A 72,089-nucleotide genomic window follows, 5' to 3' on the forward strand; every position below is an offset into this window, starting at 1 on the left:
AAGAGACCGTCTTAGAAAATGACATTTTAGAAGAAAGCAAGCTAATAGAAAGAGACAGCAACATGAATACAAACAAGAGGGAGACAGAAACAGATAGGTGCCCACATAGCTCTGTGTCTGTTTGTGGTGTGTGTGTGTTATGCATGTGGTGTATGTGTGCTGTGTGTGTGGTGTGTGGTGTACATATAGTGTGTGTGTATATATGTGTGGTCTATATGTGGTGTGTGGTGTATAGGTTGTGTGTGTATGTATGTGGTGTGTGGTGTATGTATTTGTGGTGTGATGTGTGCAGTGTATGCGTGTGTTGTATATTTGTGTGGTGAATGTGTGGTATATGTACTGTGTGTGTGTTGTGTGTTTTGTGTGTGTATGGTATGTGTGGTGTGTGGAGTGTATGTGAGGTATGTGCATGTAGGTAAGTGGTATATGTGTCTGTGGTGTGTGTGTGGTGTATTTGTGTAGTGTATGTATTTGTGTTATATGTGTTCGTGTGTGTATAGTGTGGTGTGTGTGTGGTGTACATGTGTGTGTGTGGTATGTAGTGTGTGTATTGGTGGTGTGTGTGTGTGGTGTATGTGTGTGGTATAGACGTGTGGTACATGTGTGGTGTATGTGTGATATGTATGTTTTGTGTGTGTGCTGTGTGTGCTGTATGTGTGGTATGGTGTGGCGTGTGTGTGTCTGTGTGTGGTGGAGAGATGAATGTTGGAGAATGCCTTTATGGAGAAGTCATATCTTTAATGAAGTCCCAAAGAATTCATTTCAAAGAAGTCACAAGGAATTCATTTCAAAGAAGTTCAAGAAATTTGTGCTGGGAAGAGGATGGAGAAAGATAATGTTAAGTAGATTAACTAACACATACCAAGACCCATAAGAGAGAAAATGGTTTCTAACTGCAAATAATACAGTTTATACAGAGTACATTGTATGTATCACATAAAATTGTAGAGAGATAAAAGTGTAAAATGAAGAGATTTTTCCTTTGACTCAGAAATCCTACTTCTTGGAATCTCTCTCAATAATACACTGGCAATGACTAATGTACACAGCATTATTTGTAATAGCACAAAACTGAAAATAACTGAAGTGTCATTCAAAAAAGATTGTTTGAATAAAAAATGGCAAATACTTAAGAACTATGCAATTAGTGCTGTCCAAAATCAATTTTTAAACAAATATAATAATGTACAGAGAAATATTTATAGTAAGCTTTCTTTTACACAAGAAAGGGGGGTATGAATACACACACACACAGTAATGTCATGTAAACCTAATGCTAATAGCATGTTCAGTTATGGGGGTGGGTAAGGAATGGAACAGAGGGGAGCACGTTTGGAAATGACATTTATGGGTTTGTACCTTGTTATATTGCTTTAAATTTGCAATCATGTAAAAGCTTTATATAATAAAAAACCAAACACATAGAAAAGAAAGGAATCTTTTATTTCTGAATCAGGTCATGACTGGATTTAGTATTTACCCTCACAAAGTAAACTTTTATAAAAATGGACAAAAAGGTGTGAAGCAACTGTTTGCAGCACTGAACAATAGACAGGGTGTGGCTGTAATCCTCCCAGGGAAGGGAAAAGCATGAGGTGAGGTTCACATTCACTCCAGCTTTTTGCCTGGGGCAGTTCCCATAACACACAACTGAGAAGTAGAGCCTAGGTAGAGATCAATAGGTGTCACTGAACAGAGAAAAAATACAGATTGAAGCTCAGGGATTTTGAAGTTGCTAGAATTTTTGGGACGGGATAAAGAAGAGCGAACTATGCAGAGGCAAAGCTCCAAAAATCTGTACAAAGGATCCCTTGAATCTTTGGCTGAATACGAAGTCTATGTATAAAAATGAAATTTCAAAGAATTGGTCAGACAATAGCTACAGGAGAACGGTGAGCTAAACAGGACACAAGAGGACATACTTCCTGTGAGTTGGAGTGAAGAAATGATACTTAACTTATGAAACATTTATTTGCAACCACAGAAAGGTTGTGCCTCAGGAGTTGGGTTATGCAAGCCTAAGGCTGTCCTCTCCAATATAGTTAGCTTCTAGATACAATTGGCTATTTTAATTTAAATGAATGAAAATGAAATAAAATTTAAAACACAGTTATTTGGTCACAGTAGCTATATTTTAACTAATCCATAGTCATGTGGATAGTAGCTATGATATTAAAAAAAGTGCAGATAAAAAACATTTCCATTATCATAGAAATTTCTTTTAGATAGCACTGATTCAGGTAAGGGCTCTTCTAGACCTGCTTTGGAAAGGGTAAAACTAAGCCTTGATGTGAATCAGCTGACCTATTAGTAATGAACCACCTTCCAGAAGAAAACAAAACATCCTTTAAAGGAAGAAAAGGAAATCCAGACTCTCAAAAATGTAGCATCTATAATGTACAGCATCTAATAAAAAATATTAGGTATGAGAGAAACAAGAAAATGACATTCATAATCAGAAGACAGTCAATTGAATAGACCCAATAGGTCAATCGAATAATAGAGATTTTTGGAATTGGTATGAAAGGACTTCAAAATAGCTATTGCAAACATATTAAAGTATTTAAAGGAAAATATGGATGTGATGAGTAATTCTACAGAGAATCCCATCAGAGAGATGAAAATTACAAAAAAAAATCAAATGGAAATTCTAGAAATAAAAATTCACTGGATAGGATTAATGGGAGATCTGACACTGCAGAATAAAAAAAATACATTAACTCAAAGACATGACATTGAAACTGTCTTTGCAAATATAACAAAGAGAGAAATCTGGCATGGCTGACACCATTTTGCTTCTAGCCTCACAGGCTGGCTGTCCTCACTTATTCCTGGGCATAAGTGAAGCTAACCATGGGAAGAATCAGTTTATAGTTTAATTTTGAAGTAAGGGTAATAGTCCCTCCCTAAAACTGATCTCTTCCTTGTTCAGGCCCTGAAACTGCCTTTGTAAGAGGAATAAAAGGCCACAAGATTAGGATTATGGGAGGGGCCTGAACTCTGCTAAATGTAGACATAGTTTCTATAAACCCTTACTGTCAGGAGTCATGTGGCCAGAGGTCACAAGATTTGTGACTTCCCAATTGCTCCTGTAGATAACATCACTATTGTAGAACCTAAGATTGGTCTTTTGAGATGTTTTTCAGACTGATCCCACACAGACTCATGACTCCTGACTCAACTAGTCCTGTGGCCCCCACTTAGAGGTGGACTTAGTGCACAAGGACTGTTTTCCACACCTCTATGATTGCATTCTTTACCAATCAGCAGCACACATGCACTGTCCTCTGACTGCCAAACTATTCTTGAAAAACTCTAATCTCTGAGTTTTCAGTGAGACAGATTTGAGTGAGTTCTCCAGTTCTTCCATGTGGTTGGCCTTGTGTTAATTAAACTCTTTCTTTCTTTGTTTCTTTTTTGACGAAGCCTTGCACTGTTGCCAGGCTGGAAGGCAGTGGTGCAATCTCGGCTTACTGCAACCTCTGCCTCCTGGGTTCAAGCAATTCTCTTGCCTCAGCCTCCCGAGTAGCTGGGATTACAGACACACACCACCATACCCAGCTAATTTTTGTATTTTTAGTAGAGACGGGGTTTCACCATGTTAGCCAGGGTGGTCTCAATCTCTTGACCTTGTGATCTGCCTACCTCAGCCTCCCAAAGTGCTGGGATTACAGGCATGTAAACTCTTTCTTTACTGCAATACCACAGTCTCAGTGAACTGGTTTTGTCTGTGCAGCAGGCAGGAAGAACTTGTTGGGTGATTATAACATTAGAAATTCATTAGAAATTCATTTGTGCTGAATCTCTATCTCTCTCACACACACACCCAGAGAGAGAGAGAGAGAGAGAGAGAGCAACTCAATAACTAGTGACAAAATAACAAACAGTATAAAAAACATGTTTTTGGAGTCCCCAGAAGAGAAAAGAGGGAAAAAATTGTAGCAGAAAAAATTATTTGAAAAAATATCTGATAAATTTCTAATTTTGATGAAAACTCTAAACTCACACACCTAAAGAGCCCAATTAACCTCAATCAGGATGAATACAAATAATTATACACCTAGGTACCTTATAGTCAAATTTATAAAAACCAAAGATAAGGAGAAAATCTTAAAATTATCTAGAGGAAAAAAGGCATATATACTAAAGCAACATTAAGAATGATTGCCATCTATTAAGAAATAATGTAATAGAGAAATTAAATTACCCCTTTAAAAAGAATCCCCCATCCCCAAACTGTCTATCTGAAGTTCTATATCAAGAAAAATTATCCTTCAGTTTAATATGATTGTAATCTACATGTATGACTATCTTTCTAAAGGGGAATTTAGTGCCTTCTGTGTCAGTCTTTTATATTACATTTTGCCTTTTAATGTTGTCATATTGGTTCATATCTTAATATAATGTAAATAGTTCTAATCTATTCTCTAGTATCTGCCCTTAAGATGTGTGAATATAACAAAATATGCACCCTTTTGTCTTTTTTTGTTCAAGGAAAGAAACAATGCCTTCAATAGTTCCTCACATGACTTAATTTTAGAGCCTTCAGAATTCTGGTTACTCTGTTTTAAATGTATTTTTGTTTAGTTTATATCTTTCTTAAAATGAATGTAATTCCAGAAATAGATGTCATTCTCCAAGTATCATCTAAACAGAGGAAAGTATGAGAAGAACCTTCCTTATAAATTATGAAAGATTATGCATTGTTACTGTAGAATTATTTTGTGTAATTTGGAAAAAAAAAGCTTATCTATCTATCTAGAAAGGAAAATAAAATCTTAGGGCCCCAGACTCCCTATGTCAAAGGGAAAAGTCAAGCTTGGGAACTGAGTCATGCAACGCTGCCTCCCATTTTTTTCCTAAATAGATAGCTACAAAGATAAAAGGCTACATACGTCTCTCACAGTTTGCTCACAAGTAAATTCCTTGTGGGCCCCAAGATATATAAATAAGAGACAGAGGTCTTACTCTGTCACCCAGGCTAGAGTACAGTGGTACAATCATAGCTCACTGCAGTCTCCAACTCCTGGGCTCCAGCAACACCCCTACCTCCTCAGCCTCCTGAGTAGCTAGGACTACAGGCACTTGCCAATATGCCTGGCGCTCTCTCTCTCTCTCTCTCTATATATATATATACACACATATACATATGTGTATATATATACACATATATACACATGTGTATATATACATATATATACATGCGTATATATACATATACATACACATATGTGTATATATATACATATACATATGCGTATATATGTGTATATATATGTGTGTATATATATACGCACATATGTGTGTGTGTGTGTATATATATATATATATATTTATTTATTTATTTATATTTATGGAGATGGAGTCTCACTGTGTTCCGCAGGCTGCTCTCAAACTCTTGGCCTCAAGTGATCTTCTGACCTCAGCCTCCCAAAGCACTGGGATTGCAAGCATGAGCCACTGTGCCCAGCCTGACCCCAAGATCTTTACCTTGTAACAGTTGTGTTGAATTTCATCCTGACAAAGTAAATTAATAGCTTATGTTCACAGGTATGGAACAAAGGACAAAACTAGAAGTCATCCATCTGCTCACCTGAGACAAATGCATATTTGACTGTTTCCTCTCCTCTATGTTTACTTTGTCTTATGTAAAAATGCAGATTCACTGAGCACAAGATGAATGCATAATTGGCTATTTCTTTATCTCTCTGTTCACATGTAAAAGGTGAATTCAGAGAAAGCTGATCAAAGACTCAAAAGAATGCAACTGCTTGCCACCTTTATCTACCCTTGCCCTCATTTTTTCTTTCTCTTTTCCCTACTGCCTGCTCTTTCCTCTTTAAATACAGAAGTCCCTGAACCCTTTTTGGAAAAAGCATGAATCACAGATATTGCCTGTGATTTTGTGTTCCTTTTTCCTGAGCATGTCCTCAACTTAGCAAAATAAACCTCTAAAATTATTGATACTCACCTCTGTCAATTTCTTTAATTTAATATGTATAAAACAATGTTATACCACTGTTTATTTATATGAACTCTTAGTCAACTAAAACCTCTTAGTCTTTTTAAATGTAGTTTGCTAAGACACCTTTGCTCTATTTTGTTCTTTCTTTTATTAATTTTAGGTGTCCTAAATCTTAAAATCTAAAGCCAACTCTTAAACAATTTAATCTGGTAAAATTTAGCTTCATTTTTTTAATCTGCATTTTTTTTTTCTGAGAACTTGTGTTTGCCAGTGAATTTAAACTTTCACATCAGAAGACCCAGGTTAAAAATGACGTTTGTTTTTATAGTGTATGCATTCTACTTTTCTACAGAATTGATTTTTTTTTCTTTTTGAAAAATATTATATCAGTGAAGAATTTCAGTTTTAGGATATACAGACCAGATGCTGGACCAGAGTATGACACTGAGAATCATTTTAGAGGACTCAACCAACTGAATTCATGTAGGAAAAAAAATTACTTTAAACATAACCAGCACTATCAAAGCTGATAAATTTAAAGGCTTCAGAAATGATATCTGCTAGAAATCTAGGGCTTCACTTGAACACATACCAGTGCACTTGAATGAAAACAAAGTAAAGACCAAAACATTTTTGTATTAGTCCATTCTCATGCTGCTGATAAAGACATAGACTGGGAAGAAAAAGAGGCTTAATGGACTTCCAGTTCCACATGGCTGGGGAGGCCTCACAATCATGGCAGAAGGCAAGGAGGAGCAAGTCATGTCTTACATGGATGGCAAGAGGCAAAGAGAGAGAGAGCTTATGCAGGGAAACTCCCATTTTTAAAACCATCAGATCTCAGGTGACTTATTCACTGTCATGAGAACAGCATGGGAAAGACTCACTCCCATGATTCAGTTACCTCCCACCAGGTTTCTCCCACAACATGTGGGAACTGTGGGAGTTACAATTCAAGAGATTTAGGTGGGGACACAGCCAAGCCATATCATTCTGTCCCTGGGGCCAAGCCATATCATTCTGTCCCTGGCCCCTCCCAAACCTTATGTTCTTTTTACATTTCAAACCAATCATGCCTTCCCAACAGTCCCCCAAAGTCTTAACTCATTTCAGCATTAACTCAGAAGTCCACAGTTCAAAGTCTAATCTGAGACAAGGCAAGTCCCTTCCACCTATGATCCTGTAAAATCAAAAGCAAGTGAGTTACTTTCCAGATACAGTGGGGGTACAGGCATTGGGTAAATACAGCTATTTCAGTGGGAGAAATTGGCCAAAACAAAGGCTACAGGCCCCATGCAAGTCCAGAATCCATCAGGGCAGTCAAATCTTAAAGCTCCAAAATGATCTTGATGCTGAAGCAAGAGGTGGGTTCCCATGGTCATTGGCAGCTCCAACCCTGTGGCTTTGCAGAGTACAGCCTCCCTCCTGGCTGCTTTCATGGGCTGGTGTTAAGTGTCTGAGGCTTTTCCAAGTGCATAGTGCAAGCTGTAGGTTGATCTAACATTCTGGGGTCTGGAGGATGGTGGCCTTCTTCTCACAGTTCCACTAGGTGGTACCCCCAGTAGGGACTCTGTGTGGGGGTTGCTACCTCACATTTCCCTTCTGTACTGCCCTAGAGAGGTTCTTCATGAGAGCCCCATCCTTGCAGCAGACTTCTGCCTGGACATCCAGGTGTTTCCATACATCCTCTGAAATCTAGGTGGAGGTTCCCAAACCTCAATTCTTGACTTCTATGCACCTGCAGGCTCAAAACGATATGGAAGCTGCCAAGGCTTTGGGCTTGCACCCTCTGAAGCCACAGCACAAGCTGTACCTTGGCCCCTTTTAGTCATGGCCAGAGTGGCTGGGACACAGGACACCAAGTTCCTAGACTGCACACAGCCCAGGGACCCTTGGGCCAATCTAGGAAACCATGTTTTCCTCCTAGGCTTACAGGCCTGTTATAGGAGGGACTGCCATGAAGACCTCTGACATGCTCTGGAGACATTTTCCCCATTTTCTTGGAGATTAACATTCAGCTCCTTGTTACTTATGCACATTTCTGTAGCCAGCTTTAATTTCTCCTTAGAAAATGGGATTTTCTTTTCTATTGCATTGTCAGGCTGCAAATTTTCCAACTTTTATGCTCTGCTTCCCTTTTAAATCTAAATGCTTTTAGCAGCACCCAAGTCACCTCTTGAATGCTTTGTTGCTTAGAAATTTTTTCCACCAGATACCCTTAATCATTTCTCTCAAGTTAAAAGTTCTGCAAATCTCTAGGGCAGGGGCAAAATGCCACCAGTCTCTTTGCTAGAACATAACAAGAAGCACCTTTGCCCCATTTCCCAATGAGTTCCTCATCTCCATCTGAGACCACCTCAGCCTGGACCTTATTGTTCATATCACTATCAGCATTTTTGTCAAAGCCATTTAAGAAGTCTCTAAGAAGTTCCAAACTTTCCCACATTTTCCTGTCTTCTTCTGAGCTCTGCAAACTGTCCCAACCTCTGCCTGTTACTCAGCTGCAAAGTAGCTTTCATATTTTTGGGTATCTTTTCAGCAGTGCCCCACTCTACTGGTACCAATTTACTGTATTAGTCCATTTTCATGCTGCTGATAAAGACATAACTGAGACTGGGAAGCAAAAGAGGTTTAATGGACTCCCAGTTCCACATGGCTGGGGAGGACTCACAAGGCAGCAAAGAAAAAGAAGCAAGTCACATCTTAGATGAATGGTGGCAGGCAGAGAGAGAGAGAGAACTTGTGCAGGAAAACTTCCATTTTTAAAATCATCAGACCTCGTGAGACTTATTCACTATCAGGAGAACAGCATGGGAAAGACCTGCCCCCATGATTCAATTACTGCCCGCCAGGTTCCTCCCATGACACATGGGAATTGTGAGAGTAACAATTCAAGATGAGAATTGGGTGGGGACACAGCCAAACCATATCAATTTTTTTCCTAGGTAGACCTCCCCTTGTTCTTTTACTCTGAGACTGTTAACTTGTTGCCTTATCTGTTGTGAACTCCTGTTGAAAACATTCTCATTTGACAAAGGCATTTTTGTATTCAATGTACACATTTTTTTTCTACAAAAAGATTGATATATATATGTTTTTTTTTCTTGAGGTGAGAAATGAAAAACCACAAAAGCTTTACCGGTTACTGCCTTGCTGTGGTAGCCTTTATGAGAGCAGGCTTTTCAGTAACTCATTGTCAGGTTATCTCACACTTGTCAGCTGAACAGCTGCACACTTCCTTCTCCAAGGCCATAGTCATTACTGAGCATGGCATGGGGTCCTCATTCCATCACTTAAGTGTGGCTGTGGAAAGAAACTGCTGCCTGGACTTCCAGGCAGCTATACAATCCTTAGAAGAAGTGGTGAAAGAAGCATCAGAAGTGGTTCCCTGAAGGTACTCTTCTCTGAAAGCAGTGCCAGGCAGCTAGTAGGGTGCCCGAATGAATGGAACAGGAAAAGAATACACCTTGAAAGGATAAAAATCCCATATCACAGGCAGAGTTCAGACAGCATGGATTAGAAGTAGTGTGTATAATATACAATCACTTACGTTTTGCAGATGGTCAATTAACACAAGGATAGGATTTTAAAATATCTTTCTTTTAAGATATATTTTCATATGGTGAAATGCACAGATCTATTTTTTACTCTGGTTAAAAATGCATAATGTACAAATTGCCATTTAAACCTTTTCTAAGTACACAGTTCTGTTGCATTAAGTACATTCCAGTTGGAAATGCACAGATCTTCAGTGTACAATTCGATGAGTTTTGGCAAATACATATACCTGTGACACTAATATATCTTTCAAGATATTGAACATTTTTGTTACTCTGAAAAGTACTTTTATTGTCCCTATGTCCCTCAAGCATAAAATTTAAATAATAACTTACTTTTCTCCATTATATGATCTTTTTCATTAAATAGCATGTAAAAAGATTTGTAAGTATAGAAAAATAACACAAAAATAATCATCCACAAGGCAAATCATAACCCATACTGATACATCAAATCCTTAAGTAAGCCAATGACACAGCAAGAAATAAAATACACAAGTAAAGAAGTTTAAGAAAAAAATTATTTAATTTTATTTTTAGAGACAGTATCTTGCTCTGTTGGTCAGGCTGGAGTGCATTGGTACAATCACAGCTCATTGTAGCCTTGAACTACTCGGCTCAAGCGATCCTTCCACCTCATCCTCCCAAATAGCTGAGACTACAGGCATGCACAACTATACCCAGCTAATTTTTACCTTTTTTTTTTTTTTAATGTAGAGATGGGGTCTTTCTGTGTTCTCCAGCCTGGTCTCAAACTTCTGGCCTTGAGCTTCCTCCTGCCTCAGCCTCCCAAAGTACTAGAATTACAGGTGTCAGCCACTGTGCCTCACCTAGAAGGTGTTTATAACTATAGTGCAACTATAAATTTTGTTTTAGGATAATAGAATAATTCTTGAGGTCACTGTCTCACTCATCTCTCCCAAGAAAGTTTAAAATAGTGTAGGGTCACTGAGCCCACAATTCCAGGCTTCTCTCACCTCGAAGATTTCCCATTCTATATAAGCTGCTGAAATCACCAGCTTTTGGATACACCTCCATGAAGAACAAGGAAAGCACCAGGGGGGCGAAATGGATTCATAGCATCATTTATCCCTGATGAAAATAACGTTAACTGGGTCTGATGTGTTACTCTTGATAATCTGAGAACCTGGCTGAACCTTTATTTCTTTGTTACTTTGGTGCAGTTGGCAGCATTGGCCAGAATGACCAGAATGACAATGTGGTTTAGATCGGGATTGTGGAACAAATGAAATAATGGTTAGAGACACCCTGTCCTCCCAATCACTGAGCAGAATCAATAGATGCCTATGGTTTAGGTGTGGCCTTAGAAGATACTTCTGGGCATATGCTAGTGCATGAAAGGGTGGAGCTGTTAGGGCAGAAGAGCAATTTATGGAGATAATGACCTCTCAGGGAAGAGAATGTCCCCATTTGTGTCAGCATGAGCTAGAAATGGCACTGGGTAGTTACAGGAAAATGGAAAACCTCAAACAACAGCTAAAACAGAAACTAGGCAATTAAACCACAGGATAACAGAAAATCCAAAATAAGGGAGAGAAAATGGCCAAAATCCTGGTCGGGTGACATGTCCATGACTCTTCCAGGCAAACCCAAATAGGGGAGAAAGGGGCGGTAGGAGTGGAGGCACATCCCTGAAATCATCTCCTTTTCCAGAACATCTAATGATTATTCCACCTTTCAGTTAAAGAAACACTCATAGAATTAGAAAGTCAAGCTTTGTATGCATGACTTGTTCTCACAAGCATGCCTGGACTTCTCTCTTAAGTGTGTACTTTCGCTTTACAATAAAAGCTTCCTGCCTTTCACCTCCTTCTGACTCATCTCTGAATTGTTTCTTGTGATGGTGTCAAGAATCTGGAAACTAGCTGGCGCTGGGGTCTCACTGGCATGCAGAGACCCTCCTGGGATCACACTGGCATCCACAGAGCCTCTTGAGCCCTCCAGCAACAAGTTGATCTGGTAATAGCTTTGGAACTTTGAGGGGAAGTTGGAGACTTGGCATGAGGGATAAATGCAGTGGACTGAGACTTTAGACAAGTGGGGATGGGGTCTTTGACCAGGCGCCAGTGGTAGCTCTCCATGCAAGCTGCTCGTTTCCTATGGATCCCCCTGGCTGTGGTGGGCATTGCAGTTGCCCTTGGGTATTTCGAGTGGTAGGGTCTGCTTACCCTGGATAGACCATCACTATCCAGCTGTGCCACTTTGCATGCTCCATCCTTCCTCTGCTCCTTCTCGGCTGCTGATTTTGGAAACAAGGTAGACCAGGGAAGTCTGTTTACAAATACTCCAATCTAGCCTGATCTTCAGGCCTCCGGCTGCTAGACGGCTCCAATGAAGGGATCTCGACTATGTTAGGGTACCCCCGTTCACTTGAAAAGCTGTCTTTCTCTGGAAGCAGATGGCTCAGTCTGTTGTGTGAGCGAGGGTGAAGGCGGCCTCCAAACTTAATGCCAGATCTGGCTAGTTTTAGCATCAGAACACCAATGGAGAGTAGGTCCTGTGCCTTTAAAAAGTTGGCTTCCAAGGGGTAAGGAAGACAGATGTCTTCGTCATCTGGATTTAGTAAATCAAGTGCCTACCATTTTAGGTGATCCCCTTCTTGAGCATGCACTTTTGGAGCGTATCAAAACCTGGGGTTCATTGTGAGGGCAGATAGATGAGGAAATTGGATGCACACCTGTTCAGTCTTTTAACATGGGGGTATATCCTCTGTGTGAGGGGGTTCTGAAGGCCTGTGAGATTGAGACTGGCCTTTACTGGTGCTGATGGAGGCTCCTGCTGCTGCAAACTGGGCTGCTCCGTGGAGTCATTGTTAAGTGGAGCTGTACAGACTGCAGGGCTAAGCACAGGGTTTGGTGTAGACGATGCGGTGCCGGCTCTGCGTGCAACCAGGTTTGCTATAGTTCTGCAATGAGTGCTGCTGATGGAGTTTTGCTTGACACTGCATGCATGTGGCCAGCCATATGGTAAATTTTCTGCTTCAATGTTCATTAAACCCAGCTCATGGTTGATGCACAGCTGAGTCATTCCCTTTGCCAATGGCTGAGACAGTGCCTCTGACTTAGCGGTCTGCATGGCTCAGTGCCAGGTGTGCAGATCTCAGGAGGAAGCGTGGATCAATACCAGGCAGCCTGAGTTATTCAGCTGGAAATGATCTTGTGGACTGCCTCTACATTGACAAAATGGACATCAGAATATTCAATAAATGTATACCCAAAGGAAATAAATGATGGAAGCCCTTTTCCCCCTCAGATTCTACTTCATTTGACAACTTTGAAAGACATTTTCTGAGAGATTTGGCTTTGGGTTATACAGATATTTTTGAATATAAACTTAGTACTGGAGCAGTTTCAGAAGAAAACAGGGGATGGTCCAAAAACATGTAATGGTTGGTGGAGAACACCAGGTAAATTTTCTCTAGGAAAAATATTCTGTGTCATCTTTGAAGAGAAAAAGAAACCTCTTTATCCATTTGAAAGGATATTTCCGCAATATATTTATATGAAATTAAGTGAGGTAGATAAATTGGCCTTCCTATATCTTAAGGGAAATCCTCAAAATGAAGAGATAGGCACAGAACTATGTCACAAATACCTATAATATTATAAATCATAAACACTTAAAACTTTTATGGCCTCTACTATGGGGACAATCAAGACTGTGCTTCTTGAGCTAAGAGAATAGCAGATTCTGGACAGGCTCCAAGTATTGCCAATTACTTAAAGTCACCCACCCTTTGAGGGGATTTGGTAGAATCTTCTTGTGCTTCAGTCCTGTGAAGTAAGAAGTGATTGCAGCATGGGTCGAATAATGATTCACATGCACTATTAGCAGAGTGCAAAGTTAACAACGGACAGACTATGTTGGTTTTTTTTTTTTAATGTATCAACTTGAGCAGGCTGCCGTCTCCAGTCTTTCAGTAAACACTACTAGGTGTTGTGATAAGATTTTGCAGATGTAATTAAAGTACCTAATCAGTTGACTTTGAATAAGGAAGATAATTCTGGATAATCCAGGTGGGCCTGACATAACCAGCCGAAAGCCTTAGAAGCAGAACTGAGGCTTTCCCAAGAGAACAAATAATTCTCCCATATACAACAGCTTTAGCTTCGACCCGTGGAGTTCTATTTGGAGTTCTTGTGAGTTCCCTTCCTGACCACTTGCCCTATGAATTTCAGACTTGATTAGCCCATCACACAATTGTGTAAGATAATTCCTGTAACAAATCTCTTAATGCATCTATCTGTTATGGGTTCTGTTTTTCTGGCAGATGCATACAGCTCACATTCAAGAGATTCTCTGCTTACTGAAATTTTAATTTACCTAACTTTGTGACTTCTACAGATCTCTGATACCTTTAAAAAGATGACTATTGTACCTCATTGGTTTTTTTCTAGTTGTTGTAGTGGGAGTTTTGGTCTCCCAGTGTCTACTATAGAGTCTCCCAACAGATATGGAGTAGAAAAGAAGAAATGGTATTCAACTTACAATGTGGTTCTGACATTATTTGTATAACAAGGTCTAAATATTTACATTCTGAGACATGGGTATAATTAAATATTCCAAGTATTGCCTGTCCATAAATTCTTAAATCTTAAACTCAATCTAAGTAGCACTTAGAGTTTTACGATGACTTTAATATTCCCTATTGCAAAGTTAAGTAATAGGATTGGAGTCATAAAGAAAGACACATGATCCTGCATAATGGAACTCCTGACACTTGGTGGGAGCATCCTGTACATCAAGAGCCAGTATATCCTTTGCTCATTTCATTTCAACTGCCATTTATTTCTTCAAGGTGACTTCTTATGATGCTACTTTTTGCTTCCCACTTTATTCTCTTTCATTTCTTGTAAATTTCTTTGGAGGGGGATGCTTCTTATTTGTAAGGTTGTACATGTAATACAAATTCAGGCTTAGAGAAGACAAATAAATTCAAAGAACCAGCGTAGGGCATGGGCTGTAAAATGGGCAGCTGTCTAAAGAAGCCCAGTTGAAACAACTGGAGATGCGGGTGTGGGATCCGGAGTGAGAAGCAAGGCAGAGTCTGTGGTGACTCTGAATCTTCACAACAGGCATAAGTGAAAAGAAGAAAAGGCAGGTTTGATTAGGAAAAGAATATGCAACACGCCTCACATGCACTGGGTAGCCTGTTCTACATATGGAGTTTACCTCATACTACAAGGATTTATGTGTATGTTTTCCACAGTTATCTGAGAGCTCCTACAATTCACTGTTCAGGTCTTCCTGTCTTTTGATTTCAGACCCTACCTCCCCTTAATATCCTCTACCAACTACCCTCCATTCTCTCATCCTCCAACCCTTCTCCCTGCCCTTTGACTTTGTCTCAGAATGTTATGGTCTATTGTACAAAGGCACAAAAAGAGCCACTGTACTCAATTTTGTTGGCTATATACAGCTAAGTACATCCTAAAAAATTGTTGCATTTTTAAAAGAACAATTTACATCCTAGAAGGTATCTTCATTTATGGACATAAGCTCTTTTAAACACAATAGCAATGCTACACCCAACAATTACTTTATCTGTATAAGGATGCAGCATTTGGGGTTACATTTTATAACGATATGAAATAAAAAAAATTATGCTAGAAAAAAGTTACACTTCCAAAATTATTTAAACTTGATTTTAGTTTTCAGCATCGGAAATATTGCAATTACAGCTCAGAAAAATGAGGAAAGGCCTCTAAGAGACTCTTCTTGCTGAAATGTGATTCCAAATAAATAAATAAGCATACTTGAATTGATAATAAGGCTTTGAGCTATTCAGCTTAAAAATAGGCTTACCCCATTAAGATTATTAAACTCAGAGGCATATTCTGAAAAGAGCTTTTGAAAATGGATTTCTTGCAAACTGTCATCAAATATTCATAGATAAAATAATTATGTGGAAAGATAAAGGGATGGTGGAAATTAAAGGGGGCTGATAATAAAGGGAACTGGATGAGATAGTTAAGCAAACTTTTTGAGAGGGAGAATTTTTTTAGAGGAGGTTGGCGTGAAGCTTAGACTTGAACATTTGAGCATCTGTTTTTTTAGCCCCTCATTGCTTCTGCCCTGGTGAATAAAGTGCATGGATAAGCATAGGTGACAATTGCTTGACTGTGATGGAATTTAACTCCCATATGGGTTTGTATTATTTGTTGCTATACATTCAGTCTTTTCCTTACCATGAGCATGGATGAGGCTATGCAGTGTTCTTTGCAACCTTTATCATGTCTAACACAGTTCAGGGAAGTGTCACTGAACAATAGGCTGGTGGCTGAGAAGAACACTGTATACTCAGTTTCATATTTCCTTGCTGAAAGCCAACACATAAGATATTTAAATTTGTATGGTCTTACAGCTAACTGATTGGAAAGAGAGGGATTTGCAAATTTAACCAACTTAATTATTTTATACCTGAATATTTGATGATAGAAGTAGGAAATTCTTTTTTTTTTTTTTTTTTTTTTTTTTTTTGAGATGGAGTCAAGACTGTGTCACCCAGGCTGGAGTGCAGTGGTAGGATCTCAGCTCACTGCAACCTCCACCTCCCGGGTTCAAGCAGTTCTCCTGCCTCAGCCTCCTGAGTAGCTGGGATTACAGGCACCTGCCACCACACCTGACTAATTTTTGTATTTTTAGTAGAGATGAGGTTTTGTCATGTTGGCCAGGCTGGTTTCGAACTCCTGACCTCAGGTGATCCACCTGTCTTGCCCTCCCAAAGTGCTAGGATTACAGGCATGAGCCACCACGCCCATCCCAGAAATCTGTTTTTAAAAGAACTTTGTGTAAAGCTCTTCCTATATGAAGGTCTTCTTGTTTATATTTCCTAATGCTCTCTTGAGTAGTAGCTGGAAGTTTAGACTGAATATTTGTCATTTTCTTTTACTTTCCAAATCACTCCAATCTGTGTGACTCTATCTTTTGTTGTAATCAAGTCTCAGTGAATAAACCAGGCACCTTCTAACCAAAGTAGACAATTTACCTCCTGTATTGACCTCCACACAAAATTGTCTAATGGGTCTCTACCCTGATCAAACATCCTCTACCCTCTGAGTACTTTCTCAACCAGACACCTAAAGGAAACAGATGCCTGAGTCAGAGCAGCTCTGGAGCAGAAATTTGTTTTCTGAATTGGCAAAGATACCTATTAAGTTACAGAAAAATATATCCACATTTTATATTTTACAGCATGCAATAAATATGTGTATAAAATATAAATATATTTAGGTTATGAATTTATATATATACATAAATCAGTGTTATTGATTTAATAGGTTTTAGTGTTTACTAGAAAAGGAATTATTGAATTTGTAAAGATGGCTCACATAAATATGCTTAAAATACATTAATCATAATGTGTGAATGTGTTTAAAACAAAGACAATTTCACAATATTAATAGCTACCAAGAGATATTCTACATGAAATTTGTTTGATGTTTTATACTAGAAAGATTAAGGACTATGAAATGTTTCCCTTGATCATTTGACAATGTAATATTGTATATCTTGTAACTATTAGGCATCATCCTAGGTTCTAAAAATAAAATTTTTAAAATGGAGAAAAAATTCTGCCACCAGGGAGTCAGGGAGACAGAGGGTGACAGCACTTAAATGCTACAGCATATAAATCCCAGGAGGCTGAGCGTAGCACTTGACGGCCACCTAGTCCAGACGGGGTCAGATACCATCCAAGTGAGTTGATGTTTGAGCACAGTCCCTGTATCCTTCACTTTCTAAAGCATGAATGTCCTGAGCCCTATTCCTACAGGATTCTATTCTAAGGACGTGGTCTTCACATTAAAGAGCATCATGAATAAACACACACTGAAGTGTTAATAGCTGATGATGAGTTCATGTGTTATCTCATCTCACATTTTATTAAAGAACAAAAGACTTTATATCTAGCTCATGTAGCTAATGATGGACTTAAAAATAAAAAAGCGTTAATAGTGAATGATGGACTTTCAGGTTCCAGTAGCACAGTTAATTAATTTGGATGAAGTGTATTGTCTTAGTGCCTTTAAATTACAGATGCAATTTTGCAGATAATACCGCTGTTCTCACATTTCTCCTCTCTTTAGCTGCTACGTGGTTCTCCACTTTTGCATCCATAGAATTTTAGGAAATTTCCAGGACTCTGAGCTAGATCTCAAAATCTCACGAGCCCAGAAATCAATCAGGGTATAAAAGTGGAGACTAGCTTTTAAAACTGATTTATAAACCAGCCAACAGGTATCTAAGGAAATGAGTTTCAAACTACCCTTAATCATATCTTTTGTCACCACAACACAATGATCAAAATTAGGAAATTAACATTGGTACAGTAGTGTAAACACAACTATAGACCTTATTTAAATTTCACCAACTTTTCCACGAATGTCCTTTTTCTATTCTGGTATCCAGTACAGGTTCTCAAATAGCATTTAGTTGTTATTTGTCCTGAGTCTCCTCCAATATATGATTGTTTCTCAGCCCTTCCTTGTCTTTCATGACCTTGACACTTTTGAAGAGTGCTGGTCAGCTGCTTTGTAGAGTGCCCTTCAACTTAGCTTTGTCTAATGTTTTCTCACGATTCGATTGAGGTGCGGCACTGTTGCCAGGTATGTCACAGAGAGGCTGTGCTGTTCTTAGTATATCCTATCAAGGGCACATGGTATTCATATGTCTTACTGCTGGTGATGTTAACCTTAATCACTTGGTTAAGGTGGTGTCTGCTGGATTTCTTAATTGTGAAGTTTCTGTTTTCACTTTGTAATTCATAAATATCTTGGAGGAGATACTCTGACACTATGAAAATATCCTGCTTCTCTTCAAATTGATACCTTTAATTCCAACCCCCACACTACACATTTCATTCCAGTCTTCCCTCACTCTTTATTTGTAAGGAATATGTTCCCAAACAATGAGAAACTTGGCTCTAATTATCGCCTATATTTACTTACTTGTTCAATCCTAGCATAAATATAAAATGGCTTTAGAATTGCTAAACCAAAATCCTGTGAGAAACAAAGTTACTAATTAGATTACAGTTTTTTTGTATAGAGTTTTGTCTTTAGCCTTACAATGTCTAATTAAAACATTGTTTTCCAAAGATATTTTGTTTGGTTAATTCTTTTCTTTCTCAACATCTTCAGTGGTATTAAGGTATTCATTCATTTAGGCTCATTTGTTACTGCGTTATTTTATGTTGAGTCTTTCTTTCTCCATCCTGGCTGAATTTAACTGTTTACATGTTTTGGGATATTTTATAATATGTGAAACCTTATAGAAGTTTTAAGAATTAGAGCTATGAAACAAGAATATTCAAAGAATTGTCACTACCCATTCCTGTTTCTTCTTTTTTTCCATCCTGTTAACACCTACCCTCCATAGGTAACTACTCTTTTTAGTTTCTGGTTTATACTTCTTGCATTTCTTTACAGAAATGAACAGATAGATGTCTATGTTATTCTACCCTTTTCTTACATGAAGGGTAGTCTACAATAGTATGGGCACTTTACTTTCTTCACTTAATATCATATCACAGGAATCACTTGGTATCCTTTCATAGAGATCTTCCTCATCCTTCTTTATATGTGTAATACTACATCATATGGAGGTTTACTCAATCACTCTCCTGTGTAGCGGCATTTAGGTTCTTTGTGTAATTAAAACAATACTCCTCTGATGTTTTGCAATTATAAAAAGCGCTGCAGTGTACAAATTCACTCATATATATTTCTGTTTTTTTGGATAGTAAAAATATACTTTATTTTTAAATACAATAGCTGCTAACAGTATACTGATGTTGATGTTCCAAGAAAATACATGTATTCAATAATAAGCTTTCATTTGCCTCTTCAAGAAATTCTAAAGAAAATAATCCAATTCTGTTCAACATTATGCCTTGAGGAGTTGAAATTTTTTCCATGATAAAAATATAATTTGTGAGGCCCAAACTTGATTATTTATAAAAGATGGAGTTTCTAAAAGCCCATATATATCAACAATGAATGCTCCCTTCTCTTTGAATGCTTAATTCAAATTGATGTAAGACATTAGTGAATCAATAAACTTGATGAAATGTGTATCAAAATGTTCATGAAAAAATACATTTCTATTTCCTCTCCGTTTTAATTTACAGATATTTTCTAAATGGGATTTTTAAGTGCACAGAAATAAAAGCTATCTACATGTAACCCTGGAGAGATTAAAAACACAACACAAGTAAAGTTAACATGCCTAAATCCTAGGGTTGATTCACTTAGTCTAAGAATAAATGTCAGAAATCTCTTAATTATATATAGATTGCTCAAGGGTTTACAGATAAATTTAGAAAGCCAGAATTACCAAGAAATAAAATCTTATTTGAATTTTATCACAAAAGTTAACAGTCCTAGTAAAAGAAGACAATAGAACTGTATAGAAAATTCAAATCTACATCAAAAAAGAGTTTTATGAACTAGAACAGTAGAGCGCTTTTCAACTGTTAAATACGAAAATTTCTCAGAATCCCTTGGAAAACGAGACTTTCCATTCAGACTCCAATCTCATTTAAGTAAAACAAAACAAGGTGTTTAAATGAAGGGGAATGATTTGTTAGTTTTAAAAATAGAATCAGATGTTTTCCATTATGTTAATTCATACACTACATGAATTGCCTACCATAAAAACTTTTATGTCCCAAATTTCTCAAGATTTTAAGCTATGATCTTTCCATAAACCATACACTGAGGTAAAAGCATGTTGTAGGATCACACTTTTTACTAGCATTCATCCATTTGCCAGTTTTCACTGCATTTGACTAACTTCCCTGATAAAGTAGTATCTGTCTTTCTACAGAGAAAAATAATTCTGCCTTCATCATAATCATAATAGACCTGCCTTCCTTGAACGTCTAGATAAATGGCCAAGTGTAATCACTGGATAAATAAAAAACAATGAAGAGAATAAATAAAAATGAAAATACTTTGCATTTCAGAATGTGTTTTTCATCACTCTGTTTTGAAGAATGAAGCTCTTTCCTTTGTTAGCCCTCCACTCTGCACCTCTTGGTCCACCATTTGCCGGAAAGAACAAACCTCACCTCTCTTGAATCTTTTTTATACATTCAGCTGTAAAACAAGGTCCAATATTACCAGAATGAATGCCAAGTTGCCACTATTTTGAGAGTAGGTGAAGAGTGATAATGCCTGCCTGTGTACTGTACAGATGGGACAGTCTCACTAAAGCTACTGCAAAATAATTTCTCAATAGATAACTATATAGTGCTTCTTCCTTGAACCAGATAAATCATCATCCAATATTTTATTACGAAAGGATGGGTGCTTCAACTTTGATCAGCAGTAAGGAGTTTTAAGAAAGGTAAGGCAAAGGAATCTCCCTGAGCCAAATGGATACAATATGGAGCTTTTTGTATCTTTCTATATTAAGTTAATTACTGATAGGTTCAAAAAATGAAGTATGCTTATAAAAAGCTGCTTCCATAAAGCCAGTGCTTACTAAGTGTTAGCATGTCAAAGGGAGAAAACACTGTGATTTCAAAGTAATACACTTAAAATGTTAAAAAAAAAAAAGTCTACGAGCAATAGTACTTCCTACACGTTAGGTATCAAAAATTAGTAAAAATGGGCCGGGCACGGTGGCTCACGCCTGTAATCCCAGCACTTTGGGAGGCCGAGGTTGGCTGACCAACATGGTGAAACCCCATCTCTACTAAAAATACAAAAATTAACTGGGCATGGTGGCGCACAGCTGTAATCCCAGCTACTAGGGAGGCTGAGGCAGGATATCGCTTGAACCTGGGAAGCAGAGGTTGCAGTGAGCTGAGATCGTGCCACTGCACTCCAGCCTGGGCAACAGAACGAGACTCCGTCTCAAAAAAAAAAAAAAAAAAAAAAAAAAAAGTTAGTAAAACTGTATTATAGTCACAACCAGTCTTTGGAATAGCAGTTAGAAAATTTGATTTTTTTACGTAAAGAATAAATACATAGCCAAGTGTCAGCAAGTTCATCCTCCCTTGTTAGAGGACAGATAATTTCTTATTTAGGACTTCAATTTAATAACAAAACAAAAAGCCCTCAAAAACAAAACAAAACCCAAAGAAGCAGAATGCTATTCCTCAGCTTGGTTATAGACAAATTTGACTCAAGGAAGTGCAATGAGTAAGATCAGGCAAGACTGTAGTAAATACACACTGACCATGACTATAATTTAGTCCAAAAAGAATGAACAATCCTCTACACAAGGTATATGGGCTGAGAGAGTTGGTAATCTGTTGGTAATCTGTGTCTATATTAAATATGCTTTAGAAACAGAAATTTACTTGATATTTTGGCAAACCCCCCAGTCATTCCTTAGGTTAATTTCTGTAAATGTTAAGTTTTACATTACTAATCATTTTACTTCTTAGCTAAACTAAATATTAGCTTATGTAGTATTGCTCAAGAGATCTACAAATAATAGCAAGCTCTATGATCACCTAAAAATGAGCTATGTAAACTAAAGGAAGAAAGCAATAATGTGCCAAATGAATGGCACAGGGCACAATACGTATAATAAACAAATTTAGAGAGAGTATAAGGTACGTATCAGTTTATCTTATAAGGACAAAATGCTTGAGGAAGTTCTTGAGAAAACCCTCCCTCCCTCCCCCCTAACTTTTAGCATCTACATCGTGTCAGATATTACAATTGGTATGAAGGATAAATGCTTTTAGGCAAAAGTAAAAGCTTATCTACAAAGCAAAATAGCAAAGTCTAGTGTAGTGACTTTTTGTAGAAGGCTTTTTTCTCTGGTGGTAATATTCTTTAGTACATATCCAGGATAAACTAAATTGAAACCATGTTTTTGATACAGTAGCAATCCTTTTATATACTTTTACTACATTTTACAAAATTCTAAAAATTACGTAAATTTTTGGTACCATGCATTATGCACCAGTTTGGGGCTGCCTGATGAAGTCATGGCTACTATTTTAGTATTAAACACTGCACCTGAAAAGTTCGGCCCTCTGTATTAACGGGCACAATGCTGAGGGCTCCTAAGAGATGGCAGATTACCTCTATGCAAGGCTCTTGTATCGGTTCGAACCCCGAGAGTGCACCAACAAACAACACAAGGTGGTGTGGAGCAACACGCTGTTTTTAATGACCGCCTGGGTACTCATGGGCTGAGGCCTAAAATGGCGTCAGCACCAAATGAGGACGGGGCAGGGGTTTTATAGTCTCCTGTAAACAGGAAGTGTCTCAGTCTGATGTAACTGCTAGGCGGTACCCGGATGGCCTCTCTCTTGGTCTTCAGCGGGTACGTGTCTTCCGGCCAGCTCTCTTCCTGCTTCTGCTATGTTGCTGATGCACACTGCTGGCGCAAGTGGCCTTGCGCCTTGGGATCGGGCCTGAGGAGAGAGGAGTTATTCATTCCCTTAAAGCTTTCATGCCCCAGGGTGAATCTTTCAATCTAAAGTAAAAAGTTTGTGATGTAGTGTCCCCAAATTTGAGGAGAGGGGGACATGGGTACGAGGGGTAGGCAGGGTAAAAGGATTTTAAAATAATAGGGCTTAGGAGTGTATACTTCAGGATAACTACTATACCTTGCTTGTCTATCCTTGACCCTAACCTTGAATGACTGCATGTTCGTGCAAAATACAATTTCTACTCTGTAGAAAAAGGAGCAGTCTGTTAGGAAAAGCATATTAGGGGAAGACATAAAGACATCTCTATCATAAATGTGATTTTACTTGTTGAGTTTTTTGGATACATCACTATAGGCTATTTCAATCTTCTTACCATGGGGACAGGTATTGGTAAACTCATCCCTTTTATATGCATTAGTTAGATAGCTCCATATGCCAGTCATTCTTTCTGGAATATCAAAGTTGTGATATTTTTTGGCCACCACCTTGACAATATGCAGTTTGGGCAGCAGGTCAGCTAATGTCATTTCATTGCCAACCGGAAATTTACGTATAGAAAATGTAATGTCCTCCCTACTATTTTTATCAATTTCATCAGGGAGGAGAGGATTCAGATATTCATTCAGTTTCTGCAGGGTTTTCAAGAGACTCTTCACCAGTGCTTCATTAGCCTCTGGCCTTGAATTCTTGATATATGCAGAGAATTTGGCAAAGACGTCCATTCCAGCAGTGTTTGATTCTGCGTGTTTTGGTGAAAGCTCTAAGTACTTGGGAGGGCATACGATGTCTTCAAGAAATTCCTCGATCTTATTTACATTTGTTTTGACCTCATTGTTGAAAGTTGTAGATGGTGGGTGGGTCCTGAGGGACAAGTTTTGCAGGTCTGCAGGCCTCCTTTTCAGGTCAGCAATTGTAACACTGAATACAACTCCTTTGAGCCAAAGAATCATGAAGAGCCTCTGGGAAAGGGGGCAGTTTCCTGTCCTTTCACCATCAGTGCCAGCCTTGATGAAGAGCTTGATGAGGGGCTCTGTCCTCCTCCTTCAGCCTGTTCAGTAAAGCACATTCAGCAACATCGACAAGGCCACGGCCTGCTCAGCTGGGTTCCTGGAATGGCGGTGGCTGCCTCTGTTCCAGGGCTGCTCTGGTTGCTGGCTCCCGCCATGCTGCTCACTGGACAGTCCTCATATATGTTTCTGAATTGTGGGAGGTGTGGCATCAGGATAGATTCCTAGAGGTATGATTCCCGTGTTGAAAGGTAACATTTGCTTCCTCGCAGGCTCTCCAATAAGAGTGTGCTGTCACATTTTAAAATTTATACCAATCTGATAGGTGAGAACTGGTATCTCAGTGTTGCCTTAATGTGCCTGTCTCTAATGATAAGTGGCTTTGAACATGTGTTTGTCTATTCGAGGACTAGTTTTATATCTTTGCTTGGAAAATTGTTTATTCATATATTTTTCCAAAAATATTATTTTCAACAGAACAGACCATCTAGGAAAGCAGATTAAACTCAAGAAGAATTGTTTTGAATAAGTTTAACATTGACCAGTTCAAAGATGATGGACATTTCCCACTCAAAACAAGTCAACATATAGGGTAAGTCCACATTACATTTTTAGATTCTAGGTAATTTTATACATGCAGTGATATAATGATTGTATCATCCTCAGACTCAGATAAGTGAGGTTCCTGTTTTGGTTTCACATTTTACAAGGCTCAGAGGTGGCCCTCCTCCTGCCATGTCCCTCTCTGTAGAGTAAGGATTCCATGGGCCAAGAAGAGAAGTCACCCAGAACTGGTAAACCCTTCTAGACTCATACCTAGTATATGAGATCTTGCAATTCTCTGCCCAAATGGTTGTGAGTTGGCTTCCAGGGCCTGGGTGAGCCTGTTTCTTGAATCCATCCCCTCAAAGGTAGATGATGATAGGCCCCACGGGTAGCAAAAGAATGGCTGCTTGAAGGGAATGGGGTGGAATGAGCTTGGATATGTGGCTATGATGTGCACCCAAGTACATAAAAGGCCCCTTTGTTGTGTGGGGTGGAGCCTGGATTGGGAAGAGGATGGAAGGTGGCTGTGAGCTGGGGCCCTCAGACTTGTATCCATTCCCAGGACTTGTAAATGTTAGTGGCAGTCTTGTATATTGAAGTGATCTTTTAAAAGTGCATGCTTAAAAAGAATTCTTTATTCCCTTATCTGAGAAAATTGATAATATAGAGACACCTCCAAGTCCTGAAGTATGAAATGTGTAAGACCAAATAGAAATCATTTGAAAAAGTTGGAGGGCAAGTACTGCCTCATCTAGAGCAAGTTTTAGTTAGAGCAAGAACTTGAAGAGAATGTTGAGAGAAAAGGATGAGGATAAAGATTTTGCGGATGACTGACCTTGTGTTCCAGGGGGCACAATGAAGGAGTTTCAAGTGAGGAAAGGGCATAGGATATGGGGTCAAATAGGGCATCTATGAAGTCAAAAGGTGAGTTAAATGTAAGAAATGAATGATTAATTTGGAGTGCTGGGCTTTCTATGGCAGTTTTAATAGCTTTATTGAGATATAATTCACATATAACATTTATCTATTAAAATATATAGTTAAATGGTTTGTAATATAGCATATTCACAGAGTCGTGCAATCACTAACATAATCTAATTTTAAAATGTTTTCATTGCTCCAAAAAAGAAACCTGGTACCCATTAGTAATCATTCCATATCCTGCTACCTTCTAGCCTCAGGCAAGTACTAATCTACTTTCTATCTCTGTGGAATTGCCTATTTTGGAAAATATGTAAATGGAATAATAAAATGCATGTTTTTTTGTGACTGGCTCCTATTGCTTAGCATGTTTTCAAGGCTCATCTATATTGTAGCATATGTCAGGTTTTGTTATTGCTATTTGTGATTGCTGAATAATATTTTGTAGTATGGATATACCACATTTTGTTTATCCAGTCATAAACTGATGGGCATTTAGATGGTTTTCACTTTTTGACTATTATGAATAATGCTGCATTGAACGTTTATGTATACATTTTAATGAGGACATCTGTTTTCATTTCTCTTGGGTACATGCCTAGTGGTGGAATTTATTGGCCATGTAGTAAATGTTATATAAATGTGCAAAATATAGACTGGGTATATTGACTCTGTATTAGTCTGTTTTCACACTGCTATAAAGAACTCTCTGAGACTGGGTAATTTATAAACAAAAGAAGTTTAATTGACTCACACTTCTGCATAGCTGGGAAGGCCTCAGGAAACTTACAATCATGGCAGGAGGCAAATGGGAAGCAAGGCACGTCTTACATGGTGTCAGGAAAGAGAGTGAGTGCAGGGGAAGCTGCCACTTTGAAAATCATCAGACCTCTTGAGAACTTTCACATTACTGCAAGAACATTATGGGGGAAACTGTCTCTATGATCCAATCACCTCCCTTCCAGGCCCTCCCTAACAGGTGGGATTAAAATTCAAGAAGAGATTTGGGTGAGGACACAGAACCAAACCATATCTTCTGCCCGTCCCGCCTCCCAAATCTCATGTCCTTTTTACATTTCAAAACCAATCATGCCTTCCCAAAAGTCCCCCAAAGTCTTAATTCATTCCAGCGTTAACTCAAAAGTCCAAGTCCAAAGTCTCATCTGAGACAAGGCGAGTCCCTTATGCCTATGAGCCTGTAAAATCAAAAGCAAGTTACTTACTTCCAAGATACAGTGGGGGTACAGGCATTGGGTAAATGTTTCTATTCGAAATGGGAGAAATTGGTCAAAACAAAAGGGCCACAGGCCCCGTGCAATTCTGAAACCTGGCTGGGCAGTCATTAAATTTCCTTTGACTCCATGTCTCACATACAGGGCACACTGATGTGAGAGGTGGGCTCCCACAGCCTTGGGAAGCTCCACGCCTGTGGCTTTGCAGAGTACTGTCCCACTCCTGGCTACTTTCATGGGCTGGCATTGAGTGTTGGTGGCTTTTCCAGGCACACAGTGCAAGCTGTCAGTGGATCTACCTTTCTGGGTTCTGGAGGACAGTGGCCCTATTCTCACAGCTCCGCTGTGCAGTGCCCCATTGGGGACTCCATGTGGGAGCTCCAACCCCACATTTCCCTTTCACACTGCCCTAGCAGAGGTTCTCCTTGAGGACACTACTTCTGCAGCAGACTTTTGCCTGAACATCCGGGCATTTCCATATATCCTCTGAAATCTAGGTGGAGGTTCCCGAACCTCAACTCTTGTCTTCTACACATGTGCAGGCCCAATACCACATAGAAGCCACCAAGGCTTGTGGCTTGCACCCTCTAAAGCAATGTCCCAAGCTGTACCTTGGCTCCTTTTAGCCACAGCTGTAGCAGTTGGGATGCAGGGTGCCATGTCCTGGGGCTGCACAGAGCAGTGGGTCCCCGGGCCCAGCCCAGGAAACCATTGTTCTCTCCTAGGCCTCTGGGCCTGTGATGGGAGGGGCTGCTGCAAAGGTCTCTGACATGAGCTGGAGACGCTTTCCCTATAGTCTTGACTATTAACATTCAGCTCCTTGTTACTTATGCAAGTTTCTGCAGCCTGCTTGAATTCCTTCCCAGAAAATTGGTTTTTCTTTTCTATCACATGGTCAGTTTGTAAATTTTCCAAACATTTACACTCTGCTTCTCTTTTAAACATATATTCCAATTTCAAACCATCTTTTTGTGAGCACATATAACTGTACACTTTCAGGAAAAATCATGTCACACCTTGAATGCTCTGCTGCTTAGAAATTTCTTCTGCCAGTTACCCTAAATCATCTCTCTCAAGTTCAAAATTCCATAGATCTCTAGGGCATGGGCAAAATGCTGCCAGTCTCTTTGCTAAAGCATAGCAAGAGTCACCGTTACTCCACTTTCCAACAAGTTCCTCATCTTCATGTGAGACCCTCAGCCTGGACTTTATTGTCCATATCACTATCAGCATTTTGGTCAAAGCCATTCAACAAGTCTCTAGGAAGTTCCAAACTTTCCCACACCTTCCTGTCTTCTTCTGATCCCTCCAAACTATTCCAACCTCTGCCCATTACTCAGTTCCAAAGACCCGTCCCCTTTTTTCGGTTATCTTTATAGCAGTGCCTCACTCCTGGTACCAATTTCTGTATTAGTCCATTTTCACACACTATAGAGACCTCCCTGAGACTGGGTAATTTATAAACAAAAGAGGTTTAATTGACTTACACTTTTGCATGACTGGGGAGGCCTCTGGAGACTTATAGTCATGGCAGAAGGTGAATGGGAAGCAAGGCACGTCTTACATGGTGGCAGGAAAGAGAGTGAATGCAGGGAAACTGCCACTTTTAAAACCATCAGATCTTGTGAGTGAGAACTCCCTGAGTATCACAAGAATAGCATGGGGAAAACTACCTCCATGATCCATTCACCTCCCACCAGGTCCCTCCCTTGACATGTGGGGATTGTAATTCAAGATGAGATTTGGGTGCGGATGCAGAGCCAAATCATATCAGAACTTCTGTTATTTAAATCTTCTTAACAGGCACCCATTAGGTCAAAAGCCCTTTAGTGCTAAAGTAAAATTTTTATACATCCAATTGTTTTAAATATAACGCGTGTCAGCAGACTTAGCCATTTAGAGACTGCCTGCTTTGCATACTTTGTAAAACTGTACCTAATATCTGTTAGCTATAGGTAAGATAAACCCTGTGGCTTTAAAGGACTCCAAGTTTTTGCTGCCTTGCAGAGTTCTCTGATCCAGCAATTCCCTGCAGTGCTGTGCAGTGACATTATTTAGACCCAAATCTTCTTGATCTCCTTCTCCCCTAGAAAGCTTCCCTCACCCTTCTTTTCTGGTGGTAGCCCACAGGCCTTTGCTTTTGAAAAGCTTCATACCGTGCAGGGCTTCCCTCACATGCAAACCTGTCAAAAACACCACCTAAATAAAGCTTGTATGTGCTACTACTACTGTGGTTATATCTTGTAGTTATGTTTTTATCATTGATCAGCACTGAAATGATTAAGCCAGGAATAGTAACTCTATGCTTAACATATTGAGGAATTGTGAAACTATTTTCTAAACTGCATGAACCATTTTGCAATCCCACCAGTATTGTACGAGGGTTTCATTTTCTCCACATCTTTGCTAACACTTATTATTGTCTTTCTGATTGTAGCCATCATACTGGGTATAAAATGGTATCTTATTGTAGTATTGATGTACATTTCTTTAATATTTAATGATGTTCAGCATCTTTTAGTGTCTTTACTGGCCATTTGTTTATCTTCTTTGGAAAAATGTCTATTCAAATATTTTGCTTATTTTAATATTGGGTTATATATATATTTATTACTGAATTTTAAAGGTTCTTTGTATATTCTGGCTACATATACCTAATCAGATATATGCTTTGCAAATATTTCTCCCATTCTGTACTTTGTCTTTTTACTTTCTTGATAGTGTCCTTTGGAGCACAAAAGTTTTCAATTTTTATAATGCCCAATTTATCTTTTTTTTCCCTTTTACTTCTTTTTATTTTGATGTCTTATCTCAGAAGCCATTTCCCACCCCATCATCATGATGGTTTACTCCAGTTTTTTCTTCTGGTAGGTATATTTCATATGCTTGGGTGTGATTTACTTTTTGTTAATTTTGTGATGTAGTGTGAGATAGAGATCCAAATTCATTGTTTATGTGGATTTGTCCAAGTATCACTTGTTGGAAAGACTATTCTTTCTTCAGTGAATTGTCCAGCCAACTCTGTTGAGAATCAATTGCCCATAAATGGGAAAGCTTATTTCTGGCTCTTAATTCTATCCATTGTTTTATATGTACATTCTTATGTCATTACCACCCTGTTCTGATTACTGTATTTTTGTAGTAAACTTTGAACTCAGGAAGTACAAGCCCTCCAACATCGTTCTTCTTTGGCTTTTCTGATTCCCATTTAATTTCATGTGAATTTTGGGATTAGCATGTCTATGTCTACAAAGAAAAGGCAACTGGAATTTTGATAGCAATTGTTTTGAGTCTGTAGATGAATTTGACAACTGTACTAGGTCATATTCACAGGGGCCAGGGTTTAGGACTTTAACATGTCTTTTGAGAAGACACAATTCAACTCATAACAAGGAATATTGTCATATCAATATTATTCTATGGATATGTGACATTTTTCCATTTATTTAGATATTCTTCTATTTCTTTCACCAATGTTTTGTATTTTCAGTGTACAAGTCTTGCACTTCTTTTGTTAAATGTATTCCAAAGTATTTTATTCTTTTTGATGCTACTATAAATTATATTTTCTTAATTTAATTTTCAGATTGTCCATTGCTAATATATAGAAATACAATTTATTATTATATATTTATCTTATATTTTGCTACATTGTTGCACTCATTTATAAGTTATAACAATTTTTTCTATGGATTCCTTAGTATTTTCTGTATGAAAGGTCATATCACTTGCAAATGGAGATAGTTTTACTATTTTCTTTCTTTTTTTTTTTTTTTTTTTTTTTTTTAAAGTAGAGACAGGGTTTCACCATGTTGGCCAGGCTTGGCTTGAACTCCTGACCTCATGTGATCCACCTGCCTCGGCCTCCCAAAGTCCCAAAGTGCTGGGATTACAGGCATGAGCCACCAGTCACACTTTTCTTTTTCTTGCCTAAATTTCCTGGCTAGAATCTCAAATACAATGTTAAATGAAAGCGGCAAAAGTGGACAGCCTTGCTTCTTTCTTATTTTTGGAGGAAGGCATTCAATCCTCTGTTGTTAAGTATGATGTGAGCTGTGGGGTTTTTGGTAGATGTTTTTTATCAGGTTGAAGACATTTACTTGGTATTAATTCTTTAAATGTTCTGGATAATTAATCTGGAACTGGGCATTTCTTTATAGAAAGCTTCAAGATTATTAACACAATCTCTTTACTTGTCATAAATCTACTCTAATTACATATTTCTTCTTGTGTCTGTTCCTGTATTTTGTGTCTCTCCAGGATATGGTCCATTTTATCTGTTATCTAATTAATTTTTTGAAAAACATTTGTTTCTAGGATTCCCTTATAATCCTTTATATTCTTTAAGGGGGTAGATATATTCCTTCCTTCATTCCTGGTTTTTGAAATTTGAATCTTCTCTCTTTTTCTTGGTCAGCCTAAGGTAAAGATTTGTCAATTTTGCTGCTCTTGTCAATGAACTAGCTTTTGGCTTCATTAACTTTCTTGATTTTTCATCTCTGCTCTATTGCATTTATTTCAGCTGTAAGTTGTGTCTTCTTTCTGCTTGCTTTGAATTTATTTGCTTTTCTTTTTTAGTTTTATAATGTGGAAAGTGAGATTACTGATTTAAGATCTTTCTTCCTTTTTGATATTGGCATTAGCATCTATATATTTCCCTTCAATAACTGATGCTGCATCTCAAAAGTTTTGGTATTTTGTGTTTCATTTTCATTTACTTCAGAATATTTTCTAATTTCTCTTGTGATTTCTTCTTTGACCCACTGGTTATTTAATAGTGTGTTTTTGATTTTTAAAACTGTGAATTTCCCCAAAACCTTAGGTTGTTGGTTTCTAATTTAATTGGTTTAGGTCAGTGAACACACTGTATTGTTTCAGTATATTGAGGCTTGTGTTATGGGCTAGCGCGTAATCTATCTTGAAGAATGTTTTACATGATTTGAGGAAAAGTGTATGCTTCTTCTGTTGGGTAAAATGTTCTATAAATGTCTGTTCAGTTTAGTTGTTTTATAGTGTTGTTCAGGTCTTTTGTTACCTTGTTGATCATTGGCCTATGTGTTTTATCCATTACTGAAAGCAAGGTATTGAAGTCCCCAGCTATTATTGTTGAATTTTCTATTTCTTCCTTCAGTTCTGTATATTTTGCCTCATATATTTTGGGGCACTGTTATTAGGTACATACATATATTGTAATTGTTATTTCTTCCTGATGACTTGATCCTCATCATTATAAGATGTCATTAGTTTCTTTTAACAATGTTTGTCATAAAGTCTATTTTGCCTGATCTTATTCTAAAAGCCCATCTTTTTGTTACTCCTTTTATGATAGCGTGGTAATTCTTTCCGTCTTTTCCCATTCAACTTATTTGGGTCTTTGAATCTAAAGTGTGTCTCTAGATCATGGGTTTTAATTTTAAATTTTTGTTTTCTTTAATCTTTCCTTCAGTTAGAATATTTAATCCATTTATATTTAATAAAATTACTGGTATACTAGAATATATTTCTTCCATTTTGTTATTTGTTTTCTGTGTCTTTTGTCTTTTTTATTTCTCTACTCCTTGATTACTGTCATCTTTTGTATTGAATAGATATTTTTAATGTAATGTTTTTAATATCACATTAGTTTCTTTGTTGCTTATTTTACTTTTTTTTGTTATTTTCTTAGAAGTTGGTCTGCATATTACAATTAGTATTTCAAGGTAAAATAATTTAATTCAGATTAATAGTGTGTTAATTTCAATAGGATACCAAGTATGATTTAATGGTCAGCCAATGATCAGTAGAAGATTTTAATTTTTGTGGGTACATGGTAGGTGTATGTATTTATGGGGTACATGAGATGTTTTGAAACAGGAATGCAATGTGAAATAATCACATCATGGAGACTGGGGTATCCATCCACTCAAGAATTTATCCTTTGAGTTACAAACCAATTATACTCTTCAAGTTATTTCAAATGTGCAATTAGCTTATTATTGACTATAGTCATCCTGTTGTGCTATCAAATAGTAGGTCTTATTTATTGTAACTTTTGTGAACCCATTAACCATCCTCCCCTCCCCTGCAGCTCCCCTCTATACATCCCAGTCTCTGGTAACCATTCTTCACTCTCTATGTCCATGAGTTCAATTGTTTTGACTTTTAGATCCCACAAATAAGTGAGAACATGTGATGTTTGTCTTTCTGTGCCAGGCTTTTTTTACTTATCATAATGATCTGTTACATCCATATTACTGCAAATGACTGAATCTCATTCTTTTTTATGGCTGAATGGTACTCCATGGTGTATATGTACCACATTTCCTTTACCCATTCATCTGTTGATGGACACTTAGGTTGCTTCCCAACCTTTGCTATTGTGAACAGTGCTGCAACAAACATGAGTGTGCAGATATGTCTTCGATATACTGATTTCTTTTTTGGGGTGTATATACCCAGTAGTGGGATTGTTGGATCATATGGTAGCTCTGTTTTTAGTTTTTTTGAGGAATCTCTAAGCTGTTCTCCATAGTGTTTGTATTAATTTACATTCCCACTGACTGTGTACAAGGGTGCCCTTTTCTCCACATCCCCTTGGATTTGTTATTTCCTGTCTTCTGGGTATAAGCCATTTTAATTGAGGTGGCTGAGATGATATCTCATTGTAGTTTGGATTTGCATTTATCTGACGATCAATGATATTGAGCACCTTTTCATATGCCTGTTTGCCATTTGTATGTCTTCTTTTGAGAAATGTCTATTCAAATCTTTTGTCCATTTTTTGATTGGATTATTAGATGTTTTTCTATAGAGTTGTTTGAGCTCCTTATATATTCTGGTTATTAATCCTTGTCAGATAGGTAGTTTGCAAATATATTCTTCCATTCTGTGGGTTGTTTCTTCACTTTGTTCATTGTATCTTTTGTTGTGCAGAAGCTTTTTAACTTGATGTGAAACATTTTGTTTTGGTTGCCTGTGCTTGTGGGGTATTGCTTAATAAATTTTTGCCCAGACCAATGACTTGAGGATTATCACCACTGTTTTCTTATAGCAGTTTCATGGTTTGAAGTCTTGGATTTAGGTCTTTAACCCATTTTGATTTGATTTTTGTATAGTCTGGCTAAAGATTTGTCAATTTAGCTTAATATTTTTTTAAAAACCCTTTTTGTTTCATTGATGTTTGTATTGTTTTTTATTTCATTTATGCTTTGATCTTTATTAATTTTTTCTTCTACTACTTTTGGGTTCAGTTTACTCTTGCTTTTCTACTTCTTTAAGATGCATTGATAGATTGTTTATTTGAAGGTTTTCCTCTATTTTGATGTAGCACTTATAGCTAAACTTCCCTCTTAATACTGCTTTTGCTGTTTAGGTTTTGGTATGTTGTGTTTCCATCATCATTTGTTTCAAAAATTTTTCAGATTTCTTCTTAATTTCTTCACTGACCCACCCAGTCATTCAGAAGCATATTGTTTAATTTTCATGTATTTGGATAGTTTCCAAAATTCCTCTTGTTTTTAATTTCTAGTTTTATTTTATTGTGACCAAATAAGATGATTAATATTATTTAAAATTTTTTGAGTGTTGTAAGACTTGTTTTGTGACCTAACATATAGTCTATCCTTGAGATTGATCCATATGCTGATGAAAAGAATATGTATTCTGCAGCTCTTGAATTAAATGTTCTGTAAATATCTATTAGACCAATTTGGTCTATAGTGTAGATTAAGTCTGATGTTTCTTTGCTGGGTTTCTTTCTGGAAGATCTGTCCAATGCTGAAAGTGAGGTGTTGAAAGCTCCAGCTATATTGCATTGGGGCCTATGTCTCTCCACCATGATTCTAAGTTTCCTGAGGCCTCCCCAGCCATGCAGAACTGTGAGTCAATTAAACCTCTTTCCTTTGTAATTTACCCAGTCTTGGGCAGTTCTTTATGGCACTATGAAAATGGACTAATATACCATTGTATGTTTTTTGGTTTGATGTTACCATGAGGTTTGCAAATACTATCTTATAACCCATTATTTTAACGTGTTAACAGCACTGTTTACATAAACAAATAAACATGCAAAAAGAAAACTAATAAAAACTCTGCATCTTCTATTCATCCTCCCACCTTTTAATTTTTTATTGTTTCTATTTATATCTTATTTTACTGACTATGTCTTAAAAACTTGTTGTAGTTATTATTTTTGATTGGTCCATTGTTATGTCTTTCTACTTAGTATGAGCATAGTGTACACACCACAGTTACAGTGTTGTAATATTTTGTGTTTTTCTGTGTACTTACTATTACCAGTGAGTTTTATACCTTCAGGTGATTACTAATTGCTCATTAATATCCTTTTCTTTCTCATTGAAGTACTCTCTTAAACATTATTCTAGGACAAGATCTCTTAAATCAGCTTGTGGTTAATGCTGCCTGGCCTGGGACTCACCCATCAGAGTAGTGGGTTCCCCTCTGGTCAAGGACAGGTCCGGAAATGCCATCTAAGGGTCAAGTCTTGGAATTGAGGACTCCAAGAGCCCGCTTGGTGATCTACCCCACTGTGGCCATGCTGGTACCTAAAATGCAAGACTAAGTCCCCTTTACTAGTCCCTCTGCTTTTCTCAAGCAGGAGGAGTTTTGCCCCATAGCCATCATAGCTAGTAATGTGCCAAGTCTCACCTGATGCCAGCAAGTCTCAGAGGCTCACCCGAGACCCTCGACGTAATACCTGGGTATCACTGCTGGTTATTCAGGGCCCAGGGGCCCTTCAGTTAGCAGGTGATTAGTGCTGCCATAACTGAGTCTTTTCTTTCAAGGCATTTGGTTCCCTGTGGCCCCGGGTGTGTCTAGAAATGTCATCTGTGGGCTAGGGTCTAGAACACGGGCCTTACAACTCTGACCAGTGCCCTATCCTGCCGTGGCTGAGCTGGTATCCAAGATGCAAGACAAAGTCCTCCCCACTCTTCCCTCTCCTCTCCTCAAGCAAAAGGATGTGTCTCTTTTGAGCTGTGAGCCATGCAGCCTGGGGTTAGGGGAGGGGTGATACCAGCAGTTCCTTGCCTACCCCAGCTGGTGTCTCAGTGCATCTTTGCCCCCTATCAGGCCACTGTCTCTGGGCCTAGTTCAGCACTAGGACTCGCCTAATAGTTGCCATTTTTATGGCCTAGACTTCCTTTCAAGTTTACTTGGAGACACAACAATGTAACCTTCAGTGGCGAGGTTTGTGAGAAGTCATGTTCTGTCTGCTGGGACAGATGATTCTGCTCTGGGTAGGGCTGATTTACATGCTCCCTTTGTGGGTGGGTGTCAGCTGAATTTGTTCCGACTTTCCTTTCTGCTCTAACAGGACAGCGCTGAGTCCAATGCCTCACAATTGCTATATTCTCCTCCCCCAACACCCAGAGATGCTCTCAGCAACCCCCTGCCATGGCCAGGGGTTGGGGAGGAGTGGCATCAGTGATTCAGGACTCTTTTCTATCTCTTCAATGCCTCTTTCAGCAATAGGAAGTTAAAACCAGGTACTATGAGTGCTCACCTAATTTTGGTTCTTATGAAGGTGTTTTTTTTGTTTTTGTTTTTTTTGTTTTTTTTCTGTGTAGATTGTTGTTAAATTGGTGTCCTTGTGGAAGGAACAATTGGTGGAGCCTTATATTCTACCATCTTGCTCTGCCTCCAAGCACATTTCATAAGTTTTAAAGACAATTTTAGCCTTCAGTTTCTGTCTTCTCAAGACCCCAAGTTCAGGCAGGGGTGATGACAGGCTTTTCCTTTCCCAGGTCTTTCTGGGCATATATACAACCTTGCACATGCAAACATCCTTTTAGATCCCCAGGAATATATTGAAGTTTTTTGTTTTTGTTTTTGTTTTTGTTTTTTCTTTTGAGCCAGAGTCTCATTCTATCGCCCAGGCTGTAGTGCAGTGGCGCGATCTCGGCTCACTGCAAGCTCCGCTTCCCGGGTTCATGCCATTCTCCTGCCTCAGCCTCCTGAGTTGCTGGGACTACAGGTGCCTGCCACCATGCCTGGCTAATTTTTTTTTGTATTTTTAGTAGAGATGGGGTTTCACCGTGTTAGCCAGGATGGTCTTGATCTCCTGACCTTGTGATCCGCCCGCCTCGGCCTCCCAAAGTGCTGGGATTACAGGCATGAGAGCCACTGCGCCCGGCCTGAAGTTTTTAAAACTTCCTTATGCTCACCTTGTTTTCCAGGAGCTGCTTTTAAATTATGGCCAGGCTTTTGTTTGCACCAACTGACTTCGCAGCTCAAAGCAGCTGCAATTTTGTCAGTAAATTGTTATTGTTTTGGCAATGCCCTGGGAGTAGGGCTTTTGAGAATTTCAGCTGAGCTGGACTCCGAGTTAAGTCAAATAGCCACAACACCCCAGGAATAGAGATTTTGTGAGTAGCTGGAAGTTGAGACAAAATATTGGCTATGCTGTGGAAATGCTGCTTTTAATGGAGTACCAAACAGGGTCAATCTTGTCTGTTAGCTCTGAGATTGCTTGTTTTTCATCAGGCTGTCAGGCCACCGAGCTTGGGAAGGAGGAGTGATGGAAATAGCCACATGTCAAAATGTCAAAGACCCCACTGTCTTATGAAGGTTCAGTAATTTGTTTTGCATATATGTTTTTTTTCAGTGTGTTCTCTGGCTTTGTTTAATTTTAAGATTTCAGAAATGGTTAATTTTAGTTTTCTCAGCATTTTTACTGTTTTGCAAGAGACCAGTCCACCACCGAGGCCTTCACTCCCTCATTCCAGAAGTTGATTATTTCTATAGCAATTAATATAAGCAGACAAAAATGGCATTATGTCATTAGTCCTGATAACTCCAAGGCAAAATAAATAAATAAATAAATAAATAAACAAACAAACAAGTAAAACGGTTGAGAGGCTCCAAATGTCAAGTGTCAAGGGGATGAGAAGAACTTTCCCAGAGCCAGAAACAATTCTAAGACCTCCACCTGACCACAGCTGATGAAGACATGGAGGCTTGCAGATAGAATTATCTCTAAGATAAATTAAAGGAAGGGTGGTAGTTATTTACATGGTTTAAGCATCCATGGATGAGGGGATTTCTAGGTCAATCTACCAACCCCACCTTAAACTTTAATGCCTTTCTATTTGGAGTGGTAGTGGGATGAAAGAGACAGATGCCTACAAATGTCTTATTTAGTATCATCTTATTCCAATGTTTAATATATTATGATGCCCTAGAACTTTGGCAGAAAATTACCAACTGGTGGAAATTGGTGTTCCAGATTGATTGGTAGATGCCTCCTCCTCTGTTTTATCTCCAGGCACATTAAATGTGAACAAAGCTAGTATAAGTAGAAAGGGATTATTTTGGGCATCCAGGCAAGTTGCCTAAAACTGCAATAAATTGTCGGGAATATAGTATTGGCTAAGAACACATTTTTCACCTTATAATCAGGGAAGGTATACTAGGAATATTTGACTGCAGTTAATTATATATTGTTTTGGTAGCATCTAACGTGGAAAAGTCAGATGGCTTCCTTAGGGATAGGGAAGCCTCTTTCAAAACTTAGGAAGTGGGTATATACAGGATCTTAAGACAATGATTATCTCATGATTGATCATGCCAAAGTAGGCTTCTCTTTACCTTGTTGTGAACTGTGTCCAAGCCTAGGGCATTCCCTGTTATGCTATATTTCCCCTTTCCCATCCCATATTTTGATCTTAGAACAGATTATAATTATGCTTTGGAGTCATATGTCAGGTTCATTACAGTGGTATAAAATATTTTATCAATGCATAGATAACAAAAAATTGGGGGGCTTCATTCTAAAGGATGTATTTCATCTTGGGAACGTCTCAATAAAAATATTATAAAATTAAAAGCCAGTGAGATTAAAAAGCTCTATGGCTGCATCAGCTTTGCTCTTGCAATCAAATTTGCTCCTAGGCAGAGGGAAAATTTGCTGTAAGAATCTCAAACTTCAGAGTTTGACAAAAGGAAAGGGCTTTAGTAGGAAACACAGTCTCAGGGAAAAAAGGGTGTTTTTCTCTTGCAGACAATTCAGGAGGGTGAGAAACAGAAAGAGAAGGATGGCATGCCAGTAAGGGAAACAGATAACATTTCTTTTGGAGGAGGACCTAGGTTGTGTCTGCTTGAAAGGGGTAGAGGAAGAATAGAGGTAAATTAAATACTGTATAATTTTCCATGAATAGAGAACAAGTGGTAGAAATGCATGTTTCTGTTGCTATTAAAATAGCAAAAAATACCCAAGACTGGGAAAATTAAAACATGAAGGGAAGACAAGGCAAGGAGCACACAAATGACACATTAGCCTTCATTTTGCCCTTGAAGGGAATGGCTTCGGAAGCATCAGCTGCTGCAGTTCAATTCGGTTTAGGTGTCTGTTGACATCCACTCTCTGGCTGGATCAAACATGGGGGCAAAGGAAAAATTTTCCTAATGATGCAGTGTCAAAGACAAAACAAAAATGTGAAGATGAATCTCTAAATTTAATGTTTTATTTGGGAAAAATAATTGCAATTTGGGGTATACATGCAGACCGGGTGGTCTTTGGTATGTCTGAAGAACGAAGAGAAGGTTAGAGGTTTTATGAAAAAGGTAAATGTTAGGTATTGCCCTTTGAAATAGTTCATTGGTACTAGTAAAGGTTTGGTGGGCTTGCAGGCTTCAACTGGGAGCAATGGTGGTGGAAAAATTAGTCCTAGAGTTGCAACAAGTTATCCTGGAAGCAGTAGATAAAACTGATTTTAGGTTACAACAAGCAGTTTCAGCAGTCAGGCTTGCAGAAAACTACATTCTTGGAACAATGTTTTGTATTCAGGGTACTCTTTTAGTTGAGTGCAACAAGAGTGATCCAATTCATATGATCAACTTTCATAACAGCATACATATGCTCACAAAAAAAGGGGTGAACATATTTACCTTTACTAGTGCCAATGAACTGTTTTGAAACCAGAGCAGGAGGCTGGGGCAGCAGGACAAAAATGCTTTGGTTAGCAATATGGCTCTGTGTTGCCACCGAAATCTTATATCAAATTGTGATCCTCACTGCTGGAGCAGACTCCTGGTGATAGGTGATTGGATCATGGCAGTGGCCTTGCCCCTTGCTCTTCTGGTAATAGTGAGTGCTCACCAGATCTGGTTGTTTAGAAGTGTGTAGCACTTGCCCCTTCTCCCTCTCTCTCTCCTGCCAGGCATGTGAAATGTGCCTGCTTTCCCTTCACCTTATGCCATGATTATGAATTTCTTGAGCCATGCTTCCTGTACAGCCTGTGGTACCATGAGCCAATTAAGCCTCTTTTCTTTATAAATTACCCAGTTTCAGGTAGGTAGTTATACCAGTGTGAGAATGAACTAATACAGTTATTATCCTGGTTGAAATATAAACACAGAGTAAAGGGCTGAACTGTAAGAAATACCAAGTCATAGATTTTGCCTGAGAGTTTTGGATTACTCTTCTCAAAGTAGAGCTTCTAAGTAGACCTCTGCACCATCTGGCTTTATAGTGCTGGAAACTCAGGGAGTCAAAATAAAATAGAAGTGAAGGTAATTTAAATATATAGGCTGTTCCCCGTTATAAACATGTGATCAATCTGGTGATTTCAGTTTCTTCCATTTAACATTTATACTATTGTGTTTCAGAAGGCAGGAGTACTTTAAATGCCATCCTGTAATAAAGGAGGAATCATGTATAGGTGTGTCATCCAACGGACCACAAGGATGGCTAAATAGAAAGAAGAGCTTTATTGGTGATATCAGTTTGCAAGTAGGGAAGAGACAGTCCCTGGTGTGAATCAAAGGTGCTCTGTCTCCATGTCTCCAAAGAGGGAAAGGAGGAATTATCTTTTATGCCTCATGGGGTCTGTATTACACAACAGAGTCATACATATTCAGCAGGTTTGAGGGAATATCTGTACATATTTATGAAGGAAGCTGAGTGCATACACAATGAATAAACATATATGTAACATACATCCCATGCTCACTTTGGGGCGGGGTTTTAGCATTAAAATGAAGTGGAATTTGGCTCGATATATGAAAACGTAAACTATAGGATGCAAATACAGCTTGTGTACAGTCTCCATAAGCTGGCTGAAAACTGGCTTGCAGTCTGTGGTTGTTTATCAGGAAAGAATGTTTGTAAGGCAGGTCCTTTGTCCAATCTGAGTTGTAGTGGCCTGGGTCGTAAATCAGTTAGGAACGGTATGACATTTTGCCTGATAGCTCCTATTGTTAGGCAGTTCAGCATGAGTGTGGTTTTTTTGTTGCTATAGAAATTCAGGGAGTTGCCATGCCAGCTGAGCCCTGGGCCCTTGGCCAGTAGGTAACTTTTTGTTTCCTTAACCTTAGAATCTATCTTAGTTGATACAGGGACATTGATTTAGATCTTTGAAATTGCAGATGGATAGTCTTCTCCTAAAGATATAGAAAGCATAGTATCATGATTCACTTCTTGTTGGGAGCTTTCTTCCATTTGACTCTAAATTCATAGGGTGTACAGCAAACATTAAAACATTGATTGGTATATGGTGAATTATTATGCAAGAGTAATTTCTCTTTTATTTCTTTATTTTTTCCTGTTCTTCCAGATAATACTACATTTCTGTTATGGTTTGTAGCTGGTAACAATGTGTCTTTAGATTATGAAGTGTATTGGTTTATTGGTTAGGATGATTTTGGCTACAAGTAACAGAGAACCACAACTCAAAATAGCTTATTCAATAAGAAAGATATATTTTCTGATAAGTAAGAAATCTGGAGATAGAAGAAGTCTCAGTGTTGGCTTGTGCAGAGCTCAGTGATGTAAACAAGAGCCCAACTTCTTTCCTTCTCTCTATTCCTCTATCATGGTGGATTGTGTACTGTGAATAACTTAGTGAAGTTGGAAGTGTGTTTCTAAGAGTTTCTTTTCCTCTGTAGTTCTAGACTAGGGTTGACCTCAAGATAAATTTGCATGAGATTTGGATGTGAGAGATGAAGCAGCAGCCACTATACTTAGAAGCTGCTGCTTTTGGTTGTGCACATTGTCTTGATCTGCCAGCTCACATTATTGGCATGGAATGGCACACAGCTTCTCCAACACTCATGATATCTTCTCCTTCAGCTTCCCTGAGCCTTGGGACAGATGTGTGTGCATCTCTCTGGTGAAGGGCCCGACCTTCTATAGGTCATGCACAAAACCAAATTTGGTTGCTATGAGAGACAGATGCAGATTTCAGTTTGTTTTCGTGGATTCCAGTGTTGGCTTTGCTTTTTCTCACTTCACTTCCAGCTTTTCCTTTTAAATGATTACCTGTAGTGACTTCAAACCCACCACCAGATGCAGAAGCAATAACTTTCCATGGATCTCTTCACCAGCTCCCTTTTATGATCTCTGGTTAATTACTTCTCTATGATCCTCTAACAATTCCTTTCTGGATGTTTATTTCCCCTGCTTCTCCTAGAATTGAGGAACGTCTAATTCCTATAATAAATTATCTGTTCTATATCACTCATACAAGTTTTACTTCTCAGAGTGAATCTCTGCTGACACAGCCATCACCAATATAATGGTTAGCCCCCCTCATAGTTACAAGTCAGCCACCTCAGAATCAGGTAGCACATAGAGACATGATAACACACAGTAGGAGAAGTATGACTGGGGTTTGGATTCACATCTTCGAAATCACTCGGTTTCATAGAGAAGGTTGGATATTGGAACAAATTCAGAAGCTTGCCAACAAGAAGGAAAGAGTTAATAATTATTGGGGAGGCTACCAGTAGAACTGCCAGTGCTTTATGAAAGGCTGTGAAAGTGGAACTGGTACTTGATAACCTCTAGATGTCCTTTGGTTGTTGAAGTTTTCAGAATATAGGACACATGAGAAATTTGGAATTAGATTCTGAAAGAGCTACATCCATTCCAGCAGAAGATGGTGTGGGCTGTTGAGGGTGATAAAGAAGGAAAGCAAATCACCTAGGCATCCAAGTATGGATGTCGTGGCTAGAATGAAAAAAAATATAACAAAATTACACAGAGAAGATTTTGGAACTTTAATTTACTTGGGAATTTAATGTCCTCAGTAGATAAAATATTTTAGTTAAGGATCTTTTTCTCACTTTTGAAAAAAGAAAATGGAGCTTCCATTTTTAGAATTTTTATTCTTTGTGTTGAAATTTAATGTCAGGGGTTTATATTTTACTAATTTGGGGCAACTATGTAGTGATTAGATTTTCTCGTGTTTAGAGTCATCTTGAGTTGTTATATTGGACAACAGAGCTAGGTATGCTTTAAGATAGAAATAGATGATGGATTGAATTTTCAGCCTAGTTGATAGTGTGGCCTTCAAATTAACAATAATTTTTTAGACCAGTACTGAGCTCCCATCTCACCACTGCCCGGAGGATGTACATACCGAACAGCAGCACTGAGGAGGTAACCACATGGTGGTCAGGCGGGATTGACTCTGCAGCTCCTCCGTAGTGGGGCAGCGTTTATCATGATTGGTCATAGACTTGGCTCTTGTGCATTTCTGGATATGGATCTGACTGTAGGAGATGCACACGTTTCTATACCTCTGGCTATTGTCCTTCTTGCTCCACCTCTTCCTTCTCAAGAGAAGAGGATTTGCTAAGATGATGCCTGAGCCATGTTTGCAGAATGGATTCACCTTAGCATACTGACATTTTGGGTCAAAAATGCATTGTTGTGGGAGCTGTCCTGCGATTGGTAGGGTGTTTTGCAGCATTCCTGATCTATACTCATAGCTTCTGGTGTTATGTTAAGTAGATGGTGTTCTCATCTTCTTACCCAGCAGCCGGAACTCTAGTGTTGGAGATCATTCCCAGATTCTCTTATACATATGGGTAGCCAATGAGATATAAGCAGAAATCAGTGGTCTGGGCTGCCAGAACAAGTCTTCAAAGGAAATAGTAGGGATATGACTAGGTAACAGTAGTATCCCTGCCCAAGTCAGGGTATCAAAGACGCCTCAAGACATTGCCACATGTCCCCTAGAAGGCAAAACCACCCCTGGGTGAGAACCACTGAGTGAAAGGAACATGGGCTTCTGTGTCTGTTTATCTTTGGCTCTATTTGTTAAGACTGTGGGGCTAAGTCAAGAGGCCCTTGAGTCTTGGCTATTTTTTTTCTCTGTAGAAGAGACTTGTAGTTGTTCATCTAATAGACATTCTCATCTTCTTACTCAAAAGCCAGAACTCTAGTGTTGGACGTTATTCCCGGATTTCCTAGTAGATATGGGTAGCCAGCCAGATATAAGCAGAAATCATTGTTCTGAGCTGTCAGGACAGGTCTTCAAAGGAAATAGTCAGCTACAAATGGTGTTTTGTCCTTCCCCCATCCTCCTTATTCCTGGGTGTAATGTGGATGTGTTGACTAGAGTTCCAAAAGACATGTTGTTAACATGAGGTGCTCTGGAAGATCGAAGCTAATGATAACAATAGTGAAGCAAAAAGTTACAAATAGCTCCCCTAACAGCCCTGGATGATTACCACTGTATTATATGCTATGATAGAAAAATCAAAACTCATACTTTTGTATACAGGTGATATAGAAAAGAAAGCTTGGAGGATTCTATGAGAGGTTTTATGTCTAGATGAGAAGTGTTGTCAATAATTTCTACCCTCTTTCCATTAACTAGAATGGCTTCTATGGCTGCCCCTGTCTGCAAAGGAGGCTGGAAAAGCTAGTATGGCTATACAAGGAAGAAGAGGCAATGAGTTTTATGAGTTTTTTAGGTTGCATTGTGTTTCTCCATGTGTTAGTCTGTTCTTCACATTGCTAGTAAAGACATACCTGAGACTGGGTAATTTATAAAAGAGAGAGGTTTAATGGACTCACAGATCCATGTGGCTGGGGGGGCTTCACAATCATGGCAGAAGATAAAGGAAGAGCAAAATGACATCTTACATGGTGGCAGGCAAGAGAGCATATGCAAGGGAATTCCCATTTATAAAACCATCAGATCTTGTGAGACTTAATTCACTAAAAGAACAGTATGGAGGAACAGCCTCCATGATTCAATTATCTCCACCTGGCCCTGCTTTTGACACATGGGAATTATTACAATTCAATGGGAGATTTGGGTGAGGACACATCTAAACCATATCACTCCAAAAGTTACAGTATATGGAAATTCTAATCTTCAGTGCTTCAGAATATGACCATATTGGATATAGGTTATTACAGATGTCATTGGTTAAGATAAGGTCATGCTGGAGTAGGGCAAGTTTTTAATCCAATGACTGATGTCCTTACAATGACTGACGTGATGACAGTTGGAGACTGGGGAGTTGCATCTACAAAGATACATCAAGGAGTGCCAGCAAACACCAGAAGCTAGAAGAGGCAAGGAAAGATTCTATTCTATAGGTTTTAGAGGGAGTGTGGCCCTGCTTACATATTGACTTCAAACTTTTATCCTCCAGAACAATTTGTCAATACATTTCTGTTTTTATAACTCACCTAGTTTGTGGTATTTTATTACAACAGCCCTAGGAAACTAATACAATGAGTACTTAGCCAATCTTGAGGACAATGCATTTTGATATTTTTTTTTTTTTGGTCAATGTGCTCCAAGAGCTATTTAAACATAGGCAATAGGATAGACTGAATAGACAATGGAAGTTATAAGACTGAGATAGGAGTATATCAGCATTGGAGGCGGCTTCACTTCCTCACTTTCCAGACAAATGCGGTTCCTCTCTTTCATGTTCTCACGTAACATGTTGCTCCTTCAAGGACACATGAAATCCAAGTAAGGCTCACCTGAGACACATCTACTCTCCAGGTTCCTGGCCATACAGAATTCTGTGTGTGGAAAATTATAGAACCAATATTATAAGAACAGAGGCTGTAACCTCTGAATATACTAAGCAAATAAACATGACCATAAAAACAAAGATAAAAACAAAACTCTGTAATACCCTGTAATGTCCTCATGAGAGTCACTGCTCATGAGTTTCATAACAGTCAGTAAGACACACATGACCCCTTTACTCAGGAAGCTTGTTGTGAAAATAATTTGAAAGATAAATTCCTATTTCAATGGAAAAAATAATAATGAACCAAAACCACACAAGTTCCCAAACAACTGTTTCTTTTGCTGCCTTTTGGAGACAAGAAAACAATAGATTCCTATACACTTTTTAAAATAACATGCTTTTATTTGGAAATTTATAACCTTAAGATTGTTCATTGAATTATGTATGTCTCCATCGTAAAAACTCATCATTATGTGTAGGACTTTGACATTTTTGTAAAATGGAGAAATCTCATAATGTCATCTAGTGACTATTGAATATTGTTCTATATTAACAAGAAATTATTCATGAATTAGTATTTCGTAGGAAATTCTTTTTAATATTATAACGTTTCTGATAATGACATTATTTTGATAATAAGAAATTCAATGTCTCTGTCATTGAGAAACATTAGATTATTAGTGAAATTCACTTATTCTTTACAAAAGTCACTTTTATGTACCATTTTCTTCTTTTCTGTGAAGTCTTCTGATTATTTCCTGGGATTTGTAAAATGGGCTCTAATTTTAGTGTTAGAGGTATTGTCATATTGGAATAAAGAAAAAAATAGAAAAACTCATCAGTATTTTAACTTTTATTTTAATTATCCAAATGTGAGTTTGAACTCCTAATATTTCATTTAGTAGCTATAGTAATTTCAGTAACTCCACAATAAAAATAGGTGCATATAATAACACATCATTTCAAAGAGGCCCTTCTATCATGTGCCTAGAGGCCTAGATATACTGTGTCACAAAGACACACCCATGATTTCTGCTTTTTTTTTTTTTTTTTTGAGTAATGGTTTCATTCTGCCACCTAGGCTGTAGTGCAATGGCATGATCACAGCTCATTGCACCCTTGAACTCCTGGGCTCAAGTTATCCTCCCACCTCTGCCTTCTAAGTAGCTGAGACAACAGGCACATGCCACCATTTAAAAATTTTTTTAAATTTTTTTGTAGAGATGGGGTCCCCTTATGTTGCCCAGGCTGGTCTGGAACTCCTGGGCTCAAGTCATCCTCCTGCCTTGGCCTCCCAAAATGCTGGGTTGACAGGCATGAGCTATCTTATGCCCAGATGATTCCTGCTCTTATAGAGTTGGTATTGGTGTCCTCTGTCCTTCCCCTTGGGGGTGGCATGGGGGCCTTGTCATTCCCCTTGGGGATGGCATGGGGGCACTTTTGGGCTGGGCGCAGTGGCTCATACCTGTAATCCCAGCACTTTGGGAGGCCGAGGAGGGTGGATCAGGAGGTCAGGCGTTTGAGACCAGCCTGACCAACATGGTGAAACCCTGTCTCTACTAAAAATACAAAAATTAGCTGGGCGTGGTGGTGCATGCCTGTAATCCCAGCTACTCAGGGGGCTGAGGCAGGAGAATCACTTGAACCTGGGAGGTAGAGGTTGCAGTGAGTCAAGATTGTGCCACTGCACGCCAGCTTGGGCAACAGAGCAAGACTTCGTCTAAAAAAAAAGGAAGGCACTTTTACTGGGACATTATGGAGAAATCTTTGCTCCTTCCCACTCCTTGCTAAGAACTATTCTTAAAATCAAGTAAGAAAGATTAAAGATAAAAGGAAATGATCTGGAAAAGTAGTGAAGTGAAAATTCGGTCAGAAAAGGAAGGAAGTAGATGTGTGCTATGTGTATAACCCTGCTGTTAATGCGACGAGTTTTGTATGCTGAATGCTCTGTGTTCTATGTTACTATTTACCTTCACTTAAGACAAATCTCTAATATATTTAAAAGGTTCTGGAGCCTCAGGCATATATATGTTTATATATGTTGGGTAATTAGAACTGTGACATCTCTTAAATATACAATTGACCATTGAACAACACATGTTGGAACTTCATGGGTCCATACATGGATTTTCTTCTGCCTCTGACATTGGTGAGACAGCAAGACCAACGCCTACTCTTCCTTCTCCTCCTTCGCAGCATACTCAATGTGAAGGTGACCAAAATGAAGAGCTTTATGATGATCCCCTTCCACTTAATGAATAGTAATACATTTCCTCTTCCTTATGCTTTTCATAGTAACATTTTCCTTTCTCTAGCTTACTTTATTGTGGTAGTACAGAATATAATACATATACAAAGTATGTGTTAATTGACTGTTCATGTTATCTGTAAGACTTCTGGCCAACAATAGGCTCTTAGTAGTTAAGTTTTGGGGGAGTCAAAAGTGATATGCAGATTTTATCTTATGAAAATCCAGGGTGTGAAGGGATTGGCCCCCAACCCCTGGTTCAAGGGTCAACTGAGTATCAAGGTTGGCTTATATAGTTCATATATTTTCTTCTTGTAATATTTAAGTTTTTTTTTCACCAAACTTTTCTTCTACTTATTTCCTCATACAAAATAATTAAAAATACTCCAAGAAAACAAAAGGTGCTTTGTTCTTTATTTCTCCAAAGCATTTAGCATAAAGTAATCTGTGTGGCAGTCTCTCAATATCTTAGCTGAATAAATGATATGCTTGCAACCTAGTAGGCTTTAAATAAATGTTTTTTTGAATTGCATCACAATTCTTCAGGGTTCTAGATTCTATGGAAACCAGCATGTCTCTGTCCTACTTTCTTGGTTAAGATACTGGCAGTGTAAACTGAAATATGTCTGTGTTGTTAAAATCATCATGAACACTTTATTCCAGTCTTACAGTACACAGGAAGAAAATATCCACTTGTTCATGGTTTCTGTGAAGACTGATCTTAACCAAGTCACTTCCCATTATTTTATCACAATTTATTGGCTTTACATATTTTCATTTATGCTCCTTAACATGAATCAAAATAACTTCAGGAGACTGTTTCTCCCAGGTGTAACTCTTTGCGCAGTGAGAAATTTATTAATCTGCTCCAAGGTCCCTGGGATGTTTCATTATACTAATTCAAAGTAGTAGACTTGTTCTGTCTTTATGTGAAAAGAAATCATTTAAGAAAATTTGCCCTTTTAATTTGTTAAAATGCATTAACTGTAATGGAGATTTTTCTCTAATTCGTAGTGGAATTTTCATTCTAACAATAAGGAAAAAATACCAGTTGTTATATGCATTGATTTATTATTTCTTATAACAGAAACCAATGCTCAGTAGTTGTTTATATAATATGTCTTTCATAAAAAGTATTATGTCTCTACAAACTATATGACTCAAATAGATTCCAAATAGAACTATGAGGCTCATAGCACAAAGAAAACTTATAAGAATTTTCAGTGCTCATTATTCTTCTCCTAGATAGAAGAGAGTAAGTAGCATTACTGAATATAGTTCAGCAATATTATACTATTGCAACAGAACTAATGACTTAATAGAGGTATTAATTGTCTTAAAATGTATAAAATTATAAATTTTTTGAGTTACATTATTTCTTGGCATTCTTCGAATCTAAGCCTATTGTTCTGGTAGATGGGGAAAATATTACTGAGCTCGAAATACTCAGCTCATGCATTCAACCCAATGCAATCAGTGATGACAGGCATAGCAGGAGCACAGGATAAAGGAACAGCTTATGCTGAAGGAATAAATGCTTCAGCAGCTTTTTTCAAGAAGAAGAAGAGGTTTATGAAAGTGCCTACCCAGAACCAGATGACTAGTGTTTCCAGGAGTGAAAATGTTGTGGAGATGAGGAAGAAGTGATTTAGAACTACCTTTGTCAATTTGGGCTGCTATATAAAAACCACCATCAACTGGATGGCTTACACCCAACAGAAGTTTATTTCTCATAGTTCTGGAGGTGAGAGAGTCCAAGGTCAAGGTGCCAGCTAACTATGTGTCTGGTGAACCTGTTTCCTGGTTCTTAAATGGTACCATCTTCCTGCGTCTTCACTGGCAGAAGTGGCAAATGAGCTCTCTGGGGCCTTTTCTTTTTCTTTTCCCTTTTCTTTTCTTTTGAGACAGAGTTTTTCACTTGTTGCCCAGGCTGGAGTGCAATGGCACAATCTTCAGCTCACTTCGCCTCCTGGGTTCAAGCGATTCTCCTGCCTCAGCCTCCCGAGTAGCTGGAATTACAGGCACCTGCCACCACGCCCAGCTAATTTTTGTAGTTTTAGTAGAGACGAGGTTTCACCAGGTTGACCAGGCTTGTCTCAAACTCCTGACCTCAGATGATCCGCCCACCTTGGCCTCCCAAAGTGCTGGCATTACAGGTGTAAGCCACCATGCCCAGCCTCTGGGGCCTCTTTTAAGTGCACTAAATTCACACAGCATGTCTCATTTTAGGGTGTATGTGGTGCTGTAAATGAATATCACTAGATTTTAGAGGTATGTTAATGGCAAGTAGTTTTACATTTGAATCTAAGGCATATCCTGTGAGATAATAAATAGGAAGTTCCCTATTATATATTTTACAGTCTTTCTGAATTGTGTGCATGTAAGACCAAGAATATATGAATCAATAAGTCATGATTATTTATGCTAGTTATTCAGACTGGAGTAGTGTTGGCTTTGAACCATAGAGCCCCTCTAGAAATGGCTGCTGATAAAAAACTGTATAAAAGGCCATCTGGATTTAGCCTTTAGACTTTGGGAACTGACAGTATCCCACTTTGTTGTCAGTGCTTCAATCATTGCCTTTGACCACTGTCTTACCTAGGATGGTGACGATTCTCCAATTTGGTACATCACCTACTTCTTAAAGCTTTTTCAAACTTGTAACATATATGATATGGTGCATTGTCACAGCAAAAAAATAAAACAAAAAGGACTACTTGTAGAACATTAGTGAGTGTATCAGCAAATAACAATATGCACTTTTTGGGGTGATGTAATCACCTTCCAAAGGTCTTACCTTCTAATGCCAACACATTGGCAATTAGGTTTTTCTTTTAAAAAAAAATTAGTATTTTTGTTTGTTTGTTTTAGAGACAGGGTATCCCTCTGCAGCCCAGGCTGGACTACAGTGGTGCAGTCATAACTCAGTGTAACCATGAACTCCTGAGCTCAAGAGATATTGTTTAGGCTTCAACATGTGAATTTTGGGGGGACCATTCTTCAGACCAAAGCAAGAACCAAAAGACAAAATACAGTGCAAGCCATAATGATAGCAGAGCAGATAGAGAAGATATCTGCAGTGAAATAACAGAGAAGCCTTTTTGTTAGGTATCTAGGGGAGATTGATAGAAGTTTCTCCTAGAGAAGGGGGTTTCCTGTTCGTTCAACCATGTGAAAGACATAAAGGTGTCTTGGTGTGTTTTGTGCTGCTATAAGAGAATACTTGAAACTGGGTAATTTATAAAGAACATTTATTTCTCATCGTTTTGGAAGCTGGCAAGTCCAAGACCAAGGTACTGGCAGGTTTGGACATTGGTTCCAAAATTGGGACTTGTTGCTACGTGCTCCAGAGGGGAGGCATTCTGTGTTCTCACATGGCAGAAGAGGGAAATCCACTCCTGCAAGTCCTTCTTATAATGACATTACTCTATGAATGGAGGCAGAGCCCTCATGACCTAAACACCTCCTAAAAGGCCCCACCTCCCAACAAGTTTCCAACACATGAATTTTGGAGGTCTCATTCAGATAATAGAAAAGGCAAATCATGTCTGGAAAATTAAATGTACTTTTAAGCATAAAAATTCTCCACTTTTAGCCAAGTAAAAGAGGTTTTTGTTTTTTGTTTGTTTGTTTGTTTTCCCCAAAGGAACTAAATCTACCTTTCTCTTAAAATATCAGGCTTGTGTACAATGAGATCATCATTTTTGAAACTATTTCTTACCTGGTGTGTATGTGTATTCTGGGCACTAAAGTCTTGACTGAAATTGTAAGTTATGACCCATCCGATAATTGAATATCGTATTATACACTGGAGGTGGCATAGAATGGTTCAGCTAGGAGTAAATATGCTGTGATATATTAAGTTCATTCCTACATATATATCCCCAAGGAACTGCTTGAACATATCAACAACAACAACAAAAATGTACAAATTGAAGAATTATGTATGGTAGCCAGGAGGGAAGGTTGGTTTTCAGAAAATGATGCTGAGTGAAAAATAAATAGGAGAAAGAGAATGAGATTTGTCTTCGTCCATTTTGTGTTGCTATAACAGAATATCATAGACTGGGTAATTTATAAACAGTTAAAGTTTATTTGACTCATGGTTCTGGAAGCTGTGAAGTCCAAGAGCATAGCCCTAGCATCTGGTGAATTCCTTCCTGCTGCGTCATTCCATGGCAGAAGGTGGAAGAGCAAGAGAGGGTGAGAGCAAAAGAGCAAGGGGTACCTGAACTTCCTTTTTTAGCAATCTAGTCTAGTAATAACTAACCCATTCCCATGAGGACATTGATCCATTCATGAGGGCTCTATGCTCATGACCTAATTACTTCTTATTGGCCCATTCCTCAACATTGTTACATCAGGGATTAAGTTTCCAACACATAAACTTTGGGGGACACATTTAAACCATAGCAAGATCTACAATAAAATTTGCACAAATCAGATAAACACATGTTCCCTATATTTTGCAAATTCAGTCGTACGTATTGAATGTATTAGGCATTTACCTCTGTCTGAGAGGGTTTGGAGATGTGAGTTAAAAACAAATAAGTGGCAGGGCGTGGTGGCTCATGCCTGTAATCCCAGCACTTTGGGAGGCCAAGGTGGGCAGATCACGAGGTCAGGAGATCAAGTCCATCCCGGCTAACACAGTGAAACCCCATCTCTACTAAAAATACAAAAAATTAGCCAGGCGTGGTGGCGGGCACCTGTAGACCCAGCTACTCAGGAGGCTGAGGCAGGAGAATGGCGTGAACCCAGGAGGTGGAGCTTGCAGTGAGCCAAGATCGCGCCACTGTACTCCAGCCTGGGCGACAGAGCAAGACCCTGTCTCAAAAAAATAAATTAAATAAATAAATAAATAAATGAGTAAAAAATGAGCAATAAGTATGGTAAAAAAATTGATAACTGCAAGAAATTGAGGAATATATGTTTTTTCCAACTTTAATATCTTAAGTCAAAAGAACATAAGGTAGAAAGAAAAAGAGAAGAAAGGAGGGAAGACAGGACGAAAAAGGAAGGAAGTTTTGTAGTATATTGATGGATTCCTTCACTGTAGAACAAGATAAATTGGAAGATGCTAAACATGCTCTATGGAATTTTACAGTTTACTGAACAGTTAATAAGAAGGCCATAAGTATTCATTGTCTTCACTCCCTTGACCTTGCCTGCCTATCCTCCTTCCCATAAAATAAACTACAAACAATCCTCTTTCAATCATTATTGAAAAGGAAACGGAAGCATATTAAAGAGATATGTGCGTCTAAGGCTGAGCCATTTCTCTAGGAGAAGCATGTGCTGTCATTTGCTGATAATGTTCTACATGTGATGCCACATTTTCCAATTTGCTAAAAATTTGTTTAACATTTGCAATTTATAATGTTTAAGGAGCACGTTTACCCGATTAGAGAATATACCTACGGACAGCTCAGAATTCAAACAACTGAAAAAACAGATTTTGGCTTATTTAGAAAAATTTAAAACATGGAGCTGGGCATGGTGGCTCATGCTTGTAATCCTAGCCCTTTGGGAGGCAGGGGGATCAATTGTGCCTAGGAGGTTGAGGCTGCAGTGAGCTATGATTGTGCCACTGCACTCTAGCCTGGATGACCCTGCCTCTAAGAAAACGAAACGAAACAAAACAAAACAAAACAAAACAGCAATCCAGAAAGCCCCATGCAAAACTGTATACTTGCAAGCTCTGACCATGCAAAATAAAATACAATTGAGGAAATTATTTGGAGCATATAGATAGAAAATGTACTGAAGGATGTAGTGCCCTGTCCTTTTCTCCCTTCAGGATGAAGGTGCTTGTTCCCCTGTGACTGGCTGGCTAGGAATCCCTCTGCGGAGTCCTACTCTAGGCATTGCGTTGACTAAAGGGGGCTGCCTCCTTGAGGGAGGCCCCCACCCTAAGCAGCTTGCATCCAAAAGCTTGGTTCTGTGAGGTCCACATCTTCACACCTAAGGGAAGAACAACTCTGAGGGGCCTTTCCAGATGGTCTCTGCTGAAGCTGTTGTGAGGCCTTCATGAAACCCTGCATCCAAGCTCAACTTTCTCTCCTGCTAATTTTCTTCTCCCAGGTTGATCCTGAGTGCTGCCCCATTAAGGCCACTACACCTGATTCTCCATGGACTCTGTTTCCCATGGGGGAACTGGAACTAAATAATAATTTAATAAATTAATTATAATTTATTATAATTAATAAATTATAATAAAATAATAATAAAAGAAATTCCCAATGATGGAAAAGAAACATTTGAGATGACTAGATGTCTTGTCACCAACACTGTTATGCTGACTTCAGTTCTGGAAAATAATGATATTCACAATCATAACAATGATACTACTGCTAACAGAGTTATGGCTTTGTGTTAGGTACTGTCTTAAACAATAGAATTACAGAGACTGGTAAGACATAGCCCTTGGCCTAGAGAATCTTAGGATGAGTGAAAATTCTAAACAATTATTTAATGGCAAATTTTCTTTTAACTATGTAGTTGTGTCTTTGGCCTGTTCTTATCACAAGAAAGTTGAGATAGACCGTGAAATATCTGGAATATATATTAATAAACTGGTAGGTTTTTCAGTCATCTTTTAAAGCCTGGAATCAGTGGAGAAGATAATTTAAAAATTTATACTTATATTACCTAGAGTGGAATTCCAGCTTTTATTTATTTTTGTTTTGCCAGCCATAATATGCTATCAAATTACTTTTCATTTAGTAAGTAAGTCCCCATCAGCTTAGGCTGCTAAGACACAGGCAAAATCTTCCAGGGAACAAAATATGTATCCTGGATGAATAATTCAGAAGTAATTAAGGTTGAAATATTTGTATCAGGTTTTCTTCCTAAAATCTTGCACTTTGAATGTGTTGCATTGCATAAGCACAGAGAATTCCAATGACTTTTAAAAGACTTCTTAAAATGATTTGTTAATGAAAGTACCTCTTTAGGAGATAAAGAGGGAGAAGACCTTAATTATAATCTGGTAGAAGAAAAATATATATATGTAACCTAGATACCCTGGGATACCAATAGAAAACAGTATGCTATAATTGATATTACAGTTCTATATCCAAAACCTTAACTTTAAAAATAAGTTTTATTTCAGTATCTTCAGGGGTACAAGTGGTTTTGGTTACGTAGATTAATTTTGTAGTGGTGAAATCTGGGCTTTAAGTGTACCTGTCACCCAAATAGTGTACATTATACCCAACAGGTAATTTTCCATCCCTTCCCCCCAATCCCCCTTCCCCCTGCTGAGTCTCTAATGTCCATTATACCACTCTGTATGCCTTTGCATACCCATAGCCTAGTTCCCACTTATAAGTGAGAACATGGAGTATTTGATTTTCCATTTCTGAGTTACGTCGCTTAGGAAAATGGCCTCCAGTTCTGTATAAGTCACTGCAAATGATATTATTTTGTTTTTCTATGGCCCAGTAATATTCCATGGTGTATATGTACCATATTTTGTTTATCCACTCATTGGTTGATGAGCATTTAAGTTGATTCTATATCTTTGCAATTGTGAATTGTGCTGCAATAAGCATATGTGAGCAGATGTCATTTTTATATAATGACTTTCAAAAACATTAAATTTATCAAAGATAAGTGATTTCAAAAAATGGAACCCAGTCAGTTTATCAGTAGAATAGAAAATAAGTCAGTAAATTTCAGTCACCTGTGGATGTGGGACTAGATTGATCTTCCTGCTGAATTTACAGATGTGAAGGGGATGATCAAATTGGCTGAGTTGACTGATTCTCATTGTCAAGGGCAAATTCAAGAGGGATTGGGGGCACAACAAGGAGGAGTCTCTCAAATGTTGAAGATCATCAGGAGGCCTCGGAGAGCCCTGTTGTCCCATGGTAACTGTATTAGTCCATTTTCATGCTGCCGATAAAGACATACCTGAGGCTGGGTGATTTATACTGAAAAAGAGGTTTAATGGACTCACAGTTCCATGTGGCTGGGAAGGCCTCACAATCAGGGTGGAAGACAAAAGGCACTTCTTACATGGCAGCAGGCAAGACAGAATGAGAGCCAAGCAAGAGCGGTTTCCCCTTATAAAACCGTCAGCTCTCGTGAGACTTATTCACTCCCATGAAAACAGTATAGGAAAAACCACCCCCATGATTCAATGATCTCCCACTGGGTCCCTCTCACAACACGTGGGAATTTTGAAAGCTACAATTCAAGATGAGATTTGGGTGGGGACACAGGCAACCTGTATCAGTAACCATGCCAACAAAGGACACAAATCCTCAAGAGTAGAGGTTTGGGTCACCCCATCTGGCAGCAAACCACAACATTCCTGCTGAATATAAAAGGAACATGGAATGGGTAGAAGAAAATGTGGCAACTTCATCAATATTCATCCAGTTTTAAAACATTTCCAGTTTTATAAAAAGGCCTAAAGTATTTATATTTTTCCTTCTTATAATACAAATATAATTATAAATATATTAACCAATTCTTTTTCTCCCCAGCCTCCATTTTCTTTTTATCTAACGTGATGTATTAATAATGGATAACCTTATATTTCAGTATTTAAGATACAGGATAACAAAGGGAGTGACACAGCAGTAAACACTAACCAGGGATGGACAAAGTGCATGTTTTCATATCCTCTTTTGGGAGGCATTAGCATGTGTTTGGTTGTATGACAGGTAGTTGCATCATACTGGGTAAAAGGGTGATTTTGCCAATGTCTATATCTGGAAGATAAACATGGGTAAAGCAGGTGTTTATGGATGCCATGTTGATAAGGAGCAGGTTGTGCAGGATTGTGCTGGGTCACCTTGGCTAAGGCTGGAAACTACTTTTCCTAGAGCCCCTTTCCCTAAAGATATCTGGATTAGAGAGCCATAAAGGAAGGGGAGAAGCAGCCACTCATCTCAGAAAGTGAATGTAGGCAGATTCAGCAGGGGACAGCGTCTCCCAACACTTTACTCCATGCTCAACTGGCTTTCCAGCTATGACTCTACTGACCAACAGCAACCCCTGGGCTAACCACCAGACAGACACATGTCAATAAGCCCTAAAGACTGTGGCCACACAGAGGTGGCAACTTCTAGGCCTCTCAATGAGCTCCCCTTCCCTGTCCCATCTTGGCAGCTAGACATGCTTATGTCTCAGTCTGCTCAGGCAGCTACAATGAAGTAGCATAGGCTGGGTGGCTTAAACAACAGACGTTTCTTTCTCATAGTCCTGGAGGCTGGGAAGTCCAAGGTCAAGGTCCCAACTGATTTGGTTCCAGGTGAGGGCCTGCTTCCTGGCTCGCAAATGGTTGTTTTCTTGTTGAATCCTCACATGGCAGAAAGAGAGAGAGAGAGGGAAGAGAGAAGAGAGGGAGAGCTCTTCTCTTTTTATCTTCTTATAAGGGGTACTCCATCCTCATGACCTATTTACCTCCCAAAGACCCCACCTCGGAACATCATCACATTGGAGGTTAGGGTGTTAACATATGAATTTTGAAGAGTCACATTCATCAGTCTGTAACGCTCTTGAGATCCCCTGGAAACCTGATTATTATGTTTCTGATGGATTGATTAGTTAGAATTACTCTTATTTCCCAACTCCCCTTCCCAGATGTTAAGTTCCCCAGCTCCTTTCACCTTTATGTAATGTGTAATTCCTGTAATAAATCTGCTATTCCCAAAATACGCACAGGGGCTCCAATTCCCGGCTGAAGCATGCGTGAAGCAGGTGGGATGGGAAGAAGCATGGCTACTTTTCAGAGAGGCAAGAGGTGAGCTGGTCGGGAGAGTTGTCAATGTGTTGAGAAGTAGTTAAAAATATGTTTGTGTTTGCCACAGAGTGGGGCTGGATTAGGGAGGACCTTGAAGGATGCAGTTAGAAATCAGATTTGGTGGCAAGTCAGAAACCACCATTGGCCCCTTGACAAGTGAAATAAGAGGGAATCTGTAAAATCGTAGGCCAGTGGCTTATCTTCCAAATTGGAAAATATGGCAAATATATGGTAGAAAGTTAATATAATCAAGCATATTAACAAAAATCATTGATTTTTTGAAGAGAAATATCAGAAATACTTATTGTGATAAATTTATTTAGACATTAGAAATTTCATGAAAAGTTCTCACACTCAAGAGAACATGCAACACACTCATTTTCTCGTATAGAATGCAAGAGCTTAGAAATATGAAACCAAAGCTTGAAAAATGAGCAATTTCTTTTCTAGACAGAGAAATGGGAAAGTTGGTCTTGGGAATACATGCTAAAACTAGGCATTTTTCATTTTTATAAATAATAAGTAGTAAGCAATGCACCATGATGACACTCCAGTAATGTTTCTCGTGCATCACAGAGTATGTCCTATGAGAACCTGTTTGTAAAAAGAGAGTGTGTGGGTAAAAGCTATACACTATATTCCACTTTGGGAATTTGCCGTACACCTGAGATATTAGCGTATAAAGGGCTCTGAACAGATGTGCAGTAGAGAAACCTGTTAATTTTGTCTAACCCGGTGGTTTTTTTTTTCTCAAGTTTTAAAATGCCCACTTTATTCCATATAACACTTCACCAGATGTCATTTACCTCTGAGGGAAAGATAGCCCTGAGACTGATCCACCATAAAACATTTACTGGAAGAAATGTCTGATTTTATGCATTTCAAGGCATCATGAGACAAGTGTCTCATCATGCAGAAACATGGGTATCATGACTACATTTTACATAAAATAAAAGGAAACTATCAATAAACTTCAGAAAGTTGTAAATTCGACTACTCCCTAAAATATGGTCATGCAGTTGTTACAAAGACATAGTAAATGTTTCTGGTATGCAGTTTTCTTTGATGTTACTCTGCTGTTGCATAGGGCATAACATTTACCCAAGGTTTTTTTTAAACTACAGACAATGTTTAGCAGCACACAGTGGTGGGTCACCTCTCTCAATGGCCATCACTGGACAAATTGGACACCCTCCCACCTGCACACATATATGCATAGAAAAATACTCAAGTTTTAGACTTGGACCTGTGTACTTTAATTAACTTGCCCTTTCTAGTCTATTGGAAAATGATATGCACTTTAGTGTGCCAAAAGCAATGCTTGCATTCTGGCAGCAATGTGTTATTGCTTTTACATAGTAAAGTGGATAAGAGAACTTCAAAGGCAGGAGGTAAGTTTTTAATTTAAACAGCAGCAAATAAAGAGTAAATTAGAAAACTGCTGTCACAAATATCCATGATCTCCATAACGCATATAATACAGGAGGCATTTCAATTTGTGATCTTCAGCCTAGAAGTGTCAGAGGCTTTCCCATTCAGTCTAATATTTCTGGATTCTTGCTACAAGTGAATACATTAAAATTATGGAAGAGTTGCTTACTGAAAGGAAATCCCTGAAAAATAATAAGGGAGGAAATGTAGAAACTCATGTCATTTAGAACACTCTTTAATTATAATGAACTAGATTTCCATATATTTGAAGTAATACCAAACACAGTCACTTGTAGAACTAGTCCAGATTCTTTAAATACCAGATGCATTTTTAGTCTTCTTTGTAAGTGTGTGGAAGTTACTTATGTTTATATGAAATGAGGTTATTCATAATTTTCTGCAGTAGTCACTATAAACCAGAAAGACTGAGACAAGCAGAAATCAAGACATGGAGTCTCCCAGAGCTGCAATGAGAAACAGACTGTAACAGCGATTCCATACACATGAATGGGTTTCTTTTCTATAGGAAATCCCAGTGAAGTAAGGAGTGGAGATGTCTAGAGGGTTCCTCGAGGAGAAGGATGCTCCCAACATGCATTTAGTTTCCTCTCCCTCTGCTGTAGCACATTCTTCTCCTGCATGGTCTTCCTTCAAGTTTGGTTGATTCTAAGGCCTGAATGATGAGGGTGTTGTCTTTGTAAGTTTTCATTCTGTCAAAAGTCATTTTGGTCAGTGTGTGGGCAAGTTCTGCATTATGAAAAATCACCTAGTGGCTGGGTGCAGTGGCTCATGCCTGTAATCCCAGCACTTTGGGAGGCCAAGGCGGGTGGATCACCTGAGGCCGGGAGTTCAAAACCACCCTGACCAACCTGGAGAAACCCTATCTCTACTAAAAATACTAAATTAGCCAGGCATGGTGGCACATGCCTGTAGTCCCAGCTACTCAGGAGGCTGAGGCAGGAGAATCGCTTGAATCTGGGATGCGGAGGTTGCCGTGAGCCGAGATTTCGCCATTGCACTCCAGTCTGGGCAACAAGAGCAAAACTCAGTCTCAAAACTAACAAACAAAGAAACAAAAATCTCCTAGCAAAATCCAGTAAAGTTAAGAGCTAGCCCCAGGCAACTTGTTTGTGTGGCTCCCATCTCTGCCTTGCTTATTTCAAATACCTCTTGGTAAGCAGGCTCCTTGGGAATTATCTATGATATGTTTTCAATCATCATCCCATGCAGTGTCAGCAAGGTAGTGGAAGTAATTTCCCTTCATTTTGGGAAAGAAGACCTTGCTTTCTGAATCAGTTATACTGGCTATTAAATACATATCTGACACTTCCAGGACTAGGATGGGAATGCAGATGGATCTCAGGTTAGGCTTCACTTTCTCCAGATAGTCCTTTATCAACTGGTGTTTCTTATCTCTTTTCTGCTTGATGCTCTTGATGCCCTACAGGTGGACCTGCGGCAATGGCACCACCTTCGCCTTGGGGCAAGGGGATGGACTGCTGCGTTGTCTTCTCTGTAGCAGGGTGGCTGCATGCTGTGGTGGCCAGCACTGCCTGGATGAGACAAGTATGTATCATGACATTTTACATAAAATAAAGGAAAACTATCAGTACACTTCAGGAAGTGGTAAATCAAACTATCTCTCTTTTTTTTTTTTTTTTGAGATGGAGTCTCACTCTGTTGCCCAGGCTGGAGTGCAGTGGCATGATCTCAGCTCACTGCAACTTCTGCCTCCTGGGTTCAAGTGATTCTCCTGCCTCAGCCTCCTGAGTAGCTGGGATTACAGGCACCTACGACCATGCCCAGCTAATTTTTGTATTTTTAGTAGAGACTGGGTTTCACCATGTTGTCCAGGCTGGTCTCGAACTCCTCACCTCAGGTAATCCGCCTGCCTCGGCCTCCCAAAGTGCTGGGATTACAGGCATGAGTCACTACACCAGGCCAACTATCTCTTAAAATATGGGCACACACAGGCGTGGTGGTGGGTGCCTGTAATCTCAACTACATGGGAGGCTGAGGCAGGAGAATCACTTGAGCCCGGGAGGCGGAGGTTGCAGTGAGCCGAGATCGTGCCATTGCACTCCAGCCTGGGCGACAGAGTGAGACTCTGTCTCAAAAAAAAAAAAAAAAAAAAAAAAAAGCGGGCATGCAATTGTTACAAAGGCATAGTAAATGGTTTCATAGTAAATGGTTTCTAGTATGTAACCTTATCTACGAACTAGAAATCTGCACTTTATCTCTGCGAAGCCCACCAGAGTCCCATCACTCTGATCTGCACTGGTCTTCAGTGGCAGACTCTCCTGTCTCCAACCCAATGCATTTAAAACATTTTGAAAATTGTTTCATTAGTGCCTTCCAGGTAGTGAAAAACCAACCTGGGAAGGGAAAAGGTTGAAAAAAGGTATTGAATAGAGGGGGGTATGTTTAAAACTTGGTCTGTAAATTTTATTGAGACTCTGTTGAAAGTGCTTAGGGATGAAAATAATCCAATATGTATGAGTTTATATACGCAAAATATATGTTTATTGTATTTTGTGCATAAAATGTACATATTGAATTATGTGTGTATATATACATATACAGTACATACACACACATTTTCTCACACACATACACAGACACACACACACACATTCAATAGATGGCTCTGAGTCATGACTAGGAAAGACATTTTAAATTGCTCCCAGAAAACGTAATCTCAAAATAATTGTAGAGCAGAAAAACTGATAAAAAAAAAAAAAAAGTGCTATCATTAATGAGACCACTGGAAAAAGAAAATGACTTAATTCTAAAACTTAAATTTGAAATATTCTGGAATGTTCTGTGCATTTACTATTAACTTAGCAAATACCATATGCAGTATAGGTGGTGTGGTAGAGCAGAAAACAAAGCAGAACATACCCATTCTCCTGGAACTTGAATTTTAGTGAGAAGAGAGGGGAAACAGGCAGGCAGAGATATGATGTATATGGTGGTGCTATCGTGCCCAAGACAACCTTAATGCTGCCTTCAGCTTGATTCAGCTTTAGACAGGCTTCTTCCTGACCCTTGTTCCCTGATCTCCCTTTTCTTGAAAATGTGTTTAATTTGTAAATTCCTTATCTGCCTTTTTGAGATATTATAAATGCCTTCTGCTGGTTTTGCAACCCAGGAATATCTTTTTCAAAGACCTGGGAACCATCTCTTTGAAATCCAATTGGCAAGGAAGACAGCATCCCTGTCTACCAGCCTCTACAAGAAAGCAAGAGCCTAACCTTGGTGGGGCACCTTGCTCCAAGTTGTAAAACTGCCTCCTGTCACAAGGACATGAGAAAATTTACTTTTCCTTTGGGTAAAGCCAATTCGCAAAAACAGGTGTGGCCTAAGGTCCTTCATCCCAGATTTTAATGATTCTCCAACCATTCATTTCATCTAGAGCTGGGCTGTGTTTTCTTCCCTATGCTGGCAATAATACTGGAATAAAATCAACTTCTATTTGCTTATCTTACCTGGTACAATTTTATTTTAACAAATGGAGCGTAAGGAGTCAGAGAGTTTGGCAGGTCAGGGTATGTGTTATAAAATGTGATCAGAACAAAAATTTTTGACACGTGTCATATTTGGGCAGAGAATTAAGTGATGTGAGGGAGCGAGCTGTGTGGATCTGCAGTGGATGAAATATTTATGCAGAGGGAATAGTCTGTATGGGCTGAGGTAGGAGTGTAAATGAAGTACATGGATGAGGCCACATGGAAGGACAGAGTGGAGCAGGAAGACAGAGGTGAATGTTTGAGAGGTGATAAGGAGTCAGGTCCTGTGGTGCCGTATAAGCCATTGGGAAGACTTGGGCTGACACTCTGAATGGGATGGAGGAGGGAATCAGAGGAGTCTTCGGGGTAGAGGAGTTAACTGTATGGCTTATGCTCAAAAATAGCTGCTGTTTTGAAGGGAAAATATTTAGGAAAACAAGGGTAGGGCCAGGGAGACCACTCTGGAGATATTACAATAATGTAGGCAGAGGGATGATGTGGCCTTACACTGGGGCTGGTAGCCACAGGGATGGTGAGAAGAGGTGGTGTTTGGACATATTTTGAAGGTTAAGGCCTTGCAGATTTGCTGCAAAACTGGATGTGCAGTATGTGAGTGAGAGACAGCTGAAGGATGACTCTGAGGTGTTTGTCCTAAGCAAATGGAACAGTGGCATAATCAAGATAGGGCCACTGCAGAAAGAGCTGCTCCAGGCAGGGTTAGGTCCATTTGTACACAGAGCCTTCTTTGTTCCTTACAAAAGTTCTGTGAATGTACTATTATTGTCACTTTGAAAGGGAGAAATGGAATTTGTGAGAATATGAGTAATTTTCTCAGGATCACACAGCTAGGAAAAGGTTGTCTCAGTCTGAGTTGCCCTGAAAACTTGGTCGGAGGAAAACTTGTGTGCAGGTGGTTTATGTGGGAAACAGAGAAGCCCAAGGTGTAGGAGTGAGGAGCAGGAGAGAGTGAGAGCAGGAAAGGGGAAAAACCCATGTGAGGGCTGTTACTGAATTTGCAGGCAATGAAAGCTAAATTCTACCAGGACTCCTTGAAGCCTCAGAATACCTGCCAGAATTGTCTGCCAGAGGATGTGAGGAGGAGCACTCGCACTGCTTGGCTCCCGTTTCCTGGAAATTGAAGGTTGCCTGTGGGAGGGGTTACTCCCCTCACTTCTGAGCTTCACATTCGTGTAGTTCTAGAGCTTCTTCTCCATGTCTGTGGTGTCAGGAGAATCCTAGGGCAGAAAATGAAGATCTTCAGTACCATGCCAGGCCAAATATATGTATTCATATGTATATATTCATACAAAGTGCAACTCATATGTATATTCATATTTATATTCATATACATTCATATATATTATTACATATATTTGAATGATCGAGAGCCAGTGAAATAAAGCAATGCTTATTTATGAAAGAACCAGCCTTTGAACCCAGATTAGGATGCCCAAGCCCTTGGGTCTGAGACTCCCCAGCTGCCACAAACCTGTTCCTGGGCTCACTTTCACCATTAGCTCCACCCTTCAAGGCTCTCTTTAGTCCCACCTTGCTTTGTAATTGGGTCAGAATGATGTGAGTGAGGCTGGCTGATGATTTTAACTCACCTCACACTAGCTTAATTAGCACTGACCCAACCTGAAGGCTGGGACTCAAGGAAATGCACTGCAAACCTGGGGCTCGACGTGGTGGTATGGAGGAATGGTGCTTTGGAAATAACTCATATAATTCGAGTTCTGCTATTCTCATTCTTGCCGGATGTGACCTAGTTAGGTCATTCTTCATCTCTGGGTCTCCATTTTCTCACCAGTAAATGAAGAATTTAGAGCTGACCTGCATAACATTCTAACTCCAGTGTTCTGTAGTTCTATGAGACTTATGATGGGTGAATAATCCTAAAAATGCATCTTTGTGGTGATAAAAAAGAAAACTCCCAAGTTTTAAACAAAAATGGCATTTTTCTGAGTACTTCTTTTCTGTTGGATGCTATGTTCCTGGGGAAATCCATGCACAATCATGCAAATTATTTCCTATTGTTTCTGCAAGTTCACCTTGTTGAAATCCAAGGCTGTAATAGCTTCAGCTGCCTGTTTGTGAAAGTAACAAAAGCAACGGGGATGATGCTAGAATATTAAAATGCTGATGATAATCAGCATTTGGGTACACACTTGCTTTAGTTGGAGGCAACATTTTGGCTTAAGAAGAAGACTCAAGCCTCCAGCCAGAAAACAAAAGCATAGAAAAAAAGTTATCCTTCCTACTCTCATTTTACCCAGCTATTTAATCTCTGTAATTATTTCTGTGACTTTGAATGTTATTTTGTTTTATCAGGAACTGGAGGTCAGGATGGCAAACAGGATAATATTTTTATAAAGATTATCATGTCATTTTCTCATTACATTCTAGGGGAAAACTGAAATGAGTTTACACAATATACCTTTTAGTATACTGGCATGATAATGGTTATAATACATTATTTCTAGTAAGCACTATTGGCTAAGATATTGTCATCACCCGAGCAGGTTAAATCTATGGGCTACTGAGTGTGAAATGCATTACAGTAAAAGCTTTGAGGGATGTTAATTTCTTTGGTTTAATTTCTAAAAAGACAGCTCGGATATTTCCTTGACAGGAGAGATTGCTAAATCCAGTCAACCAAGAAACAATTATGTATGTTTTAAAATGCAGAGGAAAGATGGATCAATTATCTCTTTGTTATTCCTCACAGTTCTGCATTGAGTGCCATTTAGGATTCAGAAGTTAATTCCTTACTGCATGAGGAGGGCATCATCTATCCTTGTAATTGATGCATTTGCACCATTTCTTTTCCCATCAATACTTTGTGTGGGAACCTGCTCAACAGTGCAGCCTGTCAGAGCCAACATAAAATTGTAATTAACTGTCATGTATTGGTGGAAACCTGAAGTGAGAGAATGCATGTATCCCTTAAAGTATTTGGAGCTTTCAAAAAGTAGGCAATGTGGTTTCCAACATAAAGATGGGGCAGCTGATCAGAATGCATTTTTATGTCTGGTGCCAAGTAATAATTTGGAGAAGGGTAGGAGAATGACCCTCTCTGGAACTGGCCTTAAAGTGTTTAAGAAAAAAAAACCATTATTTCCTTCCAATAAATAATGGAAACAATATTTCCAATATTGGAAAACAATCTTTTTGGAAAGGGTAAGATTTTACTAAAAGTGAGATTTCTTTCTCTTTCTGAGATAGATAGTGACGATAGCTGCATGATATTGTGAATGTGCTTAATACCACTAAAACATGTACTTAGAAATAAAGTGGTAAATTTTATCTTAAGTTTATTTTAGTATGATCAAAAAGACTTATTTTTTTCCTCTATACCTTTTTTCCAAAAAAACCAAAATAATGCAACAATATATGAAAACCAAGTTAGATTAAACCTATTTGAGATTCAAGAGATAAATGTTTGTTTATTTAGGCTTACAAACTATTGGTCACTATGGCATCTGAGTTTTATGTGTCTCAGTTTTTAAAAACTGGGAATCAATTTCCCTTCCAACGTTATGCTGTTTATTGTAAAGGTTAGAGCTCTTTTCTTTTTTGAGAAGAATCCAAAGTGGCCCATCTTGTTTTTTACAAAGAACAAAAACCATTAAGAAACACTTTCTGATTTTCCTAGTTCTTACTACAAAGGAGCAGGTAGAGTTGGTGGAGCTGGGAGAAATAAACAGAGTTTAAAATCCTTATATAACCTTGAACTCTACTGGTAAATTGAGGTTTCTAATGTTTAAGTAACTGGTTAAGCTGGTGAGGATACCAGAGACATGCAAGACAACCAAGGGTGGTATACGAATTTGAACAGTTGCTTGATATTTTAAAATGACAGTAATATGTTAGTGTTTATAGGCATTTGGCATAGTATTTTTTATTGGCTTAGAGGAAAATACACAATTTTATTTGATATTATTAAAAATTTCTTTCCCACATTTGTTTTCTTGGTGGGCATCTTTTAGTTCTTGGCAACGAAAAGAAGAAATGCTTATGGTAGCACCAAGTGGAGAGAACAAATTGTTTCTCCTAATCCCCACAGTGAATTGTTACCACCAAGAATCAGATTGGTTTCACACTGAGCCTTGAGGTCTTTTATTTTCGAGGTTGGAGCAGAAATCCGCTTTGTCTGCTCAGTACACTCTCATCTTCTGAACACCTAATGTATTCTATGAAACATCTTCTCTCTCCAGTGTTTTGGGGAGTACCATGTTTTGACATGTTTTAATTCCCTAACCACAGTGGATTGGCCCAGAAATGGATGCATGCCCTGATTTTGCCTATAGCTCATTGCCTGATGGTGGGCAACTGAACCAGGAGTCTTTGGATGGGATTAGGGAAGGGGTGTGTGCTGGTGGTAGTGGTGGAGGTGGAATGCTTTGTTTGAGGCCATGTTTTCCTCCTTTGTGAGGGAGAGAACAAAGTCTAGAAGCCAAGAAAAGTGGAGACAGTAAATGCAGGTAAATGAACATATATGTAGTGTCCTGGTGGCCTGTCAGACCCTACTTTCAGCCACCATGAGACATGTGTCTATCCCATTTAGATGCTGAAGTATCCCTTTGGTTATATGAGATAACCCAATTTCCTTCCATTAAATACATTTTATTTTCTTAAGCTGTGTTTTAGTTGATTTGGTTCTGGCGCTTGCAACTAAAAGTCTTGGCTAATACAAAGGTGAACCTCTTCAATGGGTACGTGAATTTTGGAATTGGATTCCTTCCTTTTTTGTGTGTACCAAGAATGGTCATCCATGAAAAATCTAAATATTTTAAAGGAGGGTTTTTTTGGCCAGCTATCCAAATTCATGATGTAATTCCTTATAGTGGAAAAAGGTCATTTTAGTTTCTGTTGAAGGGTAGGATGGGGTGGTGAATCTTCAATCTCTGTGGTTTGGCTTCTAAGGATGGAAGAAAGAATTATGTTTTGTAAAATGCATTCCCAAAATTGGTAGCAAAGTAGATTAATATTTTGACAAAATCACTCAGGGTCTGTTAAATACTAGCAATGTGGTTTTTTTTTAATTGTTGAAGATTTAAATGTAAAGGTAAGGGCATCTTTGATAGCCCCAGAATATTAAAAGTGTTCCAATTTTGAACAGCTAAAAAGAAATTAATTTCTCTATATTTCCTGCCTCATGTTGTTTTAAGAAGAAGGCTCTCACAGTGAAAGTAGTGTTTTTCACTCCAGAAAGAAAAGACCTCTTTTTCCATGAAAGAAATTTTTTTTAGAATATTTTTCAGTCTGTAAAAAGAAAGTGATATGCTGTAACATCTATCCTATGCCTTTAAAGGTTGGACGTAAAGACTGAACAGTTGCAGTACAGGATCCTTAACAGAGGTGAGATCTAAAAGAAGATGAATCCCCTGGCATTGTTCTTCAGAGAAGCCCACTGTGGAGTTTCTCTTTGTTAACATGTTGCTTTATCTCAAGACGTGTTAAGGCCTTTCAAACGGCAATTCTTAGAGTCTTTTATATTTTGACTTAAGGAGTCATTCCATTAGAACAGATTTGCAAATAGGTAAAAACCAAAACAAACCAAAACAAAAGAACAATGTTTAGTAACAGTATGTGGGAACAGTGATATCTTAAAGTGTCTGCCAGGTACACAGCTCTCCTCTCAAAAAAGCAGCTGCAGGAGGATTTCTTTCCTCAAAATGTGCTATGCTTTGTGACATAATCTGGATACTGTGGCCACCATTGTTTGGATTAGGGACCTGGGTCTGTCCTAGAGTAGCCATACAAAAATGAAACATGAGGATATTTGGTGAGAGAAATTTGTCAGCAGAATTCTCTATGCTGGATAGTGACTGATAAGCTAAATCTTCTCTCTATTCTTTGGAATTTGCGATGTGAGACCCAAGAAAATGTAGCAGTTTAGAGCAGCTAAATTGAAGCAATCCTAATTTTAGCCAGAAATAGGAGCCCATGTATAGAAACCATGGGCCGTGGGGATGGTGGAACTAATTGTTTCTGTAGGGAACACGGTTTGAGGGTCCTTGGCCTCTGCTGTCTTCAATGGGTTTCCTGTTCTGCATGATAGCAGGTAATCCAACTTACGGGAAGGTTTCTTGTTTCCTTACATCCCTGAGTATTCATCTATAAAGTCTCTATTACTTTAAGGTGTCTTGAGAAAATCTATTTCTTAGAATATAAAGGGAGTTAGGCAACAAAATAAGCCAATAGGTTATAACCAACTACTTTCTAGCACACTTGTAGAGGGAGATAAAAGAAAAAGTAAAATAAGTGAAATTTGTTATACTCAATACAAATTCATAATAAATAGCAAATATATATATAGTATGTGAAACAAAAATAAAATTCTAAGGTTCCCCCAACCACCTGCATGGACTTCCTCCTCAACCAGGGCACTCTGGTTTTTTTTTTTTTTTTGAGACAGAGTCTCGCTCTGTCGCCCAGGCTGGAGTGCAGTGGCGCGATCTCAGCTCACTGCAAGCTCCGCCTCCCGAGTTCACGCCATCCTCCTGCCTCAGCCTCCCGAGTAGCTGGGACTACAGGTGCACGCCACTATGCCCGGCTAATTTTTTGTATTTTTAGTAGAGACGGGGTTTCTCCGTGTTAGCCGGGATGGTCTTGATCTCCTGACCTTGTGATCCACCCGCCTCGGCCTCCCAAAGTGCTGGGATTACAAGCGTGAGCCACTGCACCTGGCCCAACCAGGGCACTCTTAAAATGTAACCTGAAAGACTGGTTCAGGCCATGATGGGAAGTGGGGGTCTCACATGACTCATATACCTCTCTGGCATTAACATCAATACAGACCTGAAGTCTGATAAGAAACATGTTAACCTATTCTCTCTGAAGCCTGCTACCTGAAAGCTTCTGCTGTAAAGAGCTTTGGTCTCCACAGTCCTTTATCTTAACCCAGACATTTCTTTCTATTGATCCCAGGTCTTTAGAGAAACTCAATCAATTGTCAACCAGAACATTTTTAAATCTACCTGTAAGCTGGAAGCCCCCCAACAACCGCAGCCCCACGCCTGCCTCCGCTCTGAGTTGTCCTGCCTCTTAAATGTATTGGATTGAAATTTCATGTCTCTCTAAAATGTATAAAACCGAGCTGCACCTAAACCACTTAGGCACATGTTCTCAGGACCTCCTGACGGCTATGTCATGGGTCATGGTCACTCATATTTGGCTCAGAATAAATCTCTTCAAATATCTTGCAGAGTTTGACTCTTTTAGTTGACAAGCATTTACTTTCTGGCAGACACTAATGTACAGATACACATTTATTTAATCCTGATGACACAACCCTATAGAGAAGGTACTGTTATCATCCTTATTTCACAGATGTGGAAACTGAACCACAGAGAGGTTAAGTAACTTGCCCAAAGTCACGCAGGTCATCAATGGTAGCACTGAGTCATCAGCCCAGGCATTCTGACTCCAGGGTACTGGCTATGAACTGCCACGCTATATCGCTACCATACATTTCTACAGGTCTCTGACTTTATTAAAATACTTGATAATCAGAATATGTTACCAATTATGTATGTTTTGGCCTTGGATAAATTACTTAATCAGCCTATGTTTGTTGCATTTAGCAGAACTGTATAATAGAGTAAAAGGCATTTTTCTTGCTACCTTAACATGGTTTTTATGTGAACAGAGTGTGATCAGCGATATCAAAACCAAAAAAAGCACTAAATAAGCGTAAGACATTATTGGAGCTGTGCTTGTAAAAACCACCCTGCAAGCCAAAGCTTATCTGCAAGATATCAATCAGAACCTGGTGACACTGCCATAGGACACATTTAGAGTAACCTTTTTCTTTTATTTTACTTTAAGTTCCGGGATACATGTGCAGAATGTACAGGTTTGTTACATAGGTATACATGTGCCATGGTGGTTTGCTGCACCCATCAACCCGTCACCTAGGTTTTAAGCCCTGCATGCATTAGGTATTTGTTCTAATGCTCCCTCTCCCCTTGTCCCTCACCCCCTGACAGCCTCTGGGGGGTGTGTGTTGTTCCCCTCCCTGTGTCCGTGTGCAGAGTAACCTTTTTCTTAAGTAATGCAACCCAACCGTGAAAAATTGTTCAGCTAAAGAAAGAAAAAATAGTTTGGTCTAAATTTCTAGAATTTAGACTAAAATGTTTGTGCATTGGGGGTTGTGAGATCATAGATTCAGATAGTTATAGGTGAAAGGAATACCGGAGATTAGTATAAAATTAAAACTAATGGCCACTATGATCTTTCCTGACCTTCTAAAGATGGATCAGGCACTCTTCCTTTGTCTTTACTTAGCATTTTTAAATTGTCCTGATTAAAGGCCATGTTTTATTGTAAATACTCCTGTGCTTGCATATCTTTCTGTTGGATCTTAGAGGCTAACTTGAGGCAAAGAGAATACACACATTGATTGCAATTAACTGTATCCACTCTGATAGAATGGAGTTTGTAATTTAAAAAAGGGAAGGAAGTTATATTTGTTGAACACCTGAATACGTGACAGAGATTGAGTTCACGTCATGTGTTGAATAATTTCCAAAACTGCTCATGTGGGGCATTTTCTGAACCACAGATTAAACTCAGTCCAAGACTAGAGTTGGTGCAAAATCACTGAGGACAGTAACCTTGGTCCTATGGGGAAACAGTCGGCAGGGGGCAGGAGGCATTCAGAACTTGCAGCTAATCTGCCCTCACTCACATAGGAAACTCTGAGCTTCTTTGCTGCTCTGGACTGTGAAAAAGGAATACTTGCCTGGTCATCCCATTCTAAATGTTTCTTCTGCTTTCAGCTTCATAGGCTTGGAGAAGTCTGAGGTCTTGCTGGCTTCATGGGAAATACCCTGTCCTATTTGCTCCCTGAGCTCTGAGACTATCTTGAGCTTCTATCTTTATTCCTCCATGCTTGGAGGAAGCTGCACAAGCTAGGAAGAAACTGTTGCATACGCAATATCCAGCCTCCATTCTTCCTTTTTAACAGAAGACTGATTTGGGAAAACAATATATTTCTTAGCTCTCCCAGCCCACACCTTGTAGCTAGGGTGGTCAATGAAATGTAAGTAGAATTCCTTGAGTGGGGATGGTGGGGAAATACATAAAAGGCGATTAACTCTCTTGGGAGGCTTCTCTTTTTGCTAATTGCTTTTCCTCTTCTTACTTAGGATGCATACTTGATGTCTAGAATGCCAGCAGCCATCCTGTGACTATGGGACAAATGTGAGGGCGGAAGCCAAGGATTGAGCATGGCAGAACAGAAAGATAGAAACAACCTTTGTCCCTGATGGCCTGGTAGATTTGTGCTAACAATGCCTTACTGCCTACCACTCTTGTTTTTACATGAAAGAGTAAGCTACTATTCACTGAGTCACTTTACCCTGGTCTCTACTTCTGGCAGGCAAACAGAGGTCCTTTTTCTTTATTCCACATCAGCCATGTCAAGGCAGACTGAATGGAATTTAGGAATAGCATTAGAGGATTCATTACCTAATTGATAAGGAATTGTTCTGTTGGACACAGACATCCCTAAAGTCCAAAGGCCACGCTTCTTACTCCTCTCTGTCACCAAGTTGCTGGGATCTGTTACTACTCAGAGAGATCCTTCTCTTTTAATCCTCGTTTCCTTCTCTCTTTCTGGTCCTCATAAATAGAAATGGGTGGAAAAATACCTTAACATACAAATATATTTTCTGCAGAAATCTATTCAAGCCATTAATGGGTTATTTGCATAATTTTCATCATTAATTAGTTGAAACATTTGCATTTGGACTCATTCACAA

The 72,089-nt window shown here is 38.8% G+C and overlaps 1 protein-coding gene across 1 annotated transcript; it reads right to left on the reverse strand.

The window, feature by feature from the left end:
• Nucleotides 1-23,262: 23,262 nt before the first annotated feature.
• LOC101153176 (chloride intracellular channel protein 4-like) lies at nucleotides 23,263-43,339 on the reverse strand. Its single transcript, XM_055391665.2, has 3 exons — nucleotides 43,007-43,339; nucleotides 25,331-25,404; nucleotides 23,263-23,983 (listed from the first exon to the last, which is right to left on the reverse strand). Exons 1-3 carry the CDS (start codon nucleotides 43,337-43,339, stop codon nucleotides 23,263-23,265), a joined length of 1,128 nt encoding a protein of 375 aa, XP_055247640.2.
• Between the last annotated feature and the right edge of the window lie 28,750 nt (nucleotides 43,340-72,089).

This window comes from Gorilla gorilla, chromosome 1 (genome assembly GCF_029281585.2).
Source record: "Gorilla gorilla gorilla isolate KB3781 chromosome 1, NHGRI_mGorGor1-v2.1_pri, whole genome shotgun sequence".
NCBI lineage: Eukaryota > Metazoa > Chordata > Mammalia > Primates > Hominidae > Gorilla > Gorilla gorilla.

Excerpts from the sequence above, each read along its gene's own strand:
- LOC101153176 (XM_055391665.2), bottom strand. The coding sequence starts at position 43,339 with ATGCTGCAAAACACCCTACCAATCGCAGGACAGCTCCCACAACAATGC. Across the intron at positions 25,405-43,006 it reads CTCCTCAGTGCTGCTGTTCG|ATGCCCTATTTGACCCCATA; the intron begins GTATGTACATCC and ends TTGACTTCATAG. Across the intron at positions 23,984-25,330 it reads TGTGCCCCCTGGAACACAAG|GAGGAGGACAGAGCCCCTCA; the intron begins GTCAGTCATCCG and ends AACAGGCTGAAG.